At 45.5% G+C, this 72089-nt stretch overlaps 3 pseudogenes; 1 reads left to right on the top strand and 2 right to left on the bottom strand.

Moving 5' to 3' along the window:
* Nucleotides 1-24257: 24257 nt before the first annotated feature.
* LOC134953420 (5S ribosomal RNA) lies at nt 24258-24375 on the bottom strand (annotated as a pseudogene).
* A 6083-nt stretch (nt 24376-30458) lies between these two features.
* Nucleotides 30459-30576, bottom strand: LOC134953544 (5S ribosomal RNA; annotated as a pseudogene).
* A 3069-nt stretch (nt 30577-33645) lies between these two features.
* LOC134953668 (5S ribosomal RNA) lies at nt 33646-33763 on the top strand (annotated as a pseudogene).
* The last annotated feature ends 38326 nt before the right edge of the window (nt 33764-72089 follow it).

A 72089-nucleotide genomic window follows, 5' to 3' on the forward strand; every position in this document is an offset into this window, starting at 1 on the left:
CTGTCTTACCCGCATGGTGCATCGGTTAACGATGCGATCCCCGAGGCGCTGTCCTCGGTTACGTATCAATCGTTTGATGACGCTTTGAAATTAGTCAGAGCGGCTGGCCCCCATGCGTTATTGGGTAAAGTTGATGTGGTGTCCGCATTTCGTCTTTTGCCATTGCACCCTGATTCGTTTCGTTTCATGGGCTTTAGGCTGGATGACGGATTTTACATCGACAAATGCCTGCTCATGGGTTGCTCGGTCTCCTTCGCTTTATTCAAGGCTTTTAGTTAATTTCTCCATTGGTGCGTTTGCGCTGGGACGGGTGAACCGGGAGTCGCCCACTATCTGGACGATTTCCTGTGCGTAGGACCTTCCAACTCGGACAGGTGTGCTCGGCTGCTATTCTCCTTGAAAGCACTCTTTTCTGAGTTCGGGGTACCGTTCGCTCCAGACAAATGTGAGGGTCCCTGCACTCGCCTCTCGTATCTAGGCATAGAAATGGATACTGAGGCGGGCTGCTGCCGTTTGCCTTTAGATAAAGTTGCCAAATTGCGTGGGAGTATTGAGAGGGCATTGGCAGGTGGCAGGGTTACCTTGCGTCAGTGCCAATCCCTTCTCTGTCTTTTCAATTTTGCATGCAGGGTCATTCCCATGGGTAGGATCTTTTGTCGCAAATTGGAGCGGGCGATGGCTGGCGCTCGTAGGCCGCATCACTTCATTAGATTGTCATCCGAGATTTGCAGGGATCTGCGAGTTTGGGATGCCTTTCTGCATGAGTTCAATGGTGTATCCATTTGGCTGTCTGATGCGGTCCACAGCCCAGGAATCCAGTTGTTCACCGACGCGTTGCGTTCCTGGGGATACGGTGCGTACCTCGATGGTGCATGGTCCGCTGCCCCTTGGCCGGATTCCTGGTTCCGGCAGGGCTTAACCCGCAACCTTTTGTTGCTGGAACTGTTTCCCATTGTCGTTGCGTTGGAGTTGTGGGGGGAGCGGATCAGAGACCGGTCCGTGGTCTTCTGCTGTGACAATCTGGGCGTGGTTCAGGCGATTAATGGGCAGCGATCTTCCTCGCTTCCTGTTCTTCGCTTGTTGGCCCATCTGGTCTTGCGCTGTTTGTGTCTTAATGTACACTTCGTCGCGCGGCACGTCCCAGGGGTTGACAACAGGATTGTTGATGCTTTTTCTAGGCAACAGTGGGATCGGTTTCGCGCTTTGGCTCCTGCGGCAGCGCTTACAGGTGACGTTTGCCCTTCTCATTGCTGGCATGTTATATGGCAGGGATAACTGCTTTGGCTAGCCAGTCGATGGTTCCAGCCACGCTGGTGAAATATCGGGCAGCGTTCGATCGGTGGGAGGCATTTATTGTGCACAGGCGGAACGAAGGTAAGCCTTCTTTTCGACTACTGCTAGATTTTGTCTGGCGTATGTACGTAGCTGGGAGGTCGCGCGCTGTTGTCAGCCAGATGCTGGCAGGTATCTCCTTTTTTCTGCGCTTACAGGGTAGACACGATTTCACTAAAAGCTTTTTGGTGAGACGCTGTTTGCAGGGCTGGGCTCGTGGCACTCCTGTGTCTGTGGACAACAGGCGTCCTATATCGGTTGCGATGCTGGATAGCTTGATGGATGTCTTACCGTCCGTTTGCGATTCTCAGTATGAGGTGTTGCTTTTTCGGCTCGCCTTTGCGATGGCTTTTCACGGAGCCTTTCGGATCGGCGAGTTGGTGGCCCCCTCCAGGTCCGCGGTCCCCCCTTTGCTTAATTCCCAGGTTTTTCTGACGGATGCGTTACTGTGCAAATTGAGCCGTTCTAAGACGGATCAGTTGGGGCGTGGGCGTTGGGTTACCTTGCCTGCCTGCCCTAATACTAGCATCTGTCCCGTAACCTTAGCACATGTGTATGGTGACTCACGGCCACGTGGTGGCAGAGCGTGGCTTGTCCACCTCGATGGGTCTCCTTTGACGGTGTACCAATTCCGGTGGGTATTTAAGCACTGCATCCTTGCGTTGGGATCGTCGCCATCACTGTATGGCACACATTCCTTTCGTATTGGTGCTGCGACAACAGCCGCTTCATTGGGTTTTTCTGAGACCGAGATTAAATCGCTTGGTTGATGGAAATCCACTGCCTACAAACGCTATGTCAGGTAATCAAAATTTCACAGTTTCTGGCCGGGCTTTTTCTGGTTTGGCTCAATTTTTTCTTGTTCTGCTTTTGGTTTCTTTTCAGTTCACTCGGGGGGCGACGGGATGGCGGGCCGGCAGGTCGGTGTTGGGGTGCCTCGCTAGCCGCTACGTTTTTTCAGCGGTGTTCTGCGGGAGTGGTTCAGCTCTGACTTGTTTCCCCGTCTTTTCGTCTCTCCTCAACTGGACTCGACCTGTAGCCTTTTTTGGCCACTCGTCACCGTTTGAACGGTGAGGGTCCCGTTGGATTTTGCCCTGCTTTTCTCCTGAGAACCCGGAGGGTGCTATTGGCTCGCACCCTCTGTGGCAGGTTTTCACTTCGGGACAGGTCGTTCCCCTCCCCACCCCTGGCCCACCCTTGCCGTTCGTTGCCAGTTAGTTCAGGTCACGCTGAGTTACCTCTTTAACCTGTTATGTTTGTTTGTTTTCAGGAATATCACTCGACATGCGCCCTATATGGATCTTGGGCCACTCATTTGTTTATTGGGCGGCTCGGTCGCCTCTGTCCAGGGACTCAGCTGATGCTCACATTTTACAATGGGTTCGATGGTTAGGCCGTAGGGGGATGAGATGGGAGGACCTCTTGCCTACCTTGACCTGGGGAGTACTGGTCATTCACCTAGGGGGTAACGACATAGGGTCTCTGCCTTCTCTTGTGTTGCGTCATCGGATGGCGCGTGATTTGGAGCAGGTCATGACATGGTGGCCTTGGTGTCGGATTGTTTGGTCTGCAATCATTCCGCGTCAGGTTTGGCGTAGTCCTCGGCCTGGCGTTGTCATGGACAAGTCCCGCCACAAGGTCAATGCTTTGGTTGTGTCACGCTGCCGCCCCGGGCTCCTTACTTACCTCTTCGGGCGCGATGGTCCTCTCTGTGGCCGTCCTCGCTGGCGGCTCCCGGCTCCCGTCGCTCGGCCCGGCGTCTGGGCGGGTGACGTCATCAGGTACTTCCCACCAACCAGCTGGTGGTGGGAAGTATAAATTCAGGCCTCAGGCGCTGTATCAGTTAGAGATGAGCGGGTTCGGTTTCTCGGAAACCGAACCCCCCCGAACTTCACCCTTTTTGACACGGGTCCGAGGCAGGTTCGAACCTTCCTGCCTTGCTCGGCTAACCCGAGCGCGCCCGAACGTCATCATCCCGCTGTCGGATTCTCGCAAGATTCAGATTCTATATAAGTAGCCGCGCGTCGCCGCCATTTTCACTCGTGCATTGGAGATGATAGGGAGAGGATGTGGCTGGTGTCCTCTCCGTTTATTGTTGAAGTTGATTGGTTTATTGCTTAATTGTGGGGAGGACTTGGGAGCAGCTGTTAGGAGGAGTACAGTGCAGAGTTTTGCTGATAAGTGACCACCAGTTTTTATCCATGTTCTGCCTGAAAAAAACGCTCCATACCATATCTGTGCTCAGTGTGCTGCATAATATATCTGTGCTGAGTGCTCACACTGCTTAATTGTGGGGACTGGGGAGCAGCTATAGCAGGAGTACAGTGCAGAGTTTTGCTGACAGTGACCACCAGTATACGTTGTCTGCCTGAAAAATACTCCATATCTGTGCTCAGTGTGCTGCTTTATTGTGGGGACTGGGGACCACCAGTATAATTAATATTATATAGGAGGAGTACAGTGCAGAGTGCACTGCTGTACCTACCTCTGTGTCGTCATCCATTAAGTATACTATCCATCTACATTTTATACCTGTGGTGCATTTTAGTTTTGCAGTTTGCTGACACAGTGACCACCAGTATACTATATATAGCAGTACGGTAGGCCACTGCTGTACCTACCTCTGTGTCGTCATCCATTAAGTATACTATCCATCTACATTTTATACCTGTGGTGCATTTTAGTTTTGCAGTTTGCTGACACAGTGACCACCAGTATACTATATATAGCAGTACGGTAGGCCACTGCTGTACCTACCTCTGTGTCGTCATCCATTAAGTATACTATCCATCTACATTCTATACCTGTGGTGCATTTTAGTTTTGCAGTTTGCTGACACAGTATTCACCAGTATACTATATATAGCAGTACGGTAGGCCACTGCTGTACCTACCTCTGTGTCGTCATCCATTAAGTATACTATCCATCTACATTCTATACCTGTGGTGCATTTTAGTTTTGCAGTTTGCTGACAGTGTCCACCAGTATACTATATATAGCAGTACGGTAGGCCACTGCTGTACCTACCTCTGTGTCGTCATCCATTAAGTATACTATCCATCTACATTCTATTCCTGTGGTGCATTTTAGTTTTGCAGTTTGCTGACAGTGTCCACCAGTATACTATATATAGCAGTACGGTAGGCCACTGCTGTACCTACCTCTGTGTCGTCATCCATTAAGTATACTATCCATCTACATTCTATACCTGTGGTGCATTTTAGTTTTGCAGTTTGCTGACACAGTGACCACCAGTATACTATATATAGCAGTACGGTAGGCCACTGCTTTACCTACCTCTGTGTCGTCATCCATTAAGTATACTATCCATCTACATTTTATACCTGTGGTGCATTTTAGTTTTGCAGTTTGCTGACACAGTGACCACCAGTATACTATATATAGCAGTACGGTAGGCCACTGCTGTACCTACCTCTGTGTCGTCATCCATTAAGTATACTATCCATCTACATTCTATACCTGTGGTGCATTTTAGTTTTGCAGTTTGCTGACACAGTATTCACCAGTATACTATATATAGCAGTACGGTAGGCCACTGCTGTACCTACCTCTGTGTCGTCATCCATTAAGTATACTATCCATCTACATTCTATACCTGTGGTGCATTTTAGTTTTGCAGTTTGCTGACAGTGTCCACCAGTATACTATATATAGTAGTACGGTAGGCCACTGCTGTACCTACCTCTGTGTCGTCATCCATTAAGTATACTATCCATCTACATTATATTCCTGTGGTGCATTTTAGTTTTGCAGTTTGCTGACAGTGTCCACCAGTATACTATATATAGCAGTACGGTAGGCCACTGCTGTACCTACCTCTGTGTCGTCATCCATTAAGTATACTATCCATCTACATTCTATACCTGTGGTGCATTTTAGTTTTGCAGTTTGCTGACACAGTGACCACCAGTATACTATATATAGCAGTACGGTAGGCCACTGCTTTACCTACCTCTGTGTCGTCATCCATTAAGTATACTATCCCTCTTCATTCTATACCTGTGGTGCATTTTAGTTTTGCAGTTTGCTGACAGTGTCCACCAGTATACTATATATAGCAGTACGGTAGGCCACTGCTGTACCTACCTCTGTGTCGTCATCCATTAAGTATACTATCCATCTACATTCTATTCCTGTGGTGCATTTTAGTTTTGCAGTTTGCTGACAGTGTCCACCAGTATACTATATATAGCAGTACGGTAGGCCACTGCTGTACCTACCTCTGTGTCGTCATCCATTAAGTATACTATCCATCTACATTCTATACCTGTGGTGCATTTTAGTTTTGCAGTTTGCTGACACAGTGACCACCAGTATACTATATATAGCAGTACGGTAGGCCACTGCTGTACCTACCTCTGTGTCGTCATCCATTAAGTATACTATACATCTACATTCTATACCTGTGGTGCATTTTAGTTTTGCAGTTTGCTGACAGTGTCCACCAGTATACTATATATAGCAGTACGGTAGGCCACTGCTGTACCTACCTCTGTGTCGTCATCCATTAAGTATACTATCCATCTGCATTCTATACCTGTGGTGCATTTTAGTTTTGCAGTTTGCTGACACAGTGTCCACCAGTATACTTTATATAGCAGTACGGTAGGCCACTGCTGTACCTACCTCTGTGTCGTCATCCATTAAGTATACTATCCATCTACATTCTATACCTGTGGTGCATTTTAGTTTTGCAGTTTGCTGACACAGTGTCCACCAGTATACTATATATAGCACTACGGTAGGCCACTGCTGTACCTACCTCTGTGTCGTCATCCATTAAGTATACTATCCATCTACATTATATACCTGTGGTGCATTTTAGTTTTGCAGTTTGCTGACAGTGTCCACCAGTATACTATATATAGCAGTACGGTAGGCCACTGCTGTACCTACCTCTGTGTCGTCATCCATTAATTATACTATCCATCTACATTCTATACCTGTGGTGCATTTTAGTTTTGCAGTTTGCTGACAGTGTCCACCAGTATACTATATATAGCAGTACGGTAGGCCACTGCTGTACCTACCTCTGTGTCGTCATCCATTAAGTATACTATCCATCTACATTCTATACCTGTGGTGCATTTTAGTTTTGCAGTTTGCTGACACAGTGTCCACCAGTATACTATATATAGCAGTACGGTAGGCCACTGCTGTACCTACCTCTGTGTCGTCATCCATTAAGTATACTATCCATCTACATTCTATACCTGTGGTGCATTTTAGTTTTGCAGTTTGCTGACACAGTGACCACCAGTATACTATATATAGCAGTACGGTAGGCCACTGCTGTACCTACCTCTGTGTCGTCATCCATTAAGTATACTATCCATCTACATTATATACCTGTGGTGCATTTTAGTTTTGCAGTTTGCTGACAGTGTCCACCAGTATACTATATATAGCAGTACGGTAGGCCACTGCTGTACCTACCTCTGTGTCGTCATCCATTAAGTATACTATCCATCTACATTCTATACCTGTGGTGCATTTTAGTTTTGCAGTTTGCTGACAGTGTCCACCAGTATACTATATATAGCAGTACGGTAGGCCACTGCTGTACCTACCTCTGTGTCGTCATCCATTAAGTATACTATCCATCTACATTCTATACCTGTGGTGCATTTTAGTTTTGCAGTTTGCTGACAGTGTCCACCAGTATACTATATATAGCAATACGGTAGGCCACTGCTGTACCTACCTCTGTGTCGTCATCCATTAAGTATACTATCCATCTACATTCTATACCTGTGGTGCATTTTAGTTTTGTAGTTTGCTGACACAGTGACAACCAGTATACTATATATAGCAGTACGGTAGGCCACTGCTGTACCTACCTCTGTGTCGTCATCCATTAAGTATACTATCCATCTACATTCTATACCTGTGGTGCATTTTAGTTTTGCAGTTTGCTGACACAGTGACCACCAGTATACTATATATAGCAGTACGGTAGGCCACTGCTGTACCTACCTCTGTGTCGTCATCCATTAAGTATACTATCCATCTACATTCTATACCTGTGGTGCATTTTAGTTTTGCAGTTTGCTGACAGTGTCCACCAGTATACTATATATAGCAGTACGGTAGGCCACTGCTGTACCTACCTCTGTGTCGTCATCCATTAAGTATACTATCCATCTACATTCTATACCTGTGGTGCATTTTAGTTTTGCAGTTTGCTGACACAGTGACCACCAGTATACTATATATAGCAGTACGGTAGGCCACTGCTTTACCTACCTCTGTGTCGTCATCCATTAAGTATACTATCCATCTACATTCTATTCCTGTGGTGCATTTTAGTTTTGCAGTTTGCTGACAGTGTCCACCAGTATACTATATATAGCAGTACGGTAGGCCACTGCTGTACCTACCTCTGTGTCGTCATCCATTAAGTATACTATCCATCTACATTCTATACCTGTGGTGCATTTTAGTTTTGCAGTTTGCTGACACAGTGACCACCAGTATACTATATATAGCAGTACGGTAGGCCACTGCTGTACCTACCTCTGTGTCATCATCCATTAAGTATACTATCCATCTACATTCTATACCTGTGGTGCATTTTAGTTTTGCAGTTTGCTGACACAGTGTCCACCAGTATACTATATATAGCAGTACGGTAGGCCACTGCTGTACCTACCTCTGTGTCGTCATCTATTAAGTATACTATCCATCTACATTCTATACCTGTGGTGCATTTTAGTTTTGCAGTTTGCTGACAGTGTCCACCAGCATACTATATATAGCAGTACGGTAGGCCACTGCTGTACCTACCTCTGTGTCGTCATCCATTAAGTATACTATCCATCTACATTCTATACCTGTGGTGCATTTTAGTTTTGCAGTTTGCTGACACAGTGTCCACCAGTATATTATATATAGCAGTACGGTAGGCCACTGCTGTACCTACCTCTGTGTCGTCATCCATTAAGTATACTATCCATCTACATTCTATACCTGTGGTGCATTTTAGTTTTGCAGTTTGCTGACAGTGTCCACCAGTTTACTATATATAGCAGTACGGTAGGCCACTGCTGTACCTACCTCTGTGTCGTCCTCTATTAAGTATACTATCCATCTACATTCTATACCTGTGGTGCATTTTAGTTTTGCAGTTTGCTGACAGTGTCCACCAGTATACTATATATAGCAGTATGGTAGGCCACTGCTGTACCTACCTCTGTGTCGTCATCCATTAAGTATACTATACATCTACATTCTATACCTGTGGTGCATTTTAGTTTTGCAGTTTGCTGACAGTGTCCACCAGTATACTATATATAGCAGTACGGTAGGCCACTGCTGTACCTACCTCTGTGTCGTCATCCATTAAGTATACTATCCATCTACATTCTATACCTGTGGTGCATTTTAGTTTTGCAGTTTGCTGACACAGTGTCCACCAGTATACTATATATAGCAGTACGGTAGGCCACTGCTGTACCTACCTCTGTGTCGTCATCCATTAAGTATACTATCCATCTACATTCTATACCTGTGGTGCATTTTAGTTTTGCAGTTTGCTGACAGTGTCCACCAGTATACTATATATAGCAGTACGGTAGGCCACTGCTGTACCTACCTCTGTGTCGTCATCCATTAAGTATACTATCCATCTACATTATATACCTGTGGTGCATTTTAGTTTTGCAGTTTGCTGACAGTGTCCACCAGCATACTATATATAGCAGTACGGTAGGCCACTGCTGTACCTACCTCTGTGTCGTCATCCATTAAGTATACTATCCATCTACATTCTATACCTGTGGTGCATTTTAGTTTTGCAGTTTGCTGACACAGTGACCACCAGTATACTATATATAGCAGTACGGTAGGCCACTGCTTTACCTACCTCTGTGTCGTCATCCATTAAGTATACTATCCATCTACATTCTATACCTGTGGTGCATTTTAGTTTTGCAGTTTGCTGACACAGTGACCACCAGTATACTATATATAGCAGTACGGTAGGCCACTGCTGTACCTACCTGTGTCATCATCCATTAAGTATACTATCCATCTACATTCTATACCTGTGGTGCATTTTAGTTTTGCAGTTTGCTGACACAGTGTCCACCAGTATACTATATATAGCAGTACGGTAGGCCACTGCTGTACCTACCTCTGTGTCGTCATCCATTAAGTATACTATCCATCTACATTCTATACCTGTGGTGCATTTTAGTTTTGCAGTTTGCTGACAGTGTCCACCAGTATACTATATATAGCAGTACGGTAGGCCACTGGTGTACCTACCTCTGTGTCGTCATCTATTAAGTATACTATCCATCTACATTCTATACCTGTGGTGCATTTTAGTTTTGCAGTTTGCTGACAGTGTCCACCAGTATACTATATATAGCAGTACGGTAGGCCACTGCTGTACCTACCTCTGTGTCGTCATCCATTAAGTATACTATCCATCTACATTCTATACCTGTGGTGCATTTTAGTTTTGCAGTTTGCTGACACAGTGTCCACCAGTATACTATATATAGCAGTACGGTAGGCCACTGCTGTACCTACCTCTGTGTCGTCATCCATTAAGTATACTATCCATCTACATTCTATACCTGTGGTGCATTTTAGTTTTGCAGTTTGCTGACAGTGTCCACCAGTATACTATATATAGCAGTACGGTAGGCCACTGCTGTACCTACCTCTGTGTCGTCCTCTATTAAGTATACTATCCATCTACATTCTATACCTGTGGTGCATTTTAGTTTTGCAGTTTGCTGACAGTGTCCACCAGTATACTATATATAGCAGTATGGTAGGCCACTGCTGTACCTACCTCTGTGTCGTCATCCATTAAGTATACTATACATCTACATTCTATACCTGTGGTGCATTTTAGTTTTGCAGTTTGCTGACAGTCACCACCAGTATACTATATATAGCAGTACGGTAGGCCACTGCTGTACCTACCTCTGTGTCGTCATCCATTAAGTATACTATCCATCTACATTCTATACCTGTGGTGCATTTTAATTTGCAGTTTGCTGACACAGTGTCCACCAGTATACTATATATAGCAGTACGGTAGGCCACTGCTGTACCTACCTCTGTGTCGTCATCCATTAAGTATACTATCCATCTACATTCTATACCTGTGGTGCATTTTAGTTTTGCAGTTTGCTGACACAGTGTCCACCAGTATACTATATATAGCAGTACGGTAGGCCACTGCTGTACCTACCTCTGTGTCGTCATCCATTAAGTATACTATCCATCTACATTCTATACCTGTGGTGCATTTTAGTTTTGCAGTTTGCTGACACAGTGACCACCAGTATACTATATATAGCAGTACGGTAGGCCACTGCTGTACCTACCTCTGTGTCGTCATCCATTAAGTATACTATCCATCTACATTATATACCTGTGGTGCATTTTAGTTTTGCAGTTTGCTGACAGTGTCCACCAGTATACTATATATAGCAGTACGGTAGGCCACTGCTGTACCTACCTCTGTGTCGTCATACATTAAGTATACTATCCATCTACATTCTATACCTGTGGTGCATTTTAGTTTTGCAGTTTGCTGACAGTGTCCACCAGTATACTATATATAGCAGTACGGTAGGCCACTGCTGTACCTACCTCTGTGTCGTCATCCATTAAGTATACTATCCATCTACATTCTATACCTGTGGTGCATTTTAGTTTTGCAGTTTGCTGACACAGTGACCACCAGTATACTATATATAGCAGTACGGTAGGCCACTGCTGTACCTACCTCTGTGTCGTCATCCATTAAGTATACTATCCATCTACATTCTATACCTGTGGTGCATTTTAGTTTTGCAGTTTGCTGACACAGTGTCCACCAGTATACTATATATAGCAGTACGGTAGGCCACTGCTGTACCTACCTCTGTGTCGTCATCCATTAAGTATACTATCCATCTACATTCTATACCTGTGGTGCATTTTAGTTTTGCAGTTTGCTGACAGTGTCCACCAGTATACTATATATAGCAGTACGGTAGGCCACTGCTGTACCTACCTCTGTGTCGTCATCCATTAAGTATACTATCCATCTACATTCTATTCCTGTGGTGCATTTTAGTTTTGCAGTTTGCTGACAGTGTCCACCAGTATACTATATATAGCAGTACGGTAGGCCACTGCTGTACCTACCTCTGTGTCGTCATCCATTAAGTATACTATCCATCTACATTCTATACCTGTGGTGCATTTTAGTTTTGCAGTTTGCTGACACAGTGACCACCAGTATACTATATATAGCAGTACGGTAGGCCACTGCTTTACCTACCTCTGTGTCGTCATCCATTAAGTATACTATCCATCTACATTCTATACCTGTGGTGCATTTTAGTTTTGCAGTTTGCTGACAGTGTCCACCAGTATACTATATATAGCAGTACGGTAGGCCACTGCTGTACCTACCTCTGTGTCGTCATCCATTAAGTATACTATCCATCTACATTCTATTCCCGTAGTGCATTTTAGTTTTGCAGTTTGCTGACAGTGTCCACCAGTATACTATATATAGCAGTACGGTAGGCCACTGCTGTACCTACCTCTGTGTCGTCATCCATTAAGTATACTATCCATCTACATTCTATACCGGTGGTGCATTTTAGTTTTGCAGTTTGCTGACACAGTGACCACCAGTATACTATATATAGCAGTACGGTAGGCCACTGGTGTACCTACCTCTGTGTCGTCATCTATTAAGTATACTATCCATCTACATTCTATACCTGTGGTGCATTTTAGTTTTGCAGTTTGCTGACAGTGTCCACCAGTATACTATATATAGCAGTACGGTAGGCCACTGCTGTACCTACCTCTGTGTCGTCATCCATTAAGTATACTATCCATCTACATTCTATACCTGTGGTGCATTTTAGTTTTGCAGTTTGCTGACAGTGTCCACCAGTATACTATATATAGCAGTACGGTAGGCCACTGCTGTACCTACCTCTTTGTCGTCATCCATTAAGTATACTATCCATCTACATTCTATACCTGTGGTGCATTTTAGTTTTGCAGTTTGCTGACAGTGTCCACCAGTATACTATATATAGCAGTACGGTAGGCCACTGCTGTACCTACCTCTGTGTCGTCATCCATTAAGTATACTATCCATCTACATTCTATACCTGTGGTGCATTTTAGTTTTGCAGTTTGCTGACACAGTGTCCACCAGTATACTATATATAGCAGTACGGTAGGCCACTGCTGTACCTACCTCTGTGTCGTCATCCATTAAGTATACTATCCATCTACATTCTATACCTGTGGTGCATTTTAGTTTTGCAGTTTGCTGACAGTGTCCACCAGTATACTATATATAGCAGTACGGTAGGCCACTGCTGTACCTACCTCTGTGTCGTCCTCTATTAAGTATACTATCCATCTACATTCTATACCTGTGGTGCATTTTAGTTTTGCAGTTTGCTGACAGTGTCCACCAGTATACTATATATAGCAGTATGGTAGGCCACTGCTGTACCTACCTCTGTGTCGTCATCCATTAAGTATACTATACATCTACATTCTATACCTGTGGTGCATTTTAGTTTTGCAGTTTGCTGACAGTCACCACCAGTATACTATATATAGCAGTACGGTAGGCCACTGCTGTACCTACCTCTGTGTCGTCATCCATTAAGTATACTATCCATCTACATTCTATACCTGTGGTGCATTTTAGTTTTGCAGTTTGCTGACAGTGTCCACCAGTATACTATATATAGCAGTACGGTAGGCCACTGCTGTACCTACCTCTGTGTCGTCCTCTATTAAGTATACTATCCATCTACATTCTATACCTGTGGTGCATTTTAGTTTTGCAGTTTGCTGACAGTGTCCACCAGTATACTATATATAGCAGTATGGTAGGCCACTGCTGTACCTACCTCTGTGTCGTCATCCATTAAGTATACTATACATCTACATTCTATACCTGTGGTGCATTTTAGTTTTGCAGTTTGCTGACAGTCACCACCAGTATACTATATATAGCAGTACGGTAGGCCACTGCTGTACCTACCTCTGTGTCGTCATCCATTAAGTATACTATCCATCTACATTCTATACCTGTGGTGCATTTTAATTTGCAGTTTGCTGACACAGTGTCCACCAGTATACTATATATAGCAGTACGGTAGGCCACTGCTGTACCTACCTCTGTGTCGTCATCCATTAAGTATACTATCCATCTACATTCTATACCTGTGGTGCATTTTAGTTTTGCAGTTTGCTGACACAGTGTCCACCAGTATACTATATATAGCAGTACGGTAGGCCACTGCTGTACCTACCTCTGTGTCGTCATCCATTAAGTATACTATCCATCTACATTCTATACCTGTGGTGCATTTTAGTTTTGCAGTTTGCTGACACAGTGACCACCAGTATACTATATATAGCAGTACGGTAGGCCACTGCTGTACCTACCTCTGTGTCGTCATCCATTAAGTATACTATCCATCTACATTATATACCTGTGGTGCATTTTAGTTTTGCAGTTTGCTGACAGTGTCCACCAGTATACTATATATAGCAGTACGGTAGGCCACTGCTGTACCTACCTCTGTGTCGTCATCCATTAAGTATACTATCCATCTACATTCTATACCTGTGGTGCATTTTAGTTTTGCAGTTTGCTGACACAGTGACCACCAGTATACTATATATAGCAGTACGGTAGGCCACTGCTGTACCTACCTCTGTGTCGTCATCCATTAAGTATACTATCCATCTACATTCTATACCTGTGGTGCATTTTAGTTTTGCAGTTTGCTGACACAGTGTCCACCAGTATACTATATATAGCAGTACGGTAGGCCACTGCTGTACCTACCTCTGTGTCGTCATCCATTAAGTATACTATCCATCTACATTCTATACCTGTGGTGCATTTTAGTTTTGCAGTTTGCTGACAGTGTCCACCAGTATACTATATATAGCAGTACGGTAGGCCACTGCTGTACCTACCTCTGTGTCGTCATCCATTAAGTATACTATCCATCTACATTCTATTCCTGTGGTGCATTTTAGTTTTGCAGTTTGCTGACAGTGTCCACCAGTATACTATATATAGCAGTACGGTAGGCCACTGCTGTACCTACCTCTGTGTCGTCATCCATTAAGTATACTATCCATCTACATTCTATACCTGTGGTGCATTTTAGTTTTGCAGTTTGCTGACACAGTGACCACCAGTATACTATATATAGCAGTACGGTAGGCCACTGCTTTACCTACCTCTGTGTCGTCATCCATTAAGTATACTATCCATCTAAATTCTATACCTGTGGTGCATTTTAGTTTTGCAGTTTGCTGACAGTGTCCACCAGTATACTATATATAGCAGTACGGTAGGCCACTGCTGTACCTACCTCTGTGTCGTCATCCATTAAGTATACTATCCATCTACATTCTATTCCCGTGGTGCATTTTAGTTTTGCAGTTTGCTGACAGTGTCCACCAGTATACTATATATAGCAGTACGGTAGGCCACTGCTGTACCTACCTCTGTGTCGTCATCCATTAAGTATACTATCCATCTACATTCTATACCTGTGGTGCATTTTAGTTTTGCAGTTTGCTGACACAGTGACCACCAGTATACTATATATAGCAGTACGGTAGGCCACTGGTGTACCTACCTCTGTGTCGTCATCTATTAAGTATACTATCCATCTACATTCTATACCTGTGGTGCATTTTAGTTTTGCAGTTTGCTGACAGTGTCCACCAGTATACTATATATAGCAGTACGGTAGGCCACTGCTGTACCTACCTCTGTGTCGTCATCCATTAAGTATACTATCCATCTACATTCTATACCTGTGGTGCATTTTAGTTTTGCAGTTTGCTGACAGTGTCCACCAGTATACTATATATAGCAGTACGGTAGGCCACTGCTGTACCTACCTCTTTGTCGTCATCCATTAAGTATACTATCCATCTACATTCTATACCTGTGGTGCATTTTAGTTTTGCAGTTTGCTGACAGTGTCCACCAGTATACTATATATAGCAGTACGGTAGGCCACTGCTGTACCTACCTCTGTGTCATCATCCATTAAGTATACTATCCATCTACATTCTATACCTGTGGTGCATTTTAGTTTTGCTGTTTGCTGACACAGTGACCACCAGTATACTATATATAGCAGTACGGTAGGCCACTGCTGTACCTACCTCTGTGTCGTCAACCATTAAGTATACTATCCATCTACATTCTATACCTGTGGCGCATTTTAGTTTTGCAGTTTGCTGACAGTGTCCACCAGTATACTATATATAGCAGTACGGTAGGCCAATGCTGTACCTACCTCTGTGTCGTCATCCATTAAGTATACTATCCATCTACATTCTATACCTGTGGTGCATTTTAGTTTTGCAGTTTGCTGACACAGTGACCACCAGTATACTATATAAAGCAGTACGGTAGGCCACTGCTGTACCTACCTCTGTGTCGTCATCCATTAAGTATACTATCCATCTACATTCTATACCTGTGGTGCATTTTAGTTTTGCAGTTTGCTGACAGTGTCCACCAGTATACTATATATAGCAGTACGGTAGGCCACTGCTGTACCTACCTCTGTGTCGTCATCCATTAAGTATACTATCCATCTACATTCTATTCCTGTGGTGCATTTTAGTTTTGCAGTTTACTGACAGTGTCCACCAGTATACTATATATAGCAGTACGGTAGGCCACTGCTGTACCTACCTCTGTGTCGTCATCCATTAAGTATACTATCCATCTACATTCTATACCTGTGGTGCATTTTAGTTTTGCAGTTTGCTGACACAGTGACCACCAGTATACTATATATAGCAGTACGGTAGGCCACTGCTGTACCTACCTCTGTGTCGTCATCCATTAAGTATACTATCCATCTACATTCTATACCTGTGGTGCAATTTAGTTTTGCAGTTTATGGACACAGTGACCACCAGTATACTATATATAGCAGTACGGTAGGCCACTGCTGTACCTACCTCTGTGTCATCATCCATTAAGTATACTATCCATCTACATTCTATACCTGTGGTGCATTTTAGTTTTGCAGTTTGCTGACAGTGTCCACCAGTATACTATATATAACAGTACGGTAGGCCACTGCTGTACCTACCTCTGTGTCGTCATCCATTAAGTATACTATCCATCTACATTCTATACCTGTGGTGCATTTTAGTTTTGCAGTTTGCTGACAGTGTCCACCAGTATACTATATATAGCAGTACAGTAGGCCACTGCTGTACCTACCTCTGTGTCGTCATCCATTAAGTATACTATCCATCTACATTCTATTCCTGTGGTGCATTTTAGTTTTGCAGTTTACTGACAGTGTCCACCAGTATACTATATATAGCAGTACGGTAGGCCACTGCTGTACCTACCTCTGTGTCGTCATCCATTAAGTATACTATCCATCTACATTCTATACCTGTGGTGCATTTTAGTTTTGCAGTTTGCTGACACAGTGACCACCAGTATACTATATATAGCAGTACGGTAGGCCACTGCTGTACCTACCTCTGTGTCGTCATCCATTAAGTATACTATCCATCTACATTCTATACCTGTGGTGCAATTTAGTTTTGCAGTTTGCTGACACAGTGACCACCAGTATACTATATATAGCAGTACGGTAGGCCACTGCTGTACCTACCTCTGTGTCATCATCCATTAAGTATACTATCCATCTACATTCTATACCTGTGGTGCATTTTAGTTTTGCAGTTTGCTGACAGTGTCCACCAGTATACTATATATAGCAGTACGGTAGGCCACTGCTGTACCTACCTCTGTGTCGTCATCCATTAAATATACTATCCATCTACATTCTATACCTGTGGTGCATTTTAGTTTTGCAGTTTGCTGACAGTGTCCACCAGTATACTATATATAGCAGTACGGTAGGCCACTGCTGTATCTACCTCTGTGTCGTCATCCATTAAGTATACTATCCATCTACATTCTATACCTGTGGTGCATTTTAGTTTTGCAGTTTGCTGACACAGTGACCACCAGTAAACTATATATAGCAGTACGGTAGGCCACTGCTGTACCTACCTCTGTGTCGTCAAGTATACTCTCCATCCATACCTGTGGTGCATTTCAGTTGTGCGCAGTAAATGTAGTAGTAGGCCATTGCTATTGATACTGGCATATAATTCCACACATTAAAAAATGGAGAACAAAAATGTGGAGGTTAAAATAGGGAAAGATCAAGATCCACTTCCACCTCGTGCTGAAGCTGCTGCCACTAGTCATGGCCGAGACGATGAAATGCCATCAACGTCGTCTGCCAAGGCCGATGCCCAATGTCATAGTAGAGAGCATGTAAAATCCAAAACACAAAAGTTCAGTAAAATTACCCAAAAATCAAAATTAAAAGCGTCTGAGGAGAAGCGTAAACTTGCCAATATGCCATTTACGACACGGTGTGGCAAGGAACGGCTGAGGCCCTGGCCTATGTTCATGGCTAATGGTTCAGCTTCACATGAGGATGGAAGCACTCATCCTCTCGCTAGAAAAAAGAAAAGACTTAAGCTGGCAAAAGCACAGCAAAGAACTGTGCGTTCTTCTAAATCACAAATCCCCAAGGAGAGTCCAATTGTGTCGGTTGCGATGCCTGACCTTCCCAACACTGGACGGGAAGAGCTTGCGCCTTCCACCATTTGCACGCCCCCTGCAAGTGCTGGAAGGAGCACCCGCAGTCCAGTTCCTGATAGTCAAATTGAAGATGTCAGTGTTGAAGTACACCAGGATGAGGAAATGGGTGTTGCTGGCGCTGGGGAGGAAATTGACAAGGAGGATTCTGATGGTGAGGTGGTTTGTTTAAGTCAGGCACCCGGGGAGACACCTGTTGTCCGTGGGAGGAATATGGCCATTGACATGCCTGGTCAAAATACAAAAAAAATCAGCTCTTCGGTGTGGAATTATTTCAACACAAATGCGGACAACAGGTGTCAAGCCGTGTGTTGCCTTTGTCAAGCTGTAATAAGTAGGGGTAAGGACGTTAACCACCTCAGAACATCCTCCCTTATACATCACCTGCAGCGTATTCATCATAAGTCAGTGACAAGTTCAAAAACTTTGGGTGACAGTGGAAGCAGTCCACTGACCACTAAATCCCTTCCTCTTGTAACCAAGATCCTGCAAACCACACCACCAACTCCCTCAGTGTCAATTTCCTCCTTCCCCAGGAAAGCCAATAGTCCTGCAGGCCATGTCACTGTCAAGTCTGACAAGTCCTCTCCTGCCTGGGATTCCTCCGATGCATCCTTGAGTGTAACGCCTACTGCTGCTGGCGCTGCTGTTGTTGCTGCTGGGAGTCGATCGTCATCCAAGAGGGGAAGTCGGAAGACCACTTGTACTACTTCCAGTAAGCAATTGACTGTCCAACAGTCCTTTGCGAGGAAATTAAATATCACAGCAGTCATCCTGCTGCAAAGCAGATAACTCAGGCCTTGGCAGCCTGGGCGGTGAGAAACGTGGTTCCGATATCCATCGTTAATTCAGAGGCAACTATAGACTTGATTGAGGTACTGTGTCCCCGGTACCAAATACCATCTAGGTTCCATTTCTCTAGGCAGGCGATAACGAAAATGTACACAGACCTCAGAAAAAGACTCACCAGTGTCCTAAAAAATGCAGTTGTACCCAATGTCCACTTAACCACGGACATGTGGACAAGTGGAGCAGAGCAGACTCAGGACTATATGACTGTGACAGCCCACTGGGTAGATGTATTGCCTCCCGCAGCAAGAACAGCAGCGGCGGCACCAGTAGCAGCATCTCGCAAACGCCAAGTCGTTCCTAGGCAGGCTACGCTTTGTATCACCGCATTCCATAAGAGGCACACAGCTGACAACCTCTTACGGGAACTGAGGAAGATCATCGCAGAATGGCTTACCCCCAATTGGACTCTCCTGGGGATTTGTGACATCGGACAACGCCAGCAATATTGTGCGTGCATTACATCTGGGCAAATTCCAGCACGTCCCATGTTTTGCACATACCTTGAATTTGGTGGTGCAGAATTATTTAAAAAAACGACAGGGGCGTGCAAGAGATGCTGTCGGTGGCCCGAAGAATTGCGGGCCACTTTCGGCATTCAGGCACCGCGTACAGAAGACTGGAGCACCACCAAACATTCCTGAACCTGCCCTGCCATCATCTGAAGCAAGAGGTGGTAACGAGGTGGAATTCAACCCTCTATATGCTTCAGAGGATGGAGGAGCAGCAAAAGGCCATTCAAGCCTATACATCTGCCCACGATATAGGCAAAGGAGGGGGAATGGACCTGACTCAAGCGCAGTGGAGAATGATTTCAACGTTGTGCAAGGTTCTGCAACCCTTTGAACTTACCACACGTGAAGTCAGTTCAGACACTGCCAGCCTGAGTAAGGTCATTCCCCTCATCAGGCTGTTGCAGAAGAAGCTGGAGACATTGAAGGAGGAGCTAAAGCAGAGCGATTCCGCTAGGCATGTGGGACTTGTGGATGGAGCCCTTAATTCGCTTACCAGGATTCACGGGTGGTCAATCTGTTGAAATCAGAGCACTACATTTTGGCCACCGTGCTCGATCCTAGATTTAAAACCTACGTTGTATCTCTTTTTCCGGCAGACACAAGTCTGCAGAGGTTCAAAGACCTGCTGGTGAGAAAATTGTCAAGTCAAGCGGAACGTGACCCGTCAACATCTCCTCCTTCACATTCTCCCGCAACTGGGGGTGCGAGGAAAAGGCTAAGAATTCCTAGCCCACCCGCTGGCGGTGATGCAGGGCAGTCTGGAGCGAGTGATGACATCTGGTCCGGACTGAAGGACCTGCCAATGATTACTGACATGTCGTCTACTGTCACTGCATATGATTCTCTCACCATGGAAAGAATTGTGGAGGATTATATGAGTGACCGCATCCAAGTAGGCACGTCAGACAGTCCGTACGTATACTGGCAGGAAAAAGAGGCAATTTGGAGGCTCTTGCACAAACTGGCTTTATTCTACCTAAGTTGCCCTCCCTCCAGTGTGTACTCCGAAAGAATGTTTAGTGCAGCCGCTCACCTTGTCAGCAATCGGCGTACGAGGTTACTTCCAAAAAATGTGGAGAAGATGATGTTCATCAAAATGAATTATAATCAATTCCTCCATGGAGACATTCATTAGCAGCAATTGCCTCCAGAAAGTACACGCGGACCTGAGATGGTGGATTCCAGTGGGGACGAATTAATAATCTGTGAGGAGGGGGATGTACACAGTGAAAGGGGTAAGGAATCGGAGGATGATGATGAGGTGGACATCTTGCCTCTGTAGAGCCAGTTTGTGCAAGGAGAGATTGATTGCTTCTTTTTTGGTGGGGGCTCAAACCAACCAGTCATTTCAGTCACAGTCATGTGGCAGACCCTGTCGCTGAAATGATGGGTACGTTAAAGTGTGCATGTCCTGTTTATACAACATAAGGGTGGGTGGGAGGGCCCAAGGACAATTCCATCTTGCACCTCTTTTTTCTTTCATTTTTCTTTGCATCATGTGCTGTTTGGGGACAATTTTTTGGAAGTGCCATCCTGTCTTGATTGACACTGCAGTGCCACTCCTAGATGGGCCAGGTGTTTGTGTCGGCCACTTGTGTCGCTTAGCTTAGTCACACAGCGACCTTGGTGCGCCTCTTTTTTTTCTTTGCATCATGTGCTGTTTGGGGACAATTTTTTGGAAGTGCCATCCTGTCTTGATTGACACTGCAGTGCCACTCCTAGATGGGCCAGGTGTTTGTGTCGGCCACTTGTGTCGCTTAGATTAGTCACACAGCCACCTTGGTGCGCCTCTTTTTTTCTTTGCATCATGTGCTGTTTGGGGACAATTTTTTGGAATTGCCATCCTGTCTTGATTGACACTGCAGTGCCACTCCTAGATGGGCCAGGTGTTTGTGTCGGCCACTTGTGTCGCTTAGCTTAGTCACACAGCGACCTTGGTGCGCCTCTTTTTTTCTTTGCATCATGTGCTGTTTGGGGACAATTTTTTGGAAGTGCCATCCTGTCTTGATTGACACTGCAGTGCCACTCCTAGATGGGCCAGTTGTTTGTGTCGGCCACTTGTGTCGCTTAGCTCAGTCAAACAGCCACCTTGGTGCGTCTCTTTTTTTCTTTGCATCATGTGCTGTTTGGGGACAATTTTTTGGAAGTGCCATCCTGTCTTGATTGACACTGCAGTGCCACTCCTAGATGGGCCAGGTGTTTGTGTCGGCCACTTGTGTCGCTTAGCTTAGTCAAACAGCCACCTTGGTGCGCCTCTTTTTTTCTTTGCATCATGTGCTGTTTGGGGACAATTTTTTGGAAGTGCCATCCTGCCTGACACTGCAGTGCCACTCCTAGATGGGCCAGGTGTTTGTGTCGGCCACTTGTGTCGCTTAGCTTAGTCACACAGCGACCTTGGTGCGCCTCTTTTTTTTCTTTGCATCATGTGCTGTTTGGGGACAATTTTTTGGAAGTGCCATCCTGTCTTGATTGACACTGCAGTGCCACTCCTAGATGGGCCAGGTGTTTGTGTCGGCCACTTGTGTCGCTTAGATTAGTCACACAGCCACCTTGGTGCGCCTCTTTTTTTCTTTGCATCATGTGCTGTTTGGGGACAATTTTTTGGAATTGCCATCCTGTCTTGATTGACACTGCAGTGCCACTCCTAGATGGGCCAGGTGTTTGTGTCGGCCACTTGTGTCGCTTAGCTTAGTCACACAGCGACCTTGGTGCGCCTCTTTTTTTCTTTGCATCATGTGCTGTTTGGGGACAATTTTTTGGAAGTGCCATCCTGTCTTGATTGACACTGCAGTGCCACTCCTAGATGGGCCAGGTGTTTGTGTCGGCCACTTGTGTCGCTTAGCTTAGTCAAACAGCCACCTTGGTGCGCCTCTTTTTTTCTTTGCATCATGTGCTGTTTGGGGACAATTTTTTGGAAGTGCCATCCTGTCTTGATTGACACTGCAGTGCCACTCCTAGATGGGCCAGGTGTTTGTGTCGGCCACTTGTGTCGCTTAGCTTAGCCATCCAGCGACCTCGGTGCAAATTGTAGGACTAAAAATAATAGTGTGAGGTGTTCAGAATAGACTGGAAATTAGTGGAAATTATGGTAATTGAGGTTAATAATACTATGGGATCAAAATGACCCCCAAATTCTATGATTTAAGCAGTTTTTTAGGGTTTTTTGAAAAAAACACCCGAATCCAAAACACACCCGAATCCGCCAAAAAATTTTCGGTGAGGTTTTGCCAAAACGCGTCCGAATCCAAAACACGGCCGTGGAACCGAATCCAAAACCAAAACACAAAACCCGAAAAATGTCCGGTGCACATCACTAGTATCAGTGCCTGAGTATCATCAGTTCCCCAGGAGTGGTGATCGCCAGACTTCCGTGCCTCCAAGCACCTCCGTGCCTCCAAGCACCTCCGTGCCTCCAAGCACCTCCGTGCCTCCAGCACCTCCGTGCCTCCAAGCACCTCCGTGCCTCCAGCACCTCCGTGCCTCCAGCACCTCTGTGCCTCCAAGCACCTCCGTGCCACCAGCACCTCCGTGCCTTCAAGTACCTCCGTGCCTCCAAGCACCTCCGTGCCTTCAAGTACCTTCGTGCCTCCAAGCACCTCCGTGCCTCCAAGCACCTCCGTGCCACCAGCACCTCCGTGCCTTCAAGTACCTTCGTGCCTCCAAGCACCTTCGTGCCTCCAGCACCTCCGTGCCTCCAAGCACCTCCGTGCCTCCAAGCACCTCCGTGCCTCCAAGCGCCTTAGCGCCTCCAAGCACCTCAGTGCCTCCAGGCACCTCAGTGTCTCCATGCGCTTTAGCGCCTCCAAGCGCTCCAGCACCTCCAAGCACTTCAGCGCCTACAAACACTTCAGTGTCTCCAAGCCCCAGTGCACGTTTGCGCAGTTGTGCCTCCAGCACCTAGTATTCTTCTCTGATTCACCAGCACCTTTCAAGTTCTGTCTTTCAGGAGACCTTCAGCGTCCACACGTGCCTCCTGTCTGCCGACCTGATCCTGCATGAGGAAAACTTACATCCGGCCATCTCTGCTGTGGTAGCAAGAGAAAGAAAGACCTGGCACCGGTATAAATTGTAATGAAATGAAAAAGAGGCCAAAGTGGACAGATATTGAGAAGGAAAAAGCTTTCTCAATTATGGTCCTTATTGGCGGTGCGCCCAGAGCTAGAAAGTATCTGTACATACACACGGAGAGAAAGAAAGCTCTGGTGTGGGCGCACTCTTGAGGGAAAAATCAAAAAAATATATATATAATAATTTTTTGAAAATGAATAGCAAAAGTTGTAAAAGCAATATTTATTAGCAAATTGATTAAAAGTTATTAGTTATCCCACTATGATCAGAAAGTGTCTAGGTGTTGGTTAATAGGAAATTAAATTATTATATTGTATTATTCTTTATTGGAAATAACCAACAGAGGTATAAGACAGCAGGAGACAAAGAGAAAAGGAAAGAAATGTTCTGGTCTCGTTAATCACACAAGATAGATTAGAAGGGTTGCAGACACTGGCTAGTCTAGCAACCGTTTCTCCTGACCAGCACAGAAATTCTGTGTTACTGACAACAGAGAGATCCAATAATATATCTTTGAAAGACCAATACGATGGTCAATGTCGGACAAATTACTGATCACCAGATATACCATCAATCACAAATTGAAACATATATGAAACATTTTTGGAGCATAATGCAGACATGGCCATGCTGGGTGGAAAAGAAGAGGAGAAAGAAAAGGAAAGGAAGAGAAAAGGGGAAAGAAAAAACGGGTACAAATGGAAAAGACAGGAGAGGGGGTATAGAGGTGAAAAAGTGGTGATCCTGCTGTTGGTGTCCACCCTTCTATTGAAGGGGAATAGTGTCCTTCTCTACAACACCAGGTATTCCCAAAAAGTCTCCTTTGAGGTACTGACCCGGCCCAACGCTGCTTAGCTTCCAAGATCGGACGAGATCGGGCATTAACAGCGTGGTATGGTAGTAGAGAGGCTATCTACCAATGAGAGTGCACCTATATATGAGGAGTGAAAAGGAATAGGGAAGGGGGGGAGGTGCAGTAATGGTGTGGATCTGCTTTCCTCGTTAGGCGGGGGGACTCATCTACCTGATGGCAAATGATACCCCTGGATCGAGGATGAGAGTCCACAGAAAAAGGCTGGGTCAGTGAAAAAGGTCAGGGAGGAGTGGAAGAAATGGAAGAGTAAAATAGGTGGAATGATAGAGTTGAAGGTCGCGGATAGATTGTCCAAGGGAGGAGGATGGCGTGCCTGTTGTCTCTATATAGGGAAAATTAGCATGCCATGCACAAAACACAAAGATTGATGGACGGTTCCTGGGAAACTGGAACCAACTACGTCCTGTGCCTAAGCACTTAGTAGTGTAGTGGTGTAAATTCACAGTTTTTACACACGGTTAGCATGTTGTCTGAAGCATATACAGATAAATTCCTAAGTCATATGAACAGATGTCAGATAGGCTACAAACTATGCGGTAGGTGGAGAACCACCAAGTTAGGATTACTACGTCTCTATACCATGATTGTGATTAACATCTATGAGGTAAAAGATAAACAAGTTTGATACTCATGATAGGTGTAAATCCAATTCCAGGAACCTCTGGTAATTAGTGAATATCTCTGAAAGAATCTCCTGCTGGGATCCCGTGAAAACGCGTTTCACCCGCTGGGCTTGCTCACTTCCAGGATCTCAGGTTCCTTGTCTCGATGTGAGGTTTAAAAACCCTGTCAATTAGGGTAGCAGCCAATCACATTTTGCTCACCGCTATTAAACAGCTGTTCGAGCGCGTTCCCTGTATGTGCCGGGTGACGTCAGCGGCACATGACTGACGTGAGCGGCACATGACCGGAGTGCGGTCACATAGGCAGGGAGAATGTGCACGTAGGGAAATACCTGACGTGATGACGTCTGCGACGCGTGCAGAGGGTATAGTAAAGGAAGGGATGATGCGCCGATGAGTATGCGCAGGGGAAAGGGGGAGGAAAACCTGGCTGACGTATTCATGCTGATGAGCTCAATGGCGCCATATTATGCAAGGGTATGCCAGTATTAGACGAGGGAACTATGTGTTGCCATGGTAACCCGGGCACACGAGGTAACAACTCGTGTTATGTATATTGCAATCTGATCGATAGATCAGTGGATAGGTGATGCTGCCATAGTATGATAGAAAACAAAAATGATGACATGAAAAAGATATAGATAAATAATAAAGGTGAAGAATAATGAAAAATAAAAGATAAAATAAAATAAAATGAACATGGTAAACCTTAGATTATTAAAAAATGATGAAAAATAAATAAATAATAGTTAAAATTAATTAAAAAATGAAAATGAAATTAAATCAAAATTAATGAAAAATGTTGTTAGAAATAGTTAAAAAGTTAGATTAATATGGGGGATTTGAAGAGATTGTGGTGAATAGGTGCCAGGAACGTGCTAAGTTGCAATGTGAAGTGATAAAGAGAGTGAAAAAGGATGAGGAAATGAATAGGGTGAACTGTGTGTGAATGCTGCTACCGAAGTAGGGATTGATGGTGTAGGGGATAAGGGGTAAAGCCCACCATTTTCTGGGGGGGATATAAGTATGATGCACGTGAATAAAGATGATTAGGTGAGTGTGTGCAACATTGAATTGGTGATGTTGGGAGTGATAGTGAGGGTGGGGAAAGTGACAAGGATGGGGTGGAGGGGGGAATAGGTGATAGGAATTAAAAATGTGTGAAGAGAATAGTGTGATGGTGAGAGATGAGTAGGGTGACTGGGAGGGAATGGATGAGTAAATAATTACTATTAAGGATGGTGGTGGGTGTTTTATAGAAAAGCACCAAAATTAATATTTTCATTGAGGCCAGCAGGTCTTAGGGTACCAAGGCGAAAAATCCATTCACTCTCTTTTTTATACAATTCTTTGGTCATGTCACCTCCTCGTATTCCCAAATGAATACGGTCCAGGCCAAAGACTTTAAAGTCTTTTATCTGACCTTTATGTTGAACGTGGAAGTGTCTGGCAACCGTAGTGAGTTGTCTCATGCGTGCCAGATCTTTGGAAGCATTACGTATATTGCCCAGATGCTCAAGGATCCTCTCTTTCAGTTTTCGTGATGTCATGCCGACATATTTAATATTACAGCTGCAAGTGATACAGTAAATTACCGCCTGGGTATTACAATTGAAAAAGTGTGGTATTGTGGTTGGTTGTCCGTACTTGTCTGTGACCCCATTGGTTCGGAATATGTGTGTACAGGCCTTACATTGGCCACACGGAAAGGAACCTATTATGGTCGGCTTCCTAGGTATTGTAGGTAATAGGTGACTTCGAACTAATCGGTCTTTGATGTTTTTGGATCTACGCCAACTCATTTGTATGGATGGGCCCACAGCGGATGATAGATCTGGATCCAAACGGAGTATGGGAATGTGTTTGGTTATGGCATCTTGAAGCATCTTCCACTCCGGACAGAAGGTTCCTATAAATCTTATAGGATCTGTATCTTCTGAAGTTGTCTGTTTGGCCCTAAAAATAAGTTGCTCTCTCTTGACAGCAATAGTGGACTGGTAGGCTCTTTTTAATGATCGTTTGCTGTAGCCTCGGGCCAAAAGGCGATTGGTAAGTTCCCAGCTCTTGATTTGGAAAATATGATCCTCAGAGCAATTGCGTCGGAGTCGGAGGTATTCTCCTTTAGGTATGTTCTCAATGGTAGGCGGAAAGTGAGAGCTGGTTTGAAAGAGGAGACTGTTGGTTGCAGTCTCCTTTCTGTATAGTTCTGTTTCTAGATACCCCGTATGTGACCTGTAGATGTTCAAATCAAGAAAGGGAACCTGCTTGGGGCTGATGGTATGAGTCAAATTGATGTTCAAATCATTGGAATTCAACAATGCAATAAAATCTATTAAGAGTTCCTTATCTCCATTCCAGATGATGAAAACATCATCTATGTACCTCAGCCACAAGTCCACGTGTGAGGTGTATTTCTCATTTGCAAGGTTGAAAACGTGGAAGTGCTCCCACCACCCTAAAAACAGGTTGGCATACGTTGGGGCGCATGCTGCGCCCATGGCTGTTCCCCTTATTTGGAGAAAAAATTGGTCCTGGAACACGAAGTAGTTCTTAGACAGGACAAAATCCAATAGTGTTAGAAGAAAATCCGAGAAGTCATTGGCTCCTCCTTGGTCTAGATAATACTTGACCGCTGTGATCCCCTGGTGATGATTAATGCTGGAATAAAGTGATTCCACGTCCAATGTTACTAATAAGAGATTATCACTACAGTGTACATTATGGATTTTGCGTAGTAGATCTGCTGTGTCCTGCAAATAAGAAGGTAAGGCAAGGACATAGTCACGAAGGTGAAGATCAAGGAACCGGCTCGGTTGTTCCAGGAGGCCCCCATTTCCAGACATAATGGGTCTTCCAGGCGGTGTAGAGGCATCCTTGTGTATCTTCGGAAGTAAGTAGAAGGTTGGCGTTCTTGGATTCTGGGTAGTCAGATATTTCTGTTCAGATCTAGAGATTGTGCCATTTGTTATCGCCCGTTGTATTATTAAATTATAGGCAGTTGAAAATCTAGTAGTAGGATCGTTAAGGAGTTTTTTGTAGCAGGAGGTATTGAGGAGTTGACGATGAGCCTCAGCGATATACATATCTCGTGGCCAAATCACAATGTTTCCGCCTTTGTCAGATGGTTTGAAAATCACATCATGCCAGGTTTCCAATTCTTGTAATGCTTTGCGTTCTTTAAATTTAAGATTCTTAGGGAAGTGATAGAGGCCCTGTCGGCTTTTGGCATAGATATTGTCAAATTCCCTGGAGACTTGATTAAGAAAGACCCTAATTTCCGGGTTATTATTGTCAGGAGGAAAAAAGGTAGATTTGGATCTACATTGAGGTCTAGGATGAGTCGGTGCATCGGCACTCGATTCTGCCTGTAATTCTTCCAGTTCTTGAATGGCATTTAAATCGTCAGAGGAAAGGCATGACTCACTATCGTCAGATAGTTGCCCCTCTTGACGTTTAGAGAAAAACTTCTTTAGTAGGAGCTTCCTACCAAATAATCTTAAGTCTTTCTCCCAGGAGAATCGATTAAAAGATCTGGATGGAGAGAAAGAGAGGCCTTTACTGAGTACTGCCATGTGATCAGGGGAAAGGGGCCGGGTAGATAAATTGATAACTTGCAATAAGCTCGATTGGTCCGAGGTTATCTCGTTGCCTTTCTCTGCCGGGCCGGATATCGTGATGTCCTGGATGTGTCCCAGTCCGAGTTTCGACCGTCGCGTCTTCTTTCCCCCTCTCCTTGTTTTCCTCGTGTTTTGACGCGGCCTCTTGATCTCTGACCTTGATCTAAAAAATGGGGGTGGAAGTTATCAGTTTCCTCGAAAGTTTCACTTGCCGAATCTCCACTAGTCGAAGATTCAAATTCCGAGAAGGTGGGATCTTCTCTTGGTTTACGATTCCGATTTGGAGGTGTAGGATTCCACCTAAAAATGTCCCCCTTAGCAAAATCTTGTTTATCGCGAATGAATTTGGTCCTTTTACGATCCACTATAGTTTGTTCATACAACTCAAATTCCTTCTTATGTTTTTCGAAGGCTGCCTGGAAGGGTAGATCTTTTTCCCATGATTCTAGTGTTTTACCAGTTTCCTCTATTTCTTTCTCTACCTGGTCGAGTAACAACGTGTCATGTTTCACCAACAGGTGAAGTAATTCATGTGAGCACTTAAGTAGGGCCGCTTCCCATTCACTTTTCAGGTTATCACTTGCAAGGGGAAAGGAGGGGAAAACCTTCGGTCTAAGGCCACGGGGCACGATCTTATGTTTAATGTAATTCTCTAATGTTGTAACATCCCATGAAAGCCGTGTCCTCTTCTGCAAGTTCCTCTGTAACTTGAGAAAAGGAGTACGCCAATCTAAGTTGGGAGTGGTATGTTCATAGGTGTCCGAAAAAGGGTCTACAATGTTGGTTTTCAGGCGTTTTGACAATTCATTTTTTAGTGAAAAAGTGGACATACTGGGTTGGCAGACTTCTTATGAGTATGAGTATTGAGCCCCTTGTTATGAGATATAAGGGGGCTGGCTGGCAGTCACAAAGACTGAGGAGCAAACGTGGCTGCTAAAAGAGATCAAGGGGATAAGAATATAGATATGATAAGAATATAACGGATTAGTCAAACAAGAGAGACCGTGCCTTGGTCAGAGACTGTATTTATCCTACAGCATAGACATTTGGTAGCAAGAGAAAGAAAGACCTGGCACCGGTATAAATTGTAATGAAATGAAAAAGAGGCCAAAGTGGACAGATATTGAAAAGGAAAAAGCTTTCTCAATTATGGTCCTTATTGGCGGTGCGCCCAGAGCTAGAAAGTATCTGTACATACACACGGAGAGAAAGAAAGCTCTGGTGTGGGCGCACTCTTGAGGGAAAAATCAAAAAAATATATATATAATAATTTTTTGAAAATGAATAGCAAAAGTTGTAAAAGCAATATTTATTAGCAAATTGATTAAAAGTTATTAGTTATCCCACTATGATCAGAAAGTGTCTAGGTGTTGGTTAATAGGAAATTAAATTATTATATTGTATTATTCTTTATTGGAAATAACCAACAGAGGTATAAGACAGCAGGAGACAAAGAGAAAAGGAAAGAAATGTTCTGGTCTCGTTAATCACACAAGATAGATTAGAAGGGTTGCAGACACTGGCTAGTCTAGCAACCGTTTCTCCTGACCAGCACAGAAATTCTGTGTTACTGACAACAGAGAGATCCAATAATATATCTTTGAAAGACCAATACGATGGTCAATGTCGGACAAATTACTGATCACCAGATATACCATCAATCACAAATTGAAACATATATGAAACATTTTTGGAGCATAATGCAGACATGGCCATGCTGGGTGGAAAAGAAGAGGAGAAAGAAAAGGAAAGGAAGAGAAAAGGGGAAAGAAAAAACGGGTACAAATGGAAAAGACAGGAGAGGGGGTATAGAGGTGAAAAAGCGGTGATCCTGCTGTTGGTGTCCACCCTTCTATTGAAGGGGAATAGTGTCCTTCTCTACAACACCAGGTATTCCCAAAAAGTCTCCTTTGAGGTACTGACCCGGCCCAACGCTGCTTAGCTTCCAAGATCGGACGAGATCGGGCATTAACAGCGTGGTATGGTAGTAGAGAGGCTATCTACCAATGAGAGTGCACCTATATATGAGGAGTGAAAAGGAATAGGGAAGGGGGGGAGGTGCAGTAATGGTGTGGATCTGCTTTCCTCGTTAGGCGGGGGGACTCATCTACCTGATGGCAAATGATACCCCTGGATCGAGGATGAGAGTCCACAGAAAAAGGCTGGGTCAGTGAAAAAGGTCAGGGAGGAGTGGAAGAAATGGAAGAGTAAAATAGGTGGAATGATAGAGTTGAAGGTCGCGGATAGATTGTCCAAGGGAGGAGGATGGCGTGCCTGTTGTCTCTATATAGGGAAAATTAGCATGCCATGCACAAAACACAAAGATTGATGGACGGTTCCTGGGAAACTGGAACCAACTACGTCCTGTGCCTAAGCACTTAGTAGTGTAGTGGTGTAAATTCACAGTTTTTACACACGGTTAGCATGTTGTCTGAAGCATATACAGATAAATTCCTAAGTCATATGAACAGATGTCAGATAGGCTACAAACTATGCGGTAGGTGGAGAACCACCAAGTTAGGATTACTACGTCTCTATACCATGATTGTGATTAACATCTATGAGGTAAAAGATAAACAAGTTTGATACTCATGATAGGTGTAAATCCAATTCCAGGAACCTCTGGTAATCAGTGAATATCTCTGAAAGAATCTCCTGCTGGGATCCCGTGAAAACGCGTTTCACCCGCTGGGCTTGCTCACTTCCAGGATCTCAGGTTCCTTGTCTCGATGTGAGGTTTAAAAACCCTGTCAATTAGGGTAGCAGCCAATCACATTTTGCTCACCGCTATTAAACAGCTGTTCGAGCGCGTTCCCTGTATGTGCCGGGTGACGTCAGCGGCACATGACTGACGTGAGCGGCACATGACCCAGGCGGTAATTTACTGTATCACTTGCAGCTGTAATATTAAATATGTCGGCATGACATCACGAAAACTGAAAGAGAGGATCCTTGAGCATCTGGGCAATATACGTAATGCTTCCAAAGATCTGGCACGCATGAGACAACTCACTACGGTTGCCAGACACTTCCACGTTCAACATAAAGGTCAGATAAAAGACTTTAAAGTCTTTGGCCTGGACCGTATTCATTTGGGAATACGAGGAGGTGACATGACCAAAGAATTGTATAAAAAAGAGAGTGAATGGATTTTTCGCCTTGGTACCCTAAGACCTGCTGGCCTCAATGAAAATATTAATTTTGGTGCTTTTCTATAAAACACCCACCACCATCCTTAATAGTAATTATTTACTCATCCATTCCCTCCCAGTCACACTACTCATCTCTCACCATCACACTATTCTCTTCACACATTTTTAATTCCTATCACCTATTCCCCCCTCCACCCCATCCTTGTCACTTTCCCCACCCTCACTATCACTCCCAACATCACCAATTCAATGTTGCACACACTCACCTAATCATCTTTATTCACGTGCATCATACTTATATCCCCCCCAGAAAATGGTGGGCTTTACCCCTTATCCCCTACACCATCAATCCCTACTTCGGTAGCAGCATTCACACACAGTTCACCCTATTCATTTCCTCATCCTTTTTCACTCTCTTTATCACTTCACATTGCAACTTAGCACGTTCCTGGCACCTATTCACCACAATCTCTTCAAATCCCCCATATTAATCTAACTTTTTAACTATTTCTAACAACATTTTTCATTAATTTTGATTTAATTTCATTTTCATTTTTTAATTAATTTTAACTATTATTTATTTATTTTTCATCATTTTTTAATAATCTAAGGTTTACCATGTTCATTTTATTTTATTTTATCTTTTATTTTTCATTATTCTTCACCTTTATTATTTATCTATATCTTTTTCTTGTCATCATTTTTGTTTTCTATCATACTATGGCAGCATCACCTATCCACTGATCTATCGATCAGATTGCAATATACATAACACGAGTTGTTACCTCGTGTGCCCGGGTTACCATGGCAACACATAGTTCCCTCGTCTAATACTGGCATACCCTTGCATAATATGGCGCCATTGAGCTCATCAGCATGAATACGTCAGCCAGGTTTTCCTCCCCCTTTCCCCTGCGCATACTCATCGGCGCATCATCCCTTCCTTTACTATACCCTCTGCACGCGTCGCAGACGTCATCACGTCAGGTATTTCCCTACGTGCACATTCTCCCTGCCTATGTGACCGCACTCCGGTCATGTGCCGCTCACGTCAGTCATGTGCCGCTGACGTCACCCGGCACATACAGGGAACGCGCTCGAACAGCTGTTTAATAGCGGTGAGCAAAATGTGATTGGCTGCTACCCTAATTGACAGGGTTTTTAAACCTCACATCGAGACAAGGAACCTGAGATCCTGGAAGTGAGCAAGCCCAGCGGGTGAAACGCGTTTTCACGGGATCCCAGCAGGAGATTCTTTCAGAGATATTCACTGATTACCAGAGGTTCCTGGAATTGGATTTACACCTATCATGAGTATCAAACTTGTTTATCTTTTACCTCATAGATGTTAATCACAATCATGGTATAGAGACGTAGTAATCCTAACTTGGTGGTTCTCCACCTACCGCATAGTTTGTAGCCTATCTGACATCTGTTCATATGACTTAGGAATTTATCTGTATATGCTTCAGACAACATGCTAACCGTGTGTAAAAACTGTGAATTTACACCACTACACTACTAAGTGCTTAGGCACAGGACGTAGTTGGTTCCAGTTTCCCAGGAACCGTCCATCAATCTTTGTGTTTTGTGCATGGCATGCTAATTTTCCCTATATAGAGACAACAGGCACGCCATCCTCCTCCCTTGGACAATCTATCCGCGACCTTCAACTCTATCATTCCACCTATTTTACTCTTCCATTTCTTCCACTCCTCCCTGACCTTTTTCACTGACCCAGCCTTTTTCTGTGGACTCTCATCCTCGATCCAGGGGTATCATTTGCCATCAGGTAGATGAGTCCCCCCGCCTAACGAGGAAAGCAGATCCACACCATTACTGCACCTCCCCCCCTTCCCTATTCCTTTTCACTCCTCATATATAGGTGCACTCTCATTGGTAGATAGCCTCTCTACTACCATACCACGCTGTTAATGCCCGATCTCGTCCGATCTTGGAAGCTAAGCAGCGTTGGGCCGGGTCAGTACCTCAAAGGAGACTTTTTGGGAATACCTGGTGTTGTAGAGAAGGACACTATTCCCCTTCAATAGAAGGGTGGACACCAACAGCAGGATCACCGCTTTTTCACCTCTATACCCCCTCTCCTGTCTTTTCCATTTGTACCCGTTTTTTCTTTCCCCTTTTCTCTTCCTTTCCTTTTCTTTCTCCTCTTCTTTTCCACCCAGCATGGCCATGTCTGCATTATGCTCCAAAAATGTTTCATATATGTTTCAATTTGTGATTGATGGTATATCTGGTGATCAGTAATTTGTCCGACATTGACCATCGTATTGGTCTTTCAAAGATATATTATTGGATCTCTCTGTTGTCAGTAACACAGAATTTCTGTGCTGGTCAGGAGAAACGGTTGCTAGACTAGCCAGTGTCTGCAACCCTTCTAATCTATCTTGTGTGATTAACGAGACCAGAACATTTCTTTCCTTTTCTCTTTGTCTCCTGCTGTCTTATACCTCTGTTGGTTATTTCCAATAAAGAATAATACAATATAATAATTTAATTTCCTATTAACCAACACCTAGACACTTTCTGATCATAGTGGGATAACTAATAACTTTTAATCAATTTGCTAATAAATATTGCTTTTACAACTTTTGCTATTCATTTTCAAAAAATTATTATATATATATTTTTTTGATTTTTCCCTCAAGAGTGCGCCCACACCAGAGCTTTCTTTCTCTCCGTGTGTATGTACATCTCTGCTGTGGCCCAGTTGCAGTTCCTCTTCCCGGTCACCGGAAGAAACCCCGAGTCCACAACACTCCCAAACCAGGTCAGTGATAGCAGAGGTGTCACCAGGTGTGGTGACACCCGGTGCGCACCCCTGATGTACTGCCGCGATCGCGGCAAAAAAAGGGGCGTGAACTTACAGCTAGGGGGCGTGGCTTCGCGGGGATACTGGTATCGTCACTCTGGGGGCGTGCCCAGCATCTCCGGAGATGCTGGGCTTCCCCCAGAGACGGTCTCAGTGTGCTGTCGGCTCCTCTGCTATGACAGGAGCCGGGTGCTGTAGCGGAATTTCACACTGCAGCACCTGGCTCCTGTCACTACGGAGGAGCTGACATTTGGTGTCACCCCCTCCAGGTGTCACACCCGTGACCCGGGTGCGGGCCGCACCCCCCGCACCCGCCTTGTGACGCCACTGAGTGATAGTATACTCAGGCCCCCTGGACCCGGGGAATCGGAACACGGACTCAAGTGCCATCCAGAACTTGGCTTCCCGAGTACAAAGTCAGGAAGCGGCACAAGGTCAGGTGATGCAGTACCTCCAGGAGTTGTCCGGGCGTCTGAATCAGATTCAGGCGTCTCTAGCCTCGGTAATTCCGGCACCAGTTCCAGTAGCCGCACCAGTTGCCGCTTCCAGCAATGTCCAACCATCGGCCGGTGCCACTCCGCGCCTTCAGCTGCCTACTCCGTCCCGTTATAATGGGAATCCTAAAAATTGTCGTGGTTTTTTAAAACAATGCGAGGTACATTTCGAGCTACTTGCACACAACTTTCCTACAGACCGGTCCAAGGTGGCATATATTATTTCTCTGCTGGAAGGATCTGCCTTGGATTGGGTGTCTCCATTATGGGAACGTTCTGATTCACTGGTTTCCAATTACCCCGAATTCATCACGTCTTTTCGACAAATTTTTGACGAGCCCGGCAGGATGACCTCGGCCTCTTCTGACCTGCTCCGCATCCGTCAAGGCTCCCGATCCGTGGGTCAGTATGTGGTTCATTTCCAAACCATTGCCTCTGAACTTCGCTGGAATAATGAGGCTCTGAGAGCCGCTTTCTGGAACAGTCTTTCTGATCGCCTGAAGGATGAGTTGGTCACTCGAGAGCTTCCGGATTCTTTAGAGGAATTGATCTCTCTCTGTGTCAAGGTAGATCTCCGGATGCAGGAACGAGGAGGTGAACGTAGTCGATCGGATCATTCTAGGTTCCGGCTTCCTCCTGCAAGGCAAGCGGTGGTCCCAAGTCCGGACGAACCCATGCAGATTAACCGATCCCGGTTGCCCCGGAGGAGCGACAGCGTCGTCATGAGGGTAAGCTCTGTCTGTACTGCGGAGCTGCGGGTCACTTCATCAAGTCCTGCAAATCCCGTCCGGGAAACGGGCAGGCCTAGCTTGTTCCGGAGGAGTCAAGTTGGGGGTTACGACCAAATCTTCTCCGACTTCGGACTGTTTGCTTCCTGTAACGTTAATCACCAAGGCTACTTCCAAGTCTTTTGAAGCCCTGTTGGACTCCGGGGCTGCGGGGAATTTCGTTTCTTCCCTCTGTGTCCAAAGCCTGAATTTGGAAGTACGGTCCATCGAACGGCCTATTTCCTTGACAGCTATCAATGGTACTAGGATATCCAAGGGTATCATAACAGAACGCACGGTTCCCGTTAAATTACAGGTCGGGGCTCTACATCAAGAATATTTGGAGTTCCTGGTGATTCCGGGAATGCATCACGATCTGGTTCTCGGAATACCTTGGCTCAAAATTCACAATCCCCATATCGATTGGAAGACCGCACAGATTCGGTCTTGGGGTTCTTTTTGTCATGCTAACTGTCTCAACCCCTGTCTGTCCACTTCGTGTTTCTTCTAAGGCGGAGGAAGAACTTATCCCAGAGGCGTACCAAGAGTTCAGGGATGTATTCTCGGAACAGGAGGCTGACCAGTTACCACCCCATAGGTCTTGGGACTGCCCCATTGACCTTATCCCAGGGAAAATGCTGCCTTGGGGTCGCATTTATCCTCTGTCCCTTCCAGAGACACAAGCTATGTCAGACTATATCAAGTCCAATCTTCACAAGGGATTCATCCGCCCCTCTATCTCCCCGGCTGGAGCGGGCTTCTTCTTCGTGAAAAAGAAGGACGGAGGGTTAAGACCATGTATCGACTACCGCGGCCTAAATGATATTACCATCAAAAATAAATTCCCCTTGCCTCTAATCACAGAGCTATTTGATAGAGTTTGTGGTGCCCACGTTTTTTCCAAGCTCGATTTGAGGGGGACCTATAACCTTATACGCATCAGAGAGGGAGATGAATGGAAGACCGCCTTCAATACCCGGGATGGGCATTATGAGTATCTGGTGATGCCGTTCGGTCTTAGCAATGCTCCTGCTGTCTTCCAGGGATTCGTCAACGAAATCTTCCAAGACATGTTATACCTAAGTGTCGTGGTGTATTTGGATGACATACTGATTTTTTCAAAAGACCTTGCTGAACACAGGATACAGGTCAAAGAGGTACTCCGCCGTCTACGTGAGAATCATCTCTATGCCAAGATATCCAAGTGTACCTTCGAAGTAATATCAATACCGTTCCTCGGTTATATCATCTCGGGGATAGAGCTTCACATGGACCCGGAGAAACTCTCCGCCATTCGGGACTGGGCACAGCCACTCTCCTTGAAAGCAATACAAAGATTCCTGGGTTTTGCGTACTATTATAGAAAGTTCATTAGAAGTTTCTCCACCATTGTTGCACCCATTACCGCCTTGACGAGAAAGGGTTCCAACCCGGGTTTGTGGCCTCCCGAAGCCATAGAGGCCTTTTCCCACTTGAAATCGGCTTTTATGTCCGCTCCAGTACTCCAACAACCAAATTTCGAGGAACCTTTCTTTCTAGAAGTCGACGCATCCTCGGTCGGAGTTGGCGCCGTTCTCTCTCAGTACGCCTCAGATAAGAAATTACATCCGTGCGGCTTTCACTCTCGTAAATTCTCTCCGGCTGAACGAAATTACTATATTGGAGACCAGGAACTCTTGGCGATTAAATCTGCCTTGGAAGAGTGGAGATATCTCTTAGAAGGGGCCAAACATGTGATTACCATTTACACTGATCACAAAAATTTGTTGTATATCAAAACCGCACAGTGCTTGAATCCTCGCCAAGCTAGATGGGCACTCTTCTTCACTCGATTTTCTTTTGTTATCAAGTACCGAGCCGGGACTTTCAATACTAAAGCGGATGCACTGTCCTGTTCACAAACTCCCACAGATGAAGAGGATTCTTTAGAACGGAGTTTAATTCTGAATCCAATTTCTGTCTCTGCTGCCTCAACTACTCCAGGTCCTCCCCTTGGAAGAATGTCCGTACCAGCTAAATTCCGGTCGAGGATACTACAGTGGGCCCATATCTCCAAGTTTTCCGGTCATCCCGGCGCCCAGAAGATGTACAAGTTTCTGCAAAGATCTTACTGGTGGGACTCCATGCGGAAGGATGTACAGGATTACGTTAATTCCTGTCCCCAGTGTACACAGCATAAATCTCCCCGTCTACCTCCTGCTGGGTTACTTCGTCCTCTGTCCATTCCTATGAAACCCTGGACTCACATTTCCATGGACTTCGTCACCGACTTGCCTGTTCCAAAGGGTTCAACACTGTCTGGGTGATCGTCGACCGTTTTTCGAAGATGGCGCATTTCGTTCCTTTGACTGGTCTGCCGACAGCTCCTAAATTAGCTCTAATATTTGTCCGAGAACATTTTCGGTTGCATGGGTTGCCTCAAGAAATAGTATCCGATCGAGGAGTACAGTTCACCGCAAGGTTTTGGAAAGCTCTCTGCTCGGCCTTACAAATTAAACTTAAGTTTTCATCCGCTTATCACCCCCAAACTAATGGGCAAACGGAACAGGTCAATCAAGACTTGGAGACTTTCCTCCGCCTGTATCTATCCCCTTCACAGGACAACTGGGTAGAGTTATTGCCTTGGGCAGAGTTTGCACATAATCATTCATTTCATTCCTGTACTGGCGAATCTCCGTTCTTCATCAACTATGGTTTCCACCCACAGGTTCCGGAATTACCAATTCTGCCAACAGGGGAGGTTCCAGCTGTGACTTCCATTCTACTACACTTCAGACAAATTTGGAGTAAGGTTCATGCTAGTCTTAAAAAGGTTTCTGTCCGATACAAGTTCTTCGCGGACAAGAAACGGCGAGCCGCTCCTCAATACAAGGTTGGTGACAGGGTATGGCTCTCCACACGTAACCTTCGGCTAAAGGTACCCACCATGAAGTTCGCCCCAAGGTTCATCGGTCCATACCCTGTGCTACAAATCCTGAATCCTGTGGTCTGCAAGTTGGGATTACCTTCCCACCTACGCATACCGAATGCCTTTCATGTTTCTCTCCGTCGGCCTCTCATCCTTAATCGTTTTCATTCTAAGCCCTCAAACCCTACTCCGGTAGAAACTGAAACTGGGACAGACTTTGAGATCAAAACTATTCTGGACTCTCGTTATCTTCATAAGAACTTGCAATACCTGGTAGAATGGAAAGGTTATGGTCCTGAGGAGAGAAGTTGGATAGGAGCTTCTGAGGTCTCAGCTCCTCGACTAATCCGGATCTTCCACGCCAAGCACCCTACGAAACCCGGTAAGTGTCCAGGGGCCACCCCTAGAGGAGGGGGTACTGTCACGCTGCCGTACTTACCTCTCCGGGCACGCTGGTCCTCTCTGCGGCCGTCCTCGCTGGCGGCTCCCAGCTCTCGTCGCTCGGCCCGGCGTCTGGGCGGGTGACGTCATCAGGTTCTTCCCACCAACCAGCTGGTGGTGGGAAGTATAAATTCAGGCATCAGGCGCTGTATCAGTGCCTGAGTATCATCAGTTCCCCAGGAGTGGTGATCGCCAGACCTCCGTGCCTCCAAGCACCTCCGTGCCTCCAAGCACCTCCGTGCCACCAGCACCTCCGTGCCTTCAAGTACCTCTGTGCCTCCAGGCACCTCCGTGCCTCCAAGCACCTCCGTGCCACCAGCACCTCCGTGCCTTCAAGTACCTCCGTGCCTCCAAGCACCTCCGTGCCTCCAAGCGCCTTAGCGCCTCCAGGCACCTCAGTGCCTCCAGGCACCTCAGTGTCTCCATGCGCTTTAGCGCCTCCAAGCACTTCAGCTCCTCCAAGCACTTCAGTGCCTACAAACACTTCAGTGTCTCCAAGCCCCAGTGCACGTTTGCGCAGTTGTGCCTCCAGCACCTAGTATTCTTCTCTGATTCACCAGCACCTTTCAAGTTCTGTCTTTCAGGAGACCTTCAGCGTCCACACGTGCCTCCTGTCTGCCGACCTGATCCTGCATGAGGACAACTTACATCCGGCCATCTCTGCTGCGGCCCAGTTGCGGTTCCTCTTCCCGGTCAACGGAAGAAACCCCGAGTCCACAACACTCCCAAACCAGGTCAGTGATAGGTTGGCAGGAGAGTTTTGGAGCTTGGTGGCGCAGTAATCTCCCACCCACTTATTCGTTTTAAGGACGCCCACTTATATAGACCTGATGGCGTCCATTTGACTAATGAGGGTATTTGTTAAAGTATTTTCCGAGTTCTTGATAGCTTAGTTTGAGTTTATTTAGCGCTTAGTCCGTTGTGTTGTAGTGGTGAGTTAGAGTATGGTGGCGGCTCCGGCTCCTTCCGGGCCGGTGTGTGGCAGGAAAGAATGGCAGTTACAGTGGCTATTGCGCCGCTGTTTGGAGGTGCGCTCTTTGACCAATACATTGTATACTCTGGCCCTCCTTACCGGGGGTCATTGGGGCTTGGCTGTCTGGCCGGCTCTATTATGGTGTATTGGGGAGAGAGTTGGAAACTCAGCACTTATTGGCGTAGCCAATGAGATAAATAAAGTCATGTCGTGGACATGCGTAGCGGCAATAAGTCGTAATGTCACTGTTGATCTGGCCGTTCTTTCTCATTGCCACCATACTTAGTTTAAATATATCATAATAAATAACGGTTGACCGATTTTAATGGCATTAAGTGGTCTGTGTCGTTATTTCTCTGTGTCGTTATTTCTCTGTGTCATTATTTATAGATAAGTTAAGTTAGTTTATTTTATTTGTATGGTTATTGTGTAATGATGTCATGCGGTCCGACATCGGCCGATAGAAAGTTTATAATGCAATGTCAAGCGGGCTTAAAGTTTATTTTCAATATGCCCAACACCCAACTCTCACCACAAACAATGGACCTGATTCAGGTTTGTAAGCAAAGCAAAAAAGCACAATTGGGCAAAACCATGTTGCACTGCAGGTGGGGCACATGTGAGTGCAACATGGTTTTGCCCAATTGTGAGTTTTTAGATTTGGGTGGGTTATATTGTTTTAGATTTGGGTGGGTTATATTGTTTCTGTGCAGGGTAAATACTGGCTGCTTTTTGCATGTAGTCCACAAATATTAGATTTATTTGTAGACTGCAATTGAGATTTTATCTTGGCACACCCCACCCAAATCTAAAGGAGCCTACAGACGGAGCGATATGAGCTAATGATATATACTATATAATCTATATCGTTAGCAAAGATAGTACATATAACTCTGTGTGTATAGTACCGAAGATGAACCATGCGCACTCCTGTATATCATCATTGTTGGAAAAAATAGACTGTCTATTTTTGCTTAGATAGTGTATATCGTTTATGTGTGTATGCACTGCAGTGAACGATATTAGCCTATAATAATAGTTCATAGCCAAAATCGTTCATAGCCAAAATCATTCAGTGTGTATAGTCAATATTGTTGGTTCTGGACTCCGGTAGCTTCAAGGGAAATTGTTAAGCTAAAATAGTTCATAGCCAAAATCGCACGATGTATAGGCCCCTTTACTCTCTCTGCACATGTTACATCTGCCTCATCTGCAGTGCAACATGGTTTTGCCCAGTGCTTTTTTGCTTTACTTACAAACCTTCATCAGGCTCCTCTGGCCTTCATACACTTCTACCATATTTGTCCATGCACCCTTTCGCGATCACATGCTTAAACTCTACCTTTAATTCCACTTCTTTCTGTAAAACATCAGAATTCTTAGGCCCATAGCCTCAGTTTCTACTACTGATATTTCTATTGTTTTGCATACCATAGCACTCAGGCTTGGACTGGTCCACAGGGGTACATGGGAAACCATCGGTGGGCCCCACTGCCTGGGATCCCACCTCCTGCTCTAAGGATCAGGTTCGAGACTGTGCACTTGAATTATACATTATACATATGTTACCTTATACAGATCTATGGTGTATTTTCTACAGTGCATTGCTGTTATTAATCTGGTACATTATCATGCATGTAGCAGCTGAATTTACTGTATATATTTATGAAGGGGCCCAAAACGTTGCACTCTCTAATGGTTAGTCAAACCAATGAGGTGGCTGGTCACACCCCCTCTGCAGACTAGCCACACCCCTAACATGGGCCCCTACCACTGTATTCCCCAGGTGGGCCCTGCATGCCCCAGTCCGACACTGATAGCACTTTACAACTGGAAGCGCCTACTACCACCCTGCTCCTTCATTGACATTCTACAGACCCAGGTGACATTAACCAATCCACTGACCCCTGCTCCTGTACAGCACTACGAATATAATCACCGGCGTGTTCTACTGCTACTGGCAATGTAATGATGGTGGCTGTTGTTAGTCTGTATTACCTGACATGTCTTCTGGCTCTGTTGCAAAAATAAATATTTTTACATTTGGGTAACTATACTATATATGTAAATGTATATCGCAGTGGTATTTTAGCACAGGTTTAAGCACATATCCCCTGTGATCATGAAATTATATAATTTCTCTTTCTGACCTTAAAATCTGTCCATGGAGATTGATATCCAGTAACTCTCTGAACTTCCCTGGGAATGAGAGCTGCATTTGATAGATAGACAAGCATGTGAGTAAAAGAACTCCCAGTCCCAACCTCCATGTTAATCTCTCACAGACAATGATGGATGGACAGTGCTTGGAGTTTATTAACTCCTTCTCTGCCAGAACAATATGTTAAAACATTAAACTGTTACCTAATACTTCACTACAAAAGGGCAAACCTCTAAATTCCTAGCCATCTCAGGGCCTCATTCAGCACGGATGCAGTTGCAACTGAGGGGGTCATTCCGACCCGTTCGCATGCAGCGGTTTATCGCTGCAGTGCGAACGGGTCCGGAATGCGCATGTGCGATGTTGCCCGGCGAGTTACGTTGCGCCTAGCGAAGGAAGCGGTCGCAGAGCCGACCGCAAAGAAGATTGACAAGAAGGCGTACCTGGGCGTCACCGGACCTTTGGAGATTGTTTTCGGGGAGTGGTAAGGAAAACGCAGGCGTGTCCAGCAGAATGGAGGGCGGATGTCTGACGTCAAAGCCGGCTCCAGCATCGCAGAGATCGTCGCACAGGGTAAGTAGGTATAGGGCTGCTCTACTTCTGCTTGAAAATGTTTTGGCTTAGTAGGGCTACACAAGCGATTGCAGCCCTGCTAAGCTAAAATACACTCCCCCATAGGCGTGGACTAGTTCATCGCAGCAGCAGCAAAAAGTTGCTGGCTGCGGTCAACTTGGAATGACCACCTGAATGCACACTGATTGCAATTGCGAATGATGCAAATCTGCAAAGACCTCTAGCCAAACCCAGAAGCTCACCTGCGATTAGAAAACCCATTGCATATCTAGCTCACTCCCATTGCACGCATAACTACAAACGCAATATTGCACACATTCACTCAAAATTACGAGAAAAAGCGCAGCTCTAATACATTGATGTCAGCACAAAGCTGTGATGGTTTGTTTCTTGTTCTATTCTGTCAAAACAATGTTAGACAGGCATTAAGGGTCATGGTGTAAACATAGGGGGTAATTCCAAGTTGATCGCAGCAGGAATTTTGTTAGCAGTTGGGCAAAACCATGTGCACTGCAGGGGGGGCAGATGTAACATGTGCAGAGAGAGTTAGATTTGGGTGGGGTGTGTTCAATCTGCAATCTAAATTGCAGTGTAAAAATAAAGAGCCAGAAACAAAATAACCCACCCAAATCTAACTCTCTCTACACATGTTATATCTGCCTGCCCTGCAGTGCACATGGTTTTGCCCAACTGCTAACAAAATTCCTGCCACGATCAACTTGGAATTACCCCCACAATACATACATTTAAAATGTTAAAGTAAGTAATGTGTTGCTTACAAACAATCAGTGTCGGACTGGGGTATGAAGGGCCCTCCGGGAGGATTCAGTGGTAGGGGCCCATGCCTAGGGGTGAGGCCAGTCTAGAGGGGGGGTGGCTAGCTGCCACAGAGGTTTGGATAACCATTAGCGAGTACCTGGTCTGGGCCCTATGATAAATATATATAATAAATACTGCTAGTGTGATAGGTGGCTAAGCGTACCTGCAGTCTCACGCCTGTCCAGTTGCGGCCTCTCTGGTCGTTCGGTTCTTGCTTGTCGCGACGTCGGGCGGAATCTGCGTGGGAAGGCTGCGTAGGACCTGGGCAGAAGGGACGGGGATACCCCAGTATAGTCAACACCCCCCTTTTAAAGGTGAAAGGACCACTACGGTGGGATACAGTAACAAAGATTTATTATAGACAGGGTTAGTCACTGGTCCATGTGACTAAATTCACCTCTTAGTAAAGTTCAGTGCAATTCAATAAGCCACAATACTTTTAGTCACATACTAAAAATATAACATAACATTAATACAAGCATTTCAGAATTTCAACACTCAGACGTCTTATACAGCTGTTTCATGAGTATGCATGCGTTATACTGACGGGTCACTAGATGGCGCTAGATTGGACATGTTCAGTTTATGCTGCTGACAAAATGTTCCAGCTATATCACTGTCCTACAGGGGGTGCTGTAGAATGAGTTCGCACTGTGCACAGTATTTGTAATCCAACGGGTGGTGCTGTGGAGCAGCTACTTGCCATGTATAGCACCAGTTTCCAATAGAGGGCGCTGTGGAGTAAGTCATATCCCAGTATAGCAATGCTTCAAATAGAGGGCGCTGTGGAGTAAGTCATTTCACAGTCTAGCAATGCTTCAAATAGAGGGCGCTGTGGAGTAAGTCATTTCACAGTCTAGCAATGCTTCAAATAGAGGGCGCTGTGGAGTAAGTCATTTCACATACAGTGGGTCACAGAGCAAATGACCCAATTCTGGCACACACATTGTGCTGCAGCTCAAACAGTCTAGGGATAAGTGTCACTTCGTGTTTTCCTTGCAATTGCAGTGGTAAGGGGAAGCAGAGGGTCTCACACAACCCTATCCCTTAAGGCTCTCTCTGGTACAATGGAAGGCAGCTCCAAATAAATCCCACATGTCCCTCTCCTTGTACATATGGTCCTGCTGTGATCTGTCCCAAGGGGCTGTTATGTTGCAAGCTGTCAGGGTGACCACTGTTGGTCTGGGTGCCCATATGTGGGGGCTGTCTGGGGTGAAGTAGAGTACCTGCATTATCTGCTGCTGTTGCCAGCTCCTGCCGGTCACTTCTCACTGCTGCTTTTCAGGATGACAGCCGTCTCTCGATGCCCAGACTCTCCCAGCGCAGCGCGCCTCCAGACCTCCGCGTACAGCTCTTCACACCCACACATGACACACTGCCTCCTGTTCCACTGCCATGCTGCTCTCTCTCTCTCTGCTCACTGCAGTTCTCCTTCCTGCTTCGTTCTCTCCCCACACAACACGGCCAATCAGAGCGCTCCCAGCTTCCCGCTCTGCAGGGATCCTGATGGAAAGCCCAGGGTCCTAGTGCTATACATATTCCTCTCCTGGTTGCCATAGTTGCTTAGCAACCAGTGTAAAAAGGATTTTAATCCTCACAGTGCATCTGCAACTGGTTTAACTAGCAGAAGGGGTACCCCAAACGCGGGTATCACATGTTCGCCCGCTGAAATTATGCGTGTCCCCACGCATACTGTAATGGATTAAAGTCCTACACCACAGTCTTTGAACTCCCGATACATGCAAATAATTAGATGCCAACAAGTTAAACCTGAACAGTTATACCTTTCTACTTTTACTCTTGTTAAATAGCTAGGGTATGTCCATCCCAGGGACCCCATCCCTCCGCCACAGGACTCCGATCCCTCTGCGGTACGGGTTCTTCAAAGGTGTACATGGGTGGTACTCTATATCACGGCGTGCGATCTGCAACGAGCATGTGGTGCACCTTTATCGCATCTCATTGATCTTCGTATAGCCTGCCGTATCCTGAAGGCGAATTCTTCTCCCGTTATGGTCCTGTACTCACTATCCATTACAGGCTTCTCTTCCGTGGAATGGGCCTCAGCCTTCTCAGCTGCCTGTGGGGTCTCTGCCTGGGGCTTGGGTTCAGACGGTGGCATTGCTGGCTCCGGACTTCTGGATTCCACGGGTTCCACTATCTTTGTCATGGCCATGTGGACCACTGCTTCAGTGTCCCTTTTCTGGTCAGTCGCACCGGCATCTGCTCGAAATTTGCTGCACGGTAATCTGCGTCTTGCCTTTTTGGGATGTACTTTCGTTTTGGTTGAGGAGAAATCTGAGGCTTTATCACATTTTGAAGGCACTGCTGCACTGTCTCACTCTGACCTTTCACAACCGGTCTCTCGCTTGTGTCCAGCATTTTCCTTTGCTTTGGGACTTCAGGTTCGGGTGGTCGGGGTATCCGTTCAGGTCGAGGAGGATTGGTGTTAGGTCTACCGGTCTCACTATTACAGGTTCTTGGTTCCTCTCTGCTTCCGCTGTCCCAGTAGTCTTGCTGGTAGTAGAGTGGAGGCTTTCTATACCGCGGACAGCGCCAATACCGGTTACGCTCTCTGGCATGTCTGTTGCCTTGCACTGGAACGCCATTAGGACCTGTGACGTTGATGGCCTTAACGCCCCTTTTTCCATTGGTCAATTCAAATTCGACCCATTCCCCGCTTCCTAGGCTTCGGAAGTAATTGTTCTGATGGGTCTTCTGAATGCCCGTATAGTGAACATATATGGTTCTCTTAGTGTCTGTTCTCCTTATGAAGCCGTAACCACGCGTTGCACTAAACCACAATACTTGGCCTGTCGTCTTTCTTGTTCTGGTTCTTCGATCATCCCCACCAGATGGTACACCCATCACTCCGACTTGACTCTGCCACACCAGTCTTGGTCCTGCTTTTCTGGGTCGTTCCTCCCATGGTAGATCTATTCTCTCCACTCTTTCGGAGGTCTGTTGACATACAGTGCCTTTCGGAGCATGGAATTGATCGGTCAATCGTCGGCCCGATTCTCTTACTACGTCCCAGCGAGGACGACTCTGACAATCTTGCTCTTGATGCCATTCTCTGTGTCTATTCCTATCTTGGTCCCTGTCGAGCTCTTCTAATCTCCGGCTCATTTGGGAGAGATTCAATATCATCTCCGTCAGCCTCTGATTGAGCGTTTCCATAGGATCTGGTCCCGGTGGGGCTTGTGCTTGCTGGAGAACCGCTCCCACTTGGGCTAGTCCGTCTGACTTCACGGGCAGTGCGGTTTCTCTGTAGCTGTCATCTTCACTCCACTCTGAAGACGCATCTTTCACGACATTGTTGCTCTGATTTTTCCCAAGGATCTGCAGCACCGTCTCTTTGAATTCAGAGAAGGAGTTCCCTGGTTGCTGTCGTCTCTCCATGCGCATTTGAGAGCGAATCGTCTCTCCTCTTGCCCCTTCTACAAACAGGTCTGTTAACGTTCTATCTATCCCTTCGACTTCTCGTTCATCCAGGGCCCGTATAGCCTTTGCAGCTTCTTGTAGGGCCAGCGCGAAGTCTCGCAGTGATTCGTCAGGTCTTTGTTTTCTCGCATAAAGGCGGCTCTTTAATTCCGCTATGGTCTCGCAGTCGAATATGGTCATCAGCTTCTTAAAGATCCCTTCGACGGTCTTTTTTTCGCTGTCTTCCCATGCTTTCACTTCCCGTAGTGCCGAATCCGTCAATTGACCCATAACGATCTCTATTTTCTGTTCTTCGGTTAGTGAGTACAGGCGGAACATGGAGTACATCTTGTCTTTGAATTCTTTGAACGTACTCGAACCCGGCACTTGTTTTCCTGCAAACGTTGGTAACCATGGTGCTCCAAAATAGTATGGCATAGTCAACGGTGATGCCGCCATGGTGGTCGTGTTTCCTTGTCCGAGTGCCGGTGGTAGCATGGGAGTAGCGGGAACCTGTGGATCCGTCATCTTGCTCGTATCCTGTTCGCGGACGCCAAGTGTGATAGGTGGCTAAGCGTACCTGCAGTCTCACGCCTGTCCAGTTGCGGCCTCTCTGGTCGTTCGGTTCTTGCTTGTCGCGACGTCGGGCGGAATCTGCGTGGGAAGGCTGCGTAGGACCTGGGCAGAAGGGACGGGGATACCCCAGTATAGTCAACACCCCCCTTTTAAAGGTGAAAGGACCACTACGGTGGGATACAGTAACAAAGATTTATTATAGACAGGGTTAGTCACTGGTCCATGTGACTAAATTCACCTCTTAGTAAAGTTCAGTGCAATTCAATAAGCCACAATACTTTTAGTCACATACTAAAAATATAACATAACATTAATACAAGCATTTCAGAATTTCAACACTCAGACGTCTTATACAGCTGTTTCATGAGTATGCATGCGTTATACTGACGGGTCACTAGATGGCGCTAGATTGGACATGTTCAGTTTATGCTGCTGACAAAATGTTCCAGCTATATCACTGTCCTACAGGGGGTGCTGTAGAATGAGTTCGCACTGTGCACAGTATTTGTAATCCAACGGGTGGTGCTGTGGAGCAGCTACTTGCCATGTATAGCACCAGTTTCCAATAGAGGGCGCTGTGGAGTAAGTCATATCCCAGTATAGCAATGCTTCAAATAGAGGGCGCTGTGGAGTAAGTCATTTCACAGTCTAGCAATGCTTCAAATAGAGGGCGCTGTGGAGTAAGTCATTTCACAGTCTAGCAATGCTTCAAATAGAGGGCGCTGTGGAGTAAGTCATTTCACATACAGTGGGTCACAGAGCAAATGACCCAATTCTGGCACACACATTGTGCTGCAGCTCAAACAGTCTAGGGATAAGTGTCACTTCGTGTTTTCCTTGCAATTGCAGTGGTAAGGGGAAGCAGAGGGTCTCACACAACCCTATCCCTTAAGGCTCTCTCTGGTACAATGGAAGGCAGCTCCAAATAAATCCCACATGTCCCTCTCCTTGTACATATGGTCCTGCTGTGATCTGTCCCAAGGGGCTGTTATGTTGCAAGCTGTCAGGGTGACCACTGTTGGTCTGGGTGCCCATATGTGGGGGCTGTCTGGGGTGAAGTAGAGTACCTGCATTATCTGCTGCTGTTGCCAGCTCCTGCCGGTCACTTCTCACTGCTGCTTTTCAGGATGACAGCCGTCTCTCGATGCCCAGACTCTCCCAGCGCAGCGCGCCTCCAGACCTCCGCGTACAGCTCTTCACACCCACACATGACACACTGCCTCCTGTTCCACTGCCATGCTGCTCTCTCTCTCTCTGCTCACTGCAGTTCTCCTTCCTGCTTCGTTCTCTCCCCACACAACACGGCCAATCAGAGCGCTCCCAGCTTCCCGCTCTGCAGGGATCCTGATGGAAAGCCCAGGGTCCTAGTGCTATACATATTCCTCTCCTGGTTGCCATAGTTGCTTAGCAACCAGTGTAAAAAGGATTTTAATCCTCACAGTGCATCTGCAACTGGTTTAACTAGCAGAAGGGGTACCCCAAACGCGGGTATCACACTAGTGCATCATGATAATGCACCAGATTAATAACAGCAATGCACTGTAGGGAATACCCCATAGTACTGTGCAGTATATAAAGTAACTTATGTATAATGTATAATTCAAGTGCACAGTCTGGAACCAGATCCCTAGAGTAGAAGGTGGGGCCCGAGGCAGTGGGGCCTATTGGGGGTTTCCCCTGTACCCCTGTGGGCCAGTCCAACCCTGCTTACAATAGTAATAACCACACTGTGCTAAAATGAGCATACACATGGCAACATACATACAGATGTGTCCTCACACATCTTTGCTTTAAATAGCCTGCTGGGGTGGCATTGCCATGAGATGATTAAAAATTCAAATCATGTCATCAATCCCCAGGGCCGCCCATTCCACTCAAGAAGTGGGGCGCATTCGGAGACTGGCCCACTCATTCTGGAGTCCGGGAGAGTCACCTGAAATTCTGGACTTTCCCAAGCTTTCTGGAGTTGGCAAACAAAGCCTCGCTATTACTACAACAACTACATTATGTGAATTAAACATTGTTGTATCTATTGTATACATAGGTCACTATAATGCAGTGCTTCCCACACTGGAAGCCGCGGGGCACTTGCAGGGGTGCCAGGAGTTGTTGGTCCAGTACTAAATCAAATTATTTATGGTCAATATTAAAGGCAAAACCGGTGCTGGCAGCGCCAGTCATAAAATATGAGTACAAACAGAATCACCACCCTGACCACCACCACCACCACCACCACCACCACCACCACATAACTGACCCTAAGGATGACAGGTAAGCATAATTACTTCATTTAATAATGTTACTGAATTTTTTAATAAGAAACATTTAGCCTATGGGTGCATTGAAAAATATGCTGATATCTGGGGCGCTGTGATTCGATAAAGCTTGAGAATAACTGCTGTAATGCCCTCTGTATTGTATACTGATCCCTAGAATGTTCTCTGCAATGTATACAGAATAACTCTATAGAATAATCCCTCATTCCTGTATTGTGTATCAGTCACTACAATGGTCCTTGTATTTATATAGCTTACTGGAATGTTTACTATACTTCAAATAGGTAACTAGAATGCTTACTGTACTGTACTGTATGTAGGTCTCGAAAATGCTATTTTATTTTGTTTGCTGGCTGAGATCCACGGCCCCCGACAGGCTGGAAATGGTCAGTGTAGGGTTAGGTGCTGGCTTATGGCCCCCCTCACAGCGCCGCACCGCAGTACCGCTGAGCCGTCCGGGAGCGTGGTGAATACCGCGCTCCTACCCATAAAGCAACCCTCTTCACACTGACCCCCCGCTTGTAAGGGGGGACAGTGACTTACTCACCACTTTCAGCTCTGCAAGGGGGTGGCGGCTAGAGATGTGCACTTGAAATTTTTCGGGTTTTGTGTTTTGGTTTTGGGTTTGGTTCCGCGGCCGTGCTTTGGGTGCGACTGCGTTTTGGCAAAACCTCACCGAATTTTTTTTGTCGGATTCGGGTGTGTTTTGGATTCGGGTGTTTTTTTCAAAAAAACACTAAAAAACAGCTTAAATCATAGAATTTGGGGGTCATTTTGATCCCAAAGTATTATTAAACTCAAAAACCATAATTTCCACTCATTTTCAGTCTATTCTGAACACCTCACACCTCACAATATTATTTTTAGTCCTAAAATTTGCACCGAGGTCGCTGGATGACTAAGCTAAGCGACCCTAGTGGCCGACACAAACACCTGGCCCATCTAGGAGTGGCACTGCAGTGTCACGCAGGATGGCCCTTCCAAAAAACACTCCCCAAACAGCACATGACGCAAAGAAAAAAAGAGGCGCAATGAGGTAGCTGTGTGAGTAAGCTAAGCGACCCTAGTGGCCGACACAAACACCTGGCCCATCTAGGAGTGGCACTGCAGTGTCACGCAGGATGGCCCTTCCAAAAAACACTCCCCAAACAGCACATGACGCAAAGAAAAAAAGAGGCGCAATGAGGTAGCTGTGTGAGTAAGCTAAGCGACCCTAGTGGCCGACACAAACACCTGGCCCATCTAGGAGTGGCACTGCAGTGTCACGCAGGATGGCCCTTCCAAAAAACACTCCCCAAACAGCACATGACGCAAAGAAAAAAAGAGGCGCAATGAGGTAGCTGTGTGAGTAAGCTAAGCGACCCTAGTGGCCGACACAAACACCTGGCCCATCTAGGAGTGGCACTGCAGTGTCACGCAGGATGGCCCTTCCAAAAAACACTCCCCAAACAGCACATGACGCAAAGAAAAAAAGAGGCGCAATGAGGTAGCTGTGTGAGTAAGCTAAGCGACCCTAGTGGCCGACACAAACACCTGGCCCATCTAGGAGTGGCACTGCAGTGTCACGCAGGATGGCCCTTCCAAAAAACACTCCCCAAACAGCACATGACGCAAAGAAAAAAAGAGGCGCAATGAGGTAGCTGTGTGAGTAAGCTAAGCGACCCTAGTGGCCGACACAAACACCTGGCCCATCTAGGAGTGTCACTGCAGTGTCACGCAGGATGGCCCTTCCAAAAAACACTCCCCAAACAGCACATGACGCAAAGAAAAAAAGAGGCGCAATGAGGTAGCTGTGTGAGTAAGATAAGCGACCCTAGTGGCCGACACAAACACCTGGCCCATCTAGGAGTGGCACTGCAGTGTCACGCAGGATGGCCCTTCAAAAAAATACTCCCCAAACAGCACATGACGCAAAGAAAAATGAAAGAAAAAAGAGGTGCAAGATGGAATTGTCCTTGGGCCCTCCCACCCACCCTTATGTTGTATAAACAGTAGAGATGAGCGGGTTCGGTTTCTCTGAATCCGAACCCGCCCGAACTTCATGGTTTTTTTCACGGGTCCGAGCAGACTCGGATCCTCCCGCCTTGCTCGGTTAACCCGAGCGCGCCCGAACGTCATCATGACGCTGTCGGATTCTCGCGAGACTCGGATTCTATATAAGGAGCCGCGCGTCGCCGCCATTTTCACACGTGCATTGAGATTGATAGTGAGAGGACGTGGCTGGCGTCCTCTCCATTTAGATTATAAGAGAGAGAGATTTACTGGAGCTTAGGACTAGGAGGAGTACTGTAGAAGTGTAGAGAGTGCAGAGAGTTTACTAGTGAGTGACCACCAGACAGTGCAGTTTATTTAATATATCCGTTCTCTGCCTGAAAAAAGCGATACACACAGTGACTCAGTCACATACCATATCTGTGTGCACTGCTCAGGCTCAGCCCATTGTGCTGCATCATCTATATATATTATATATATATCTGTCTGACTGCTCAGCTCACACAGCTTATAATTGTGGGGGAGACTGGGGAGCACTGCAGTGCCAGTTATAGGTTATAGCAGGAGCCAGGAGTACATAATATTATATAGTGAGTGACCACCAGACAGTGCAGTTTATTTAATATATCCGTTCTCTGCCTGAAAAAAGCGATACACACAGTGACTCAGTCACATACCATATCTGTGTGCACTGCTCAGGCTCAGCCCAGTGTGCTGCATCATCTATATATATTATATATCTGTCTGACTGCTCAGCTCACACAGCTTATAATTGTGGGGGAGACTGGGGAGCACTGCAGTGCCAGTTATAGGTTATAGCAGGAGCCAGGAGTACATAATATTATATTAAAATTAAACAGTGCACACTTTTGCTGCAGGGGTGCCACTGCCAGTGTGACTGACCAGTGACCTGACCACACTGACCACCAGTATAGTTAGTAGTATACTTATATTGTGATTGCCTGAAAAAGTTAAACACTCGTCGTGTGACTTCACTTGTGTGTTGTTGTTTTTTTTATTCTATAAAAATAAAACTCATTCTGCTGACAGACAGTGTCCAGCAGGTCCGTCATTATATAATATATAATATATACCTGTCCGGCTGCAGTAGTGATATATATATATTTATTTTTTATATCATTTATCATCCAGTCGCAGCAGACACAGTACGGTAGTTCACGGCTGTGGCTACCTCTGTGTCTGCACTCGGCAGGCAGTCCGTCCATAATTGTATACCACCTAACCGTGGTTTTTTTTTCTTCTTTATACATACATACTACTACGACATCTCTTTATCAACCAGTCTATATTAGCAGCAGACACAGTACAGTACGGTAGTTCACGGCTGTGGCTACCTCTGTGTCTGCACTCGGCAGGCAGTCCGTCCATAATTGTATACCACCTAACTTTTTTCTTTGCATCATGTGCTGATTGGGGAGGGTTTTTTGGAAGGGACATCCTGCGTGACACTGCAGTGCCACTCCTAAATGGGCCCGGTGTTTGTGTCGGCCACTAGGGTCGCTAATCTTACTCACACAGTCAGCTACCTCATTGCGCCTCTTTTTTTCTTTGCGTCATGTGCTGTTTGGGGAGGGTTTTTTGGAAGGGACATCCTGCGTGACACTGCAGTGCCACTCCTAGATGGGCCCGGTGTTTGTGTCGGCCACTAGGGTCGCTAATCTTACTCACACAGCTACCTCATTGCGCCTCTTTTTTTCTTTGCGTCATGTGCTGTTTGGGGAGGGTTTTTTGGAAGGGCCATCCTGCGTGACACTGCAGTGCCACTCCTAGATGGGCCCGGTGTTTGTGTCGGCCACTAGGGTCGCTAATCTTACTCACACAGCTACCTCATTGCGCCTCTTTTTTTCTTTGCGTCATGTGCTGTTTGGGGAGGGTTTTTTGGAAGGGACATCCTGCGTGACACTGCAGTGCCACTCCTAGATGGGCCAGGTGTTTGTGTCGGCCACTAGGGTCGCTTATCTTACTCACACAGCGACCTCGGTGCAAATTTTAGGACTAAAAATAATATTGTGAGGTATTCAGAATAGACTGAAAATGAGTGTAAATTATGGTTTTTGAGGTTAATAATACTTTGGGATCAAAATGACCCCCAAATTCTATGATTTAAGCTGTTTTTTAGTGTTTTTTGAAAAAAACACCCGAATCCAAAACACACCCGAATCCGACAAAAAAAATTCGGTGAGGTTTTGCCAAAACGCGTTCGAACCCAAAACACGGCCGCGGAACCGAACCCAAAACCAAAACACAAAACCCGAAAAATTTCAGGCGCTCATCTCTAATAAACAGGACATGCACACTTTAACCAACCCATAATTTCAGTGACAGGGTCTGCCACACGACTGTGACTGAAATGACGGGTTGGTTTGGACCCCCACCAAAAAAGAAGCAATTAATCTCTCCTTGCACAAACTGGCTCTACAGAGGCAAGATGTCCACCTCATCATCATCCTCCGATATATCACCGTGTACATCCCCCTCCTCACAGATTATCAATTCGTCCCCACTGGAATCCACCATCTCAGCTCCCTGTGTACTTTGTGGAGGCAATTGCTGCTGGTCAATGTCTCCACGGAGGAATTGATTATAATTCATTTTAATGAACATCATCTTCTCCACATTTTCTGGAAGTAACCTTGTACGCCGATTGCTGACAAGGTGAGCGGCGGCACTAAACACTCTTTCGGAGTACACACTTGTGGGAGGGCAACTTAGGTAGAATAAAGCCAGTTTGTGCAAGGGCCTCCAAATTGCCTCTTTTTCCTGCCAGTATAAGTACGGACTGTCTGACGTGCCTACTTGGATGCGGTCACTCATATAATCCTCCACCATTCTTTCAATGGGGAGAGAATCATATGCAGTGCCAGTAGACGACATGTCCGTATCCGTAATCGTTGGCAGGTCCTTCAGTCCGGACCAGATGTCAGCATCAGCAGTCGCTCCAGACTGCCCTGCATCACCGCCAGCGGGTGGGCTCGGAATTCTGAGCCTTTTCCTCGCACCCCCAGTTGCGGGAGAATGTGAAGGAGGAGATGTTGACAGGTCGCGTTCCGCTTGACTTGACAATTTTCTCACCAGCAGGTCTTTGAACCCCAGCAGACTTGTGTCTGCCGGAAAGAGAGATCCAAGGTAGGTTTTAAATCTAGGATCGAGCACGGTGGCCAAAATGTGCTCTGATTTCAACAGATTGACCACCCGTGAATCCTTGTTAAGCGAATTAAGGGCTCCATCCACAAGTCCCACATGCCTAGCGGAATCGCTCTGCTTTAGCTCCTCCTTCACTGTCTCCAGCTTCTTCTGCAAAAGCCTGATGAGGGGAATGACCTGACTCAGGCTGGCAGTGTCTGAACTGACTTCACGTGTGGCAAGTTCAAAGGGCATCAGAACCTTGCACAACGTTGAAATCATTCTCCACTGCGCTTGAGACAGGTGCATTCCACCTCCTATATCGTGCTCAATTGTATAGGCTTGAATGGCCTTTTGCTGCTCCTCCAACCTCTGAAGCATATATAGGGTTGAATTCCACCTCGTTACCACTTCTTGCTTCAGATGATGGCAGGGCAGGTTCAGGCGTTTTTGGTGGTGCTCCAGTCTTCTGTACGTGGTGCCTGTACGCCGAAAGTGTCCCACAATTCTTCTGGCCACCGACAGCATCTCTTGCACACCCCTCTCGTTTTTTAAATAATTCTGCACCACCAAATTCAAGGTATGTGCAAAACATGGGACGTGCTGGAATTTGCCCATATTTAATGCACACACAATATTGCTGGCGTTGTCCGATGCCACAAATCCACAGGAGAGTCCAATTGGGGTAAGCCATTCCGCGATGATCTTCCTCAGTTGCCGTAAGTTTTCAGCTGTGTGCGTATTCTGGAAACCGGTGATACAAAGCGTAGCCTGCCTAGGAAAGAGTTGGCGTTTGCGAGATGCTGCTACTGGTGCCGCCGCTGCTGTTCTTGCGGCGGGAGTCCATACATCTACCCAGTGGGCTGTCACAGTCATATAGTCCTGACCCTGCCCTGCTCCACTTGTCCACATGTCCGTGGTTAAGTGGACATTGGGTACAACTGCATTTTTTAGGACACTGGTGAGTCTTTTTCTGACGTCCGTGTACATTCTCGGTATCGCCTGCCTAGAGAAGTGGAACCTAGATGGTATTTGGTAACGGGGGCACACTACCTCAAGAAATTGTCTAGTTCCCTGTGAACTAACGGCGGATACCGGACGCACGTCTAACACCAACAAAGTTGTCAGGGCCTCAGTTATCCGCTTTGCAACAGGATGACTGCTGTGATATTTCATCTTCCTCGCAAAGGACTGTTGGACAGTCAATTGCTTACTGGAAGTAGTACAAGTGGTCTTCCGACTTCCCCTCTGGGATGACCATCGACTCCCAGCAGCAACAACAGCAGCGCCAGCAGCAATAGGCGTTACACGCAAGGATGCATCGGAGGAATCCCAGGCAGGAGAGGACTCGTCAGAATTGCCAGTGACATGGCCTGCAGGACTATTGGCATTCCTGGGGAAGGAGGAAATTGACACTGAGGGAGTTGGTGGGGTGGTTTGCGTGAGCTTGGTTACAAGAGGAAGGGATTTACTGGTCAGTGGACTGCTTCCGCTGTCGCCCAAAGTTTTTGAACTTGTCACTGACTTATTATGAATGCGCTGCAGGTGACGTATAAGGGAGGATGTTCCGAGGTGGTTAACGTCCTTACCCCTACTTATTACAGCTTGACAAAGGCAACACACGGCTTGACAAATGTTGTCCGTATTTCTGTTGAAATACTTCCACACCGAAGAGCTGATTTTTTTGGTATTTTCACCAGGCATGTCAATGGCCATATTCCTCCCACGGACAACAGGTGTCTCCCCGGGTGCCTGACTTAAACAAACCACCTCACCATCAGAATCCTCCTTGTCAATTTCCTCCCCAGCGCCAGCAACACCCATATCCTCCTCATCCTGGTGTACTTCAACACTGACATCTTCAATCTGACTATCAGGAACTGGACTGCGGGTGCTCCTTCCAGCACTTGCAGGGGGCATGCAAATGGTGGAAGGCGCATGCTCTTCACGTCCAGTGTTGGGAAGGTCAGGCATCGCAACCGACACAATTGGACTCTCCTTGTGGATTTGGGATTTCGAAGAACGCACAGTTCTTTGCTGTGCTTTTGCCAGCTTGAGTCTTTTAATTTTTCTAGGGAGAGGCTGAGTGCTTCCATCCTCATGTGAAGCTGAACCACTAGCCATGAACATAGGCCAGGGCCTCAGCCGTTCCTTGCCACTCCGTGTGGTAAATGGCATATTGGCAAGTTTACGCTTCTCCTCCGACAATTTTATTTTAGATTTTTGAGTCCTTTTTTTACTGATATTTGGTGTTTTGGATTTTACATGCTCTGTACTATGACATTGGGCATCGGCCTTGGCAGACGACGTTGCTGGCATTTCATCGTCTCGGCCATGACTAGTGGCAGCAGCTTCAGCACGAGGTGGAAGTCGATCTTGATCTTTCCCTATTTTTGGAACCTCAACATTTTTGTTCTCCATATTTTAATAGGCACAACTAAAAGGCACCTCAGGTAAACAATGGAGATGGATGGATACTAGTATACTTATGGATGACGAGCGACTGCCGACACAGAGGTAGCTACAGCCGTGGACTACCGTACTGTGTCTGCTGCTAATATAGACTGGATGATAATGAGATAAAATTAAAATATATATATATATCACACTAGTACTGCAGCCGGACAGGTATATATTATGTAATGACGGACCTGCTGGACACTGTCTGTCAGCACTGCGGACTCCTAAAGTAAGCTACTAGTATCAAGAAGATAGAAAAAAAAAAAACCACGGGTAGGTGGTATACAATTATGGATGGACGAGCGACTGCCGACACAGAGGTAGCTACAGCCGTGGACTACCGTACTGTGTCTGCTGCTAATATAGACTGGATGATAATGAGATAAAATTAAAATATATATATGTATCAAACTAGTACTGCAGCCGGACAGGTATATATTATGTAATGACGGACCTGCTGGACACTGTCTGTCAGCACTGCAGACTCCTAAAGTAAGCTACTAGTATCAAGAAGATAGAAAAAAAAAAAAAAACACGGGTAGGTGGTATACAATTATGGATGGACGAGCGACTGCCGACACAGAGGTAGCTACAGCCGTGGACTACCGTACTGTGTCTGCTGCTAATATAGACTGGATGATAATGAGATAAAATTAAAATATATATATGTATCAAACTAGTACTGCAGCCGGACAGGTATATATTATGTAATGACGGACCTGCTGGACACTGTCTGTCAGCACTGCAGACTCCTAAAGTAAGCTACTAGTATCAAGAAGATAGAAAAAAAAAACCACGGGTAGGTGGTATACAATTATGGATGGACGAGCGACTGCCGACACAGAGGTAGCTACAGCCGTGGACTACCGTACTGTGTCTGCTGCTAATATAGACTGGATGATAATGAGATAAAATTAAAATATATATATATCACACTAGTACTGCAGCCGGACAGGTATATATTATGTAATGACGGACCTGCTGGACACTGTCTGTCAGCACTGCAGACTCCTAAAGTAAGCTACTAGTATCAAGAAGATAGAAAAAAAAACCACGGGTAGGTGGTATACAATTATGGATGGACGAGCGACTGCCGACACAGAGGTAGCTACAGCCGTGGACTACCGTACTGTGTCTGCTGCTAATATAGACTGGATGATAATGAGATAAAATTAAAATATATATATATATATCACACTAGTACTGCAGCCGGACAGGTATATATTATGTAATGACGGACCTGCTGGACACTGTCTGTCAGCACTGCAGACTCCTAAAGTAAGCTACTAGTATCAAGAAGATAGAAAAAAAAAAAAACACGGGTAGGTGGTATACAATTATGGATGGACGAGCGACTGCCGACACAGAGGTAGCTACAGCCGTGGACTACCGTACTGTGTCTGCTGCTAATATAGACTGGATGATAATGAGATAAAATTAAAATATATATATATCACACTAGTACTGCAGCCGGACAGGTATATATTATGTAATGACGGACCTGCTGGACACTGTCTGTCAGCACTGCAGACTCCTAAAGTAAGCTACTAGTATCAAGAAGATAGAAAAAAAAAACCACGGGTAGGTGGTATACAATTATGGATGGACGAGCGACTGCCGACACAGAGGTAGCTACAGCCGTGGACTACCGTACTGTGTCTGCTGCTAATATAGACTGGATGATAATGAGATAAAATTAAAATATATATATATATATATCACACTAGTACTGCAGCCGGACAGGTATATATTATGTAATGACGGACCTGCTGGACACTGTCTGTCAGCACTGCAGACTCCTAAAGTAAGCTACTAGTATCAAGAAGATAGAAAAAAAAAACCACGGGTAGGTGGTATACAATTATGGATGGACGAGCGACTGCCGACACAGAGGTAGCTACAGCCGTGGACTACCGTACTGTGTCTGCTGCTAATATAGACTGGATGATAATGAGATAAAATTAAAATATATATATATCACACTAGTACTGCAGCCGGACAGGTATATATTATGTAATGACGGACCTGCTGGACACTGTCTGTCAGCACTGCAGACTCCTAAAGTAAGCTACTAGTATCAAGAAGATAGAAAAAAAAAAAAACACGGGTAGGTGGTATACAATTATGGATGGACGAGCGACTGCCGACACAGAGGTAGCTACAGCCGTGGACTACCGTACTGTGTCTGCTGCTAATATAGACTGGATGATAATGAGATAAAATTAAAATATATATATATATATCACACTAGTACTGCAGCCGGACAGGTATATATTATGTAATGACGGACCTGCTGGACACTGTCTGCAGAATGCGTTTATAAAAACACCACACGACGAGTGTTTAACTTTTTCAGGCAGACAATCACAATTATACTGGTGGTCAGCAGACAATCACAATACTGGTGGTCAGTGGTCACTGGTCAGTCACACTGGCAGTGGCACTCTGGCAGCAAAAGTGTGCACTGTACTTAAAATATGTACTCCTGCTATAACTGCTCCCCAGTCTCCCCCACAATTAAGCTGTGTGAGCAGTGAGCACTCAGCACAGTCAGATAATGATATACAGTATTACATATGATGCAGCACACTGGGCTGAGCACAGATATGGTATGTGACTGTGTCACACTGTGTATCGTTTTTTATCAGGCAGAGAACGGATTAATTAAACTGGTGGTCGGGATGATGACGTTCGGGCGCGCTCGGGTTAGCCGAGCAAGGCGGGAAGATCCGAGTCTGCCTCGGATCCGTGTAAAAAGGCTGAAGTTCGGGGGGGTTCGGATTCCGAGGAACCGAACCCGCTCATCACTAGTGGTGGCTGGCTGCCGGGGTGAGCGTTCCCCTGTTGCGGGGCGCGATCTGTCCCCTCTGGAGCTCAATGTCCAGTCAGCGGAGTCAGTGGCTCAGACCCCGCAGGGCGGACACTGCCCCTCCCCCTCAGTCCCTGCAGTCCCTGTTACCAGCAGCCTCCTGTAAAAAAATAAACTCTACGATAAACTTTTACCAGGAAAGCTCTGTAGAGCTCCCCTAGCTGTGACCGGCTCCTCCGGGCACATTTTCTAAACTGAGTCTGGTAGGAGGGTCATAGAGGGAGAAGCCAGCCCACACTATTAAACTCTTAAAGTGCTAATGGCTCCTGGTGGACCCGTCTATCCCCCATGGTACTAATATGGATCCCCAGCATCCTCTAGGACGTACGAGAAAATGCTATTTTATTTTGGCTACTAGAATGCTCCCTATATATTATATATAAGACACTGTTCTGTATTGTGTATCGTCACTGGAACACATTTTTATTCCTAGAAATAGAGGGAGATATTAATCTTTGTGACCTACAAACACTTAGGATGGGACGAGGAATAAGACAGAGTTGTATTGGAGAACATCACCAAAATTCAGTGAACAAATTGTAATTTGTCTGGGATTTTATTCTGCCTGATGTAGGTCTGCTGCAATACAAGCTCACCCTGAGATCCTTGCAGTGGGCGTCTCTCAAGCAAATTTTTATGTAGACCACTCGCAACTAAGCTATTCTCCATTGTGGGAGAGACTTTGGGTTCCAGTGGTTGTCAATCAGCGTGGTGAGGTTTGGTATACAGATACAGATAGAGTGCGCTGTCAACGGCAGCCTGTACAGGGAAGGTCAATTCCCTTAATTATGTGGAAAAAGAAAAAAGTGGGTACTGGCGCCGGCTGTTATTCAAAAATACATCCGACAACTGAATCAATAGATAAAATGTAAATAATTACTTTTAATATACATTCATAAAAGGAGATTCTCCTACTCCTCGAAAGTAAAAACAATTGCTTATAGCACAAGGAGAGAGAATTGACTGCATAGGAGAGGAAAGAGTTAAACATCTGGTGAGGGGTGGACCTAGCTGTGAGGAAAGTACAGCCTTTTTTGAAGGGGAGGGTTTGATATATATATATAGGGAAGGTGGGGCCATTTTAGCTCTCTCTTGTGGTGATTTGCCTTCCCACCCTCCCGCCCCTGTGGTCAGAAATTCTGGCACGTGGTGCCTTGGCGTTAAGTTGTTGGCTGGTTTTATCGTTGGCTATTTATTGTCGGAAAAGAACGGCAGTTTGTATTTGTATGGTAAGCTGTAGTGTTTTACAGTTTGGTGTGGTTTAGGTGCACTCACCTCCATCGACTTATTGGCCGCTTGACCACCCGTCCGGGAAGGCAGCGGCAGGGCACCCAGGAGCGGTGGGTAGTCACTGTGGGGGTTGAGTTGTCACCTATTACCGGTTTGTGATAGTTGTAGTAAAATTAGGATGGTCTCGAATTTTTTGTATTTTAAGGTTAATTTAGGTTAATAGAGCCGTTCTTTTTGCTGCCACCATATGCCGGCTGGATCGGCATCTTAATAAAATTTTCTATTACAGGTTTGCTACTGGTTAGGGTCAAATAAATAGCTAGCAATCTTTCTGCCAAAATTCAAGTCTCCGTGTCTTTATTTCTGGTTTTGAAGGTAATTAATGCTTTACTTTAAAAGAAGGGGGTCCACCAAATATCTCTAGGATGTTTATAAAAATTTCTTTAGAATGCCACAAATGACCCTTACAAACACAATGTCCACAATCCCTGTCTAGGACGCTAATCCACAGTTGCCCACAAGTTCAATAGGGTGTAAATGTATTTTACCAGACTTGTTTCCGGATAAAGGCCCTCATTCCGAGTTGTTCGCTCGCTAGCTGCTTTTAGCAGCATTGCACAGGCTAAGCCGCCGCCTACTGTGTGTGAATCTTAGCTTAGCAAAATTGCGAACGAAAGTTTCTCAAAATTTCGAATAGAAACTTCTTAGCAGTCTCTGAGTAGCTCGACACTTACTCTGCCACTGCGATCAGTTCAGTCAGTTTCGTTCCTGGTTTGACATCACAAACACACCCAGCGTTCGCCCAGACACTCCCCCGTTTCTCCAGCCACTCCCGCGTTTTTCCCATAAAACGGCAGCGTTTTTTCACACACTCCCATAAAACGGCCAGTTTCCGCCCAGAAACACCCACTTCCTGTCAATCACACTACGATCACCAGAACGAAGAAAAAACCTCGTAATGCCGTAAGTAAAATACCAAACTTCTTAGAAAATTTACTTGGCGCAGTCGCAGTGCGAACATTGTGCATGCGCAGTTTGCGGAAAATCGCTGCGATGCGATGAAAAAGAACGAGCGAACAACTCTGAATGAGGGCCAAAGTCCCCTAGGTATCCTGTGCAAATAGAAACCAAATGGCAAATGGGGATGAGTCCCGGTCTGTAAAGAACTTGTGTAGGAATTTGATCCAGTGGAGGCTGATGGGTCCAAATATCGCCAGGAGGTGGATGAGGGTTCTGGTACTTGTGGTTCTAAAGATAAAGCCCAACGCGTTTCGCTGGTCTGATGGGTGCCAGCTTCCTCAAGAGCATATCTTGCACCCGCTCCCTGGATAATTTTTCCCCACATGCATGATTACATTTCCCACTGTGAATTGTGCATCAATGTGGATAGCGGGTGCAAGATATTTGTGTTATACAGAAGTTCATTTCCCAGGTGATCCTATTTAGGATTATACATTTTAGGGAATTACAGTGATAATAGTGAATTACCAGTACCAATCGTGATAGCTGATATATAACTAATTGTGAATATCGGAAGTGATTGTTCTTTGATAGCACTGGGATAGACATAGTAACCCTATAAGTGCTAAATATAAGAAACACGCGGATACGATTTTTAATTCTTTATTCACATTTTTCAATCTATTGGGATTCACATACATGTTAGTTTGTCTGATTTTAACTCTTATGTTTCACTGTAGTCTGGGTTGATTAAACGTAATATATTTTAACGTATACTTAATAAAGGCTAAATTTGATGAATAATTAACTTTTCTCTAGTGCGTCAATTATACAGTTTCTTTCTCTCTTCTCCTCCCAATTTCGATAGACCATTTCACACCAAGCCAGGACCTGGGATGCCCTGGCATTATCCTGAGTCAGAAACTTGGCATGAAAGGGGTATAACACGTCCATTGTTTTGGGCCTATGAGCATATAATAGAGAGAGCCCAGTGATGGTGATGCATGTGGAGACCACCCTTAATGCATTTTATAACTGTCTTTATAGTAACATGGAGAGAAATTGCTTCGTTTAACACATTAACTCAAAACAGCATGTTTTCTGGAGCTTCTCCGGCAGGTTAACACAAAATGAGTCCAGTGTCTGAGATGAAGCTGCATTACGGCACTCGCCCCATATTTGGCTCTTGTCTCATGTTGGTTTCAGAGATCTGTGATTTTTCTGCAGCATTTAGGCTACGTGTCAGATGCTACATAGAAGTCAATGAGAAGCACTGATTTCCTTTCAGATGGGAGAGCACCTAAGCAGAAGTGTTACATGCAGGTTCATACAACCAGAGAAAGTAATACCCCTTTTACACTCGCATAAAAATCCCGGGATTTTGCACGTGAACGCGCATCATCCCGGGATTTTTCTCAGTGTGAAAGGGTACAGGGTCAATTTCCCGGGACGAGCATCCCGGGATTTCAACCCAGGTCTCGTCCAGGGTTGGTCCCGGGAAGCTGTGTAGTGTGAAAGGGCCCGTCCCGGGATTCACTATCCCGGGACTGTTAAAAGGCCTCCGATTGGAGCTTTCTTGGGCTCTGAAAAGATAATGTCACCTTTCAGAGCCCTGGGGAGCGTCCAGGAAGCGTAAGAGAAAGCCGCTGCGGCCGCTATACTCTGTTCGCAACCTACGTACTTTGTACACCGTTTGCGTACAGAGTCCCGTACCGTGTACGGACTTTGTGCACAAACGCTGCGCTGGGGGTACAAAGTACACACAGCGCAAAACACCCAGAGATACACCGCAAACTCTATAAAAATAAAAATAAATTAATTCGCCAAACATGTTGTGTTGATTCTTCTTCACCCCTCCCTTTTGTTGACTAATGTGACCTCATCTATGTGAGCCAGAAAAGGCCATTTCTAATGACATACATATGCATTTGCAGGGATATCCCGGGATCAGTGTGAATGTGGCTGTCCCGGGTCGATCCCAGGTCTTAGTGCAGTGTGACAGGGGTCAGTCCCGGGAATGCATCCCGGGACGCATCCCGGGAAGCATCACGGGAGTGACCCGGGAGTGCGAGTGTAAAAGGGGTATAAGTGATACATGACTACAGTATACTGGACATGAAGCAGTTAACTTAGTGTAGAAAGGAAACTAGAAAACGACACTGTCTCTGTCTGCCAGGTCACACCACCAGCTATTGCCTATTCTTGTTTAACAAACCATAAAAATCAATTAATGTGTCAAAGTTTACATCTCCCAGTGGGTCCAGCACATCTGCCACTTATTGACATTGTCACCTTAACATTAATATACCAGGTCCTTATGGCTATGGAGCTTACCTCTATAGCTGTGAACATCAGATTGCAGGCCTAGATGTCATTTTGAAAGTCAAAGGCTGAAAAATATGAATGTTTCAAATGTGATAAATTATTGGCGCAGCTATAAAAGGAAGGGGACATGAAGGTACATTGGGGGTTATTCAGAGTTGTTAGTAAACCAAAGAAGTTAGCAATTGGGCAAAACCATGTTACACTGCAGGTGGGGCAGATGTAACATGTTCAGAGAGTAAGATTTGGGTGGGGTGTGTTCAAACTGAAATCTAAATGTTACATCCGCCCCACCTGCAGTGTAACATGGTTTTGCCCAATTGCTAACTTTTTAATAATTTGCTAACAACTCTGAATAACTCGCTCTGTTTGCAGTAAACTAGCTCCATTGGACATTGGCCCTCATTCCGAGTTGATCGCTCGCTAGCAGTTTTTAGCAGCCGTGCAAATGCATAGGCGCCACCCACGGTGGAGTGTATTTTCGCTTTGCAGGAGTGCGAACGCCTGTGCAGCAGAGCGCCTGCAAACACATTTTGTGCAAAACAAGACCAGCCCTGTAGTTACTTATTCTGTGCGATAATTGCTGTGACAAATGACACGGTAATGACATCAGATACCCGCCCAGCAAATGCCCGGCCACGCCTGCGTTTTTCAAAACCCTCCAAGAGAATGGTTAATTGACACCCAGAAACTCCCTCTTCCTGTCAATCTCCTTGCGTCCGCCAGTGCGACTGAAAGTGTCGCTAGAACCTGTGCAAAACCACGATGCTCTTTGTACCCGTACGCCGCACGTGCGCATTGCGGTGCATACGCATGTGCAGATATGCCGTTTTTTTAAATGATTGCTACGCAGCGAACAACGGCAGCTAGCGATCAACTCGGAATGAGGGCCATTGTGGGCCAATATAAATGCTTTGATGTAGAAAGAAGATGCGAAGTAATGGTGGCTGCCTGGGCTGTCATTGGATCCTTGTCCAACGAGTAGACATTAACAGCTACTTAGGATAATAGAAGTGGAATACAGTACACATGGAATGCAAACACTTTTCCATAGTATAATTCAATGGTCAGACCCGATGGCCAGTATAAGGTACAGGTTTCTTACACATATCTATAGGAAAGACATGGCATTGAGAGTGTTCAAAATCAGACAGGCTTATTAATCAAACGACTGTAGGATGTGTTCACCATGAACACAAAGGATTAATTGTAAGAACAGCCAGATTATACAACTCTTTACAAATGAGGTTGTGATGGGCATTTGATTATATTTATTTGAAAATGGATTGGTTATTTATCTAAGGCCACAGAGGGCTCAGGTGGGCACCAATTCTGTGTGTGTGTGTGTGTGTGTGTGTGTGTGTGTGTGTTTGTTGGGGGGGGAGGGGTGGTATTTCCAAGTGTGAGGTGTGGCCATGCTGCCTCAATGGGTTGCCTCTGAAGTAGCTATGAACCATTGAGGGGGGCGTGGCTATCCCTCCCCAGCAAGCTCAGGCCACCAGAGTGGCCACCATTTTCTCTTGGCACTCCTGGGTACAGTATGTCAGGTTATGATTTATAAAATACTTTGTTATGGTGATCGTTCAAGCGTTTCATTCTGACATAACAGTTCAGGTAAGAATTGGTCTTGCTAGCGTTTACATCTCAGAGGTGTAATATATAACAGCATTCAATTTCTTTGTGAATTACCGTGCACCTTGGATGAGTGCGAGGAATGTCAACATGTCTGGATGTCATCATTCACAATGTTAACAATATAAGTATGTCGCCATGATGTAATGTCAACAATAGAATGTCGAGAGCAAATTGTTATACGAATCTAAGCTTAGGGTTAGTCTGCAGCTAGGGTTTTGGTTCGGCTCTGGTTAGGGTTTGGGTTAGGAATACTCATCTCGGCAAATGCATATACACACGGTCAAGATGACAACTATCACCATTCACAATGTCAACATTCTGGCAGAGTCAACATTTTGTATGTTGATATTTGACATGTCGACATCCCGGCCATCAGAGCATGTTTCTAAATTTCAACAACCTAAATGCTGGCATTTTGTATTACACCTGTATTACACCTGTGTAATAAAACATATAAATTGACCCAAAAAGATAAGCACAACTTCTCTTCTTAGTTACTCTAATTTTGTAACTTGAAGTATATTGATCAAAGCAAACTAATGATTGATTGCCAGGGGTCACTACCCATTGGTACTTCTATATGATATTAGTAAATATCCCCCTTTCCTCCACTTAATAAAATATGTTCCTTGTCACCAGGTACTATATTGACTTACTTGCTTAGCAAATAGTACCTCCATTCACCTGGAAAAGAAAGCACATAGTATATAATGCCCTCACACTAATAGTCTGACTCAAGTCACACTGTAAGCATATACTGTGTTCTCTCCATTGAGGGCTTCTTCTGTGCCTCACACCTATCCTGCTCTAATTTGACTAGGAAGCCAACCTCGAAGAGAGCATAATGCCTCTGTTACATGCTGTCTCCTATACCGCTTTCAGATCGCTAATGCCGGGTCGCACCCAGGAATTGGAAACGGATCCTTCCCGGGTGAAACCCGGCATTGGACCCCGAGAACCTGCTTCTCGACCCGGCATATTCCTCGGTCGGGTTGCCATTGGGGGCGGGGACAACTGGACCTTTATTGGGGGCAGGGGACGGAGGCGGTGCTAGGAGATGAGACCATCTCTGCGCCGCCCCTGCTTATGCCGTGAACAGGTACTGAGTTGCATCGACCCGGGAAACCCATTCACACTGCACCCTTCTTTATTCCCGGGTTGAATTACCGGGTCATGCGACCTAGGAATTCGGGACTGACCCTTTCAGACCGCACAGCGACCCGGCAATACACTGGGTCGATACCGGGTTATTTTTGCGGTGTGAATGGGGTACTAGTGGTCACGTTGCAACCCCCTCTCTTTATTTTAAATGTATAGTGCATCAAAACTGAAAAACACACCTCAGGAAGGGTGGTCTTCAGGTAGCCGACGGCCGGGCTCCCGGCGACCACCATACTGGCGCCGGAATCCCGACTGCCGGCATACCAACATCTTTTCTCCCTCTTGGGGGTCCACGACCCCCCTGGAGGGAGAATAGATAGCGTGGCGCGCGTACGAGTGCAGCGAGCCCACAAGGGGCTCATTTGCGCTCGCCCATCTGTCGGTATGCCGGCGGTCGGGATTCTGGCGCCGGTATGCTGGTCGCCGGGACCCGGACACCCGGCAAACCATACTACACCCCTTAGGAATATAAGCCTTCCTTTTTTAATGAACTATGAAGATATTCAGTTTGTGCTACCGTCTATATTTCATTTTCAATAGGTAAACAATATAGTATATTTAGTTTTACTATACAAATGTCACAGTCCTAAAAAATATTAAAGTAGTTGATTAAATAAATGTAATTTGGCCATGTTGGCTGCAGTTAATTTTTTAAACATGTCATTGTCTTTAAGTCACTGCGATCCCCTGTGGGACTGACAATTCAGTGTCAGGATAGATTCAGTGTCCCAGTACAGTAAAAGTGTCTATTATTACCCCCAAATACAATGTTTAATCAATACACTGGTGCACAGTTAATAAAACAGATCAATGTAACCGGATGATCGCATTGCAGAAGGCAATTAAAACATCATTAAAAAAAAAAAAGTGATGCACGATTACTGAGCTGTGATGTGAGTGACTTCTAAATTAGCTTTTCAATTATTCAATGGCTTTTCAGATTATTCGCTGACCTCACTTGACCTCATATTGAGCTGGTCTTCAGCTGATAGATTTCTGCTCTTATTAACCAGTGCACTGCTAGAGACTATAGTAAAATAAGGGAGCTGCTACTTAGAGATGAGGAAAAGATGTATGCTAGGATTTTATGTTTTGAGACCCACCCAAAGAAGCCCCCCCTGTTTGGTGCAAGCTCCTAAAGTCGGATCCTTTTTTCCCCTGGCTCATAGAAGAATCACATTTCCAATCAAACTTTCACTTAGTAAAGCCCCATACACATAGCCAGATTAAGGGGGGATAAAAATTAAGAGAGAATTCTAATGCGCACTCTAGGAGCAGCAGTCTATGGTCGTATCACTTGGTGTATCACCACACACACCAGAAAATGGAAACTTTTACAATCAAAATTGGAAACAACCTTAAACAGCGCTCACTTCAGATATTTCACAAACCATAAATGTAACCATAGGAGTTAGTACTCATATACTGGGAAACAGTCCTTAGATGTCCCTCACTGTTCTGGCTGACAGGATATAATCGTTTTCTTCTCAGTCCCACGTGACTTGATTTCTCGATTTCAAGGAAAAAACAGACAGAGGGGAACAAGATTGTAGTGAAATCTAAAGGTGAAAATTTCTTTCCCCCTTTCTCCGCCCCCGTGGTAAATTAAACAGGGTAGGTCCGTCACCCTATTCTCCTTAAAGCAGGAGATTGGAGTATTCTAATAGTTCTTTAAACTTTCTTCAAAAGGGTGTATCTCTCCTTTAGGGGTCCACCACAGTGAAGGATAAGCAGGTATGGTACCAAACCGTACCTTACTTACTACCAATGAAACTGTATAAATCCTATAAAGGTATCTTTTCACCAAATTTTTTGGGGGAGATGAGATGGTATCAGGCGTACCCGACTTACTATTATTCAGGAGTAGTCTTCCACATAAAGGTATCTTTATATCAACTTTCTTCCTTTCTGTGCTCAATTTCTCCCCTTCTATCACCTGGTGGTTATTCCAGTCTCGGTCAATGAGGATAGCAAGACAGAGAGAGGGGAACAGGAATTATAGTAGGTCTGAAGACGGAGATTCTCCTTACCCCTTTCTTTCTCCAACCCCTTAATAAATCGAAAAGGGTGGGTCCGTCACCTTATTTCTCAGAAGGGTGTGTATCTCCTTTAAAAGGTCCACCACAGTGAGTGATGTATAGGTATGGTGTCAAACCGTACCTTACTTACTATGAATAAAACTGTATAAATCTTATAAAGGTATCTTTTCACCAAACCTTAACCTTAAGGAAATGAACTGATATCCAACATACCCGACTTACTACACACACACACACACACACACACACACACACACACACACACACACACACACACACACACACACACACACACACACACACACACACACACCCCCCCCCAGTCCTGTCCCAGTGTGTAAGTAGTACAGAGGCTGCTGCTATTTTTGCATGTGACAAGATAAATTATAGATTTTATTTTTCTATGTGTATTTTAAGGTTGTTAAAGTTATCTTTGTTCCACTACAAAGCTGTCTTTCAATTAGGTGGAGCTGTAAACAGTACCCATGCATTATTAAACTATTAGTTTAAATCTAATATACACAATTGGGCTACATTTAATATACACAATCCATACATCCCAACATGACCCATTCCAGGATGGACAAAATGCTCTCTACCTGGACTACCTTCTTAAATTATGGTTGCAATAACCTGTGTTGAAACACCTTTCTTATCATTTAAAAAGTTCAACACAGGTGACTACAATCATATATTAAGAGGGAAGTCTATGTAAAGATAATTTTTTCGCTCCTGGAATGGGTCATGTTGGGAGGTATGCACAATCTTATACACAGCTCCCCCTTCCACTGGGACCCCCCTGTCTAAAGTGCCCTGGGCACCCCCAAGGCTTAATCCGGCCCTGCCCATACACACTAGACGATAAAGTAAAAAATCTCACTTAGAAGGGCCAATCTGAGCGAGATCTTTTACAATCTCGTCCAGTGTGTACAATCAATGACGTTAACGATGTGCGGTCCTGCGCATCGTTAATGACCCCCTCCCTCGTCTGAACATGTACAGACGAGGGAGGTCTTTGTTAACGACAGATCTGCAGCATGGGCGTCAGTTTCCCAGCCACCTTCCCGCCATCGCTCCCTTCATCGCTGGAATCGGCAAATGTGTATGCACTTGCCAATGCTGGCTCCCCGCCGGGTCCCTGCCGCCGCCATTATCGGCGTATAAGATAAGTAAATAATAATAGTTTTTGGTAGGGAAACCCTGCAAAATTCTTACTGGGTTTATTGATTAATTTTATTTTATAATTACCTGCGGGCACTCATACCTGCAAAGCAGGAGAGGATGCTGGAGAGAAGGAGGGAGGGGGAGAGTGTTGTAGAGAAGTATTTGAAGAAAAGCGTAATCTACTGGAGTGTATATGACACCAGGGATATAATGTTCTATATAGCACTGGATCAATATTTTATTAGATTTTACACATGACGATGAGTGACAATGAATTCATCCACCGTCACTCCCCTCTCTCTCTCTCTCTCTCTCTCTCTATATATATATATATATATATATATATATAGGGATGTGCACCTGAAATTTTTCGGGTTTTGTGTTTTGGTTTTGGGTTCGGTTCCGCGGCCGTGTTTTGGGTTCAAACGCGTTTTGGCAAAACCTCACCGAATTTTTTTTGTCGGATTCGGGTGTGTTTTGGATTCGGGTGTTTTTTTCAAAAAATCCTAAAAAACAGCTTAAATCATTGAATTTGGGGGTCATTTTGATCCCATAGTATTATTCACCTCAATTACCATAATTTCCACTCATTTCCAGTCTATTCTGAACACCTCACAATATTATTTTTAGTCCTAAAATTTGCACCGAGGTCGCTGGATGGCTAAGCTAAGCGACACAAGTGGCCGACACAAACACCTGGCCTATCTAGGAGTGGCACTGCAGTGTCACGCAGGATGGCCCTTCCAAAAAATACTCCCCAAACAGCACATGACGCAAAGAAAAAAAGAAGCGCAATGAGGTAGCTGTGTGAGTAAGCTAAGCGACCCTAGTGGCCGACACAAACACCTGGCCCATCTAGGAGTGGCACTGCAGTGTCACGCAGGATGGCCCTTCCAAAAAATACTCCAAAAACAGCACATGACGCAAAGAAAAAGGAAAGAAAAAAGAGGTGCAAGATGGAATTGTCCTTGGGCCCTCCCACCCACCCTTATGTTGTATAAACAGGACATGCACACTTTAACCAACCCATCATTTCAGCGACAGGGTCTGCCACACGACTGTGACTGAAATGACTGGTTGGTTTGGGCCCCCACCAAAAAAGAAGCAATCTCTCCTTGCACAAACTGGCTCTAC

The sequence above is a fragment of the Pseudophryne corroboree genome, chromosome 8 (assembly GCF_028390025.1).
Source record: "Pseudophryne corroboree isolate aPseCor3 chromosome 8, aPseCor3.hap2, whole genome shotgun sequence".
NCBI classification, from domain to species: domain Eukaryota; kingdom Metazoa; phylum Chordata; class Amphibia; order Anura; family Myobatrachidae; genus Pseudophryne; species Pseudophryne corroboree.